The sequence below is a fragment of the Hibiscus syriacus genome, unplaced genomic scaffold, assembly GCF_006381635.1.
Source record: "Hibiscus syriacus cultivar Baekdansim isolate YM2019G1 unplaced genomic scaffold, ASM638163v2 tig00110895_pilon, whole genome shotgun sequence".
Lineage (NCBI taxonomy): Eukaryota > Viridiplantae > Streptophyta > Magnoliopsida > Malvales > Malvaceae > Hibiscus > Hibiscus syriacus.
This window is the reverse complement of record NW_024062903.1, coordinates 470,520-531,467: the sequence shown is the minus strand read 5'-3', so window position 1 is coordinate 531,467 and position 60,948 is coordinate 470,520. Positions and strand designations below refer to the sequence as shown.

The window sequence follows — 60,948 nt, the reverse complement described above, 5'->3', positions numbered from 1 at the left end:
GTTGATTTGTTTAATTGATGTTAACATAATTCTTATTTGTGCTTGTTTAATTGATTGAAATGTAATGGTTGATTTTGTTGATTTCAATCTGCATTATGTTGAAGGAAAAGTACTATCGCAATGCGAAATGAAAATCGCAACGAGAGAATCGCAACGCGAAAATGAAAATCGCAACGCGAAATTAAATTCGTGTTGCGATTTTCATTTCGCATTGCGATTCCCTCGTTGCGATTTTCATTTCGCATTGCGAAATTAGCGTTGCGATTTTCATTTCGCATTGCGATTCTCTCGTTGCGATTTTCATTTCGCATTGCGATAGTAATTTCCGCGTTGCGATAGACATTAAGATGATTGCCTATTAAGTGATAACAACTGAACAGATCATAGCAATTTTTAAACTCAAGTTACTAATACATGCCTAACTGAAAATGTTAAAAGTTCACACATAAATCTACATAATACAACGTTTGCATTTAAAAATCACCTAAGTTAACAGTCCCAAAAGGTGAAGCCAGTTGTGATTGGGATTTTAAAGATGATTGCGATTTTGATTGCCTTTTTCTTGACACCATATGAGCTTTGGATTTTGATGATGATCCATATTTTGGTAGAGGAAAAGATGATTGTGATGGCACTGGTGATCCACATGTCAACATTGTATGACCACTTTCCTTGCACCGACTACATGTCGATCTCTTCTTCTCTTCACCCTTAGACGGTATACGATCGTGACTTTTTGGTCGGCCAGGTAGCCTTCTGTCCATGGCTGGTGGCAAAACTGTTTGTAAGTCATCTGGTATGTCCCACTCAGAAGGATGTGAAATAGGTAGACAATCTCGGCATAAGTCTGTCGATATACTTCTGTAGTGTAGCAATCCATAGCGTATGTGCTTGAATCATCTTGGTTTAGATGAAGAGCAACTTTTATAACATGGCCACACGGATAACCAGATGTTTGCCATTTCATACAACTACACGTCTTTGCATTTAGATCGACAAGCCCATTTAAGTTATTATCCAGTACTTCAAACAAAGTGTTTGAACATGGTTCAACTCTCCATGACGTTGACTTCACAACACGTTTCGTTATCTTTTTTTCAATTGCCATTTCATACAACTACACGTCTTTGCATTAGATCGACAAGCCCCATTTAAGTTATATCCAGTACTTCAAACAAAGTGTTTGAACATGGTTCAACTCTCCATGACGTTGACTTCACAACACGTTCGTTATCTTTTTTTCAATCCATGGTGTAACACGATGTTCCAATGTTCCTGTAAATTTAAATAAATAATACTTAGTAAAATATATGATAATTTACGATTCAAAGAATAATACCTGCATGGTTTCTTTTCTTGTAGTACCACTGTTGAATAGAGGCTCGAAAAAACTCCATTAACATAGTAATGGTAATTTCCGGGAATGACGACTTAGAGCGTTAATTGATTCTGCACTATTACTCATGAACCATATCTTGCTCCAAGTTGATGTACTCTCTTGACCATCTTTCAAACCCGACATCTTCTAGTGTTTGAGCACACTGAGGCAAACACGTCTTAAAACAGTTTATATGCTTATGAAATCCACTTCCCGATAAGCCTTTACAGCCTTCCAGTATGTCCATTTGTGCTTTTTTATACCAACAGACATTGATTTTAGATTTCTATACAAATGAACACCACAAAGTCCATGAAAAGCATCTAGGAAACACCTTCTAACAGCGTTGTCAATTGAGTTTGCCCTATCGGATATGATTGTAAGATTGCTAATAATACCTATGTAATCCCTAAGATGCCCCATAAACCATGTCCATGAATCAGAGGTTTCAGATTTGCCAACCCCGTAAGCTATTGGCAATATCCCATTGTTAGCATCCATGGCTACTGCTAATAAGTTTACTCCAAGGTATTGACCTTTCAAATGTGTTCCGTCAACTATAATAACTGGGCGCATGCAAGTAATAAACAAACGAATATACAAAATAATATACACAAGAAATATAATCATTTAAATGTGAAATGCATGTAACTAACAGAAATGAGTCAACAGAATTATATTGATTTACTAACCGCAGCACCAATGGCGATAAACAACAACTCAAAGCGTCCATCTCTATCTGTTTGATATGAGTTACCGACCCAGGATTTTTCAGCTTTAATTGTGACAATCCCGGCAGTTGGCAAACGATGCTTCTGGCGACCCCCTCAACGATTCCAAGGCATAACATTTGGCTCTCCAAGCTTGACAATATGATATACTAATCTTGAACCGAGCATTCATGTCAGTCATAATTTCATGTCCCCGATATACCCTGCCATTCAAAAACATTAACTCAGCCAGAAAAACCACCCAACACCTTTTTGTTTGCCTGTCTATGGTGAGGAAAAACTTGGGTTCTTGAACATGTATGTTTATCAATAAAGTCCTACTTGAAACATTGCGCATCTTTTATCCTCTTTTGCAATCATACGCCACGTACAGTTTTTGTCAATCGTACACCTTGTTTCGAAACGATCTTTGCTTGATTTGTTAACTTTTAGTTGATATCCATCTTCCACACATTTCGTATACAAAGCTATCTTCAAGTCTTCCTTTGTATCAAAACAATCATCTTTCTTGATACGAATAACTTTTGTGTAACAATCAACTGCTTTCTTTGCCAACTCTTCTTCCGGTAGCTGAAGTAATTCTGGCATATTCCAGTTATACTCCCGTGGCATTTTCTTTTCTTCGGGGACTTTTTCTTCTTCTTCTTCAGGATTATATGAATTACAGAATGGATGTTCAACATGTTCATTCACAGTCGTAACTTCCTCCTCATTATCATCAACAACATCTCCTCGCAACGGGTGTTTCATCATCAAAATTCGGTATGACCAATATCAAAATCATTACACGCAGGGTCTGTTCTTCTTCTGAAACATCATCAAAATTCGGTATTGACCAATATCAAAGTTCGGGTATTGACCAAGATCAAATTTCGAATACTGACTAGTACTCACAATTTTTTCTCTTGGCTCATCGTCTAATTGGTCAATACGAAAACCGGAATTTGGTGCTGAAAGTTGATTTGGATTTGGATTAGAGAAAGGCTGTGGGTTTTGAGACCCACTTAGTTGATTACTACCCGCTACTGACCCAACAATATTATTTCTAGGTTCAACAACATACAATGTAACATCATCACTTGAAACATTAATGTAAGCAATGAATCGTTCAACATCTTCATTGTCGGCTAACAAATAAACTTTACCATTTCTCTGATAAGATAGCCTAAATCCACTTAGGGGCTCTAAATTCAATTTCTTTGAAACATGTAACATTAGGGTTTCATAAGTTAACTTCTTTAATGACAGTTTTAGTTGAAGATTCATGGGTAAAGGCATATATTGTAAACACCATGAACATTCTCCCATGACCCTCCAAAACACAAATCTATCCAACATGATCAACATTAGATGATTTCATGGTTGTAACTAAACAACGAGATGCGAAACTAAGACCTGTTGCCGGATGGGGAAGGATCGTTGGATAGGAACGGATGTCGCCGGAGAGAGTGATAGATGGAGATGGAATGAGTTGCGATTTAGGGATTTAGGTTATGAGTTGTTGCTGCTGCGTATATATATACACAAAAAATTTGGCTTCCGAAACTAAAACCTGTTGCGAACTTTGAAACTCGCATTGCGATTCTGTATTATCTCGTTGAGAAAGTCAGAATCGCGTTGCGAAAGGCAATCATTTGACCATCGCAATGCGAAATGCAAATCGCAACGATAGAATCGCAATGCGAAATGAAAAGGCAACGAGGATTAACATGCATAAACTTTTAACAATTATTGAATTCTAGGTACTTAACCAAACATTTTCAAACCAAAAGGAGTATATATGTTAACAAAACTTGCATTATGTGTATTTATGTGTGCACTTTTAACATTTTCAGTTAGGCATTAGTAACTTGAGTTTGAACATTGCTATGATCTGTTCAGTTGTTATCACTTATTAGACATTCATTTGACTATCGCAACGCGAAAATGGCTATCGCAACGCGAAAATGGCTATCGCAACGAGAAAATCGCAATGCGAAATGAAAATCGCATTGCGATTTTCTCGTTGCGATTTTCATTTCGCATTGCGATTTTCTCGTTGCGATAGCCATTTCGCGTTGCGATAGTCTGTTTGCCTTCAACATAAAGCAGATTGAAAATCAACAAATCAACTATTACATTTCAACACAAATTATGTACACATCAATTAAACAAATCAACATTTACAAATCATCTTTTACAAATCAATTAAACAATCAAAAAATAATAATAATTCTTATTTCTTGATCAATTATTGAATCAATGAATCAATAACTTTGTGACCCCGTACATCCATTTCACGCAGCTCACTTAAGGATTAACCTGCAGAAACCAAACATTTGCTCAAACAAGACTTCTTACACATCTAAAACCTACAAACAACAAATTATTGAATTCTAGGTACTTAACCAAACATTTTCAAACCAAAAAGAGTATATATGTTAACAAAACTTGCATTTGACTTACCAATTAACAATGTACACTTTCATAACGCGGATGCAGGTAGGAAGCGTCTCGAATATATTGCTCTAGCCATATAATGCCGAAACCACAAGCCTACTGCAGCTTTATCTCTATCGGTGGGAGGTAAAAACTCTGTGCTTCCCGTCGTCAAACGCGCCAAGCAAAGGCATACGAGAGGACCACAATCCCCTCTGGCTCCCGGTGATTGCTGTGGCGCGGTCTCGTCTCTGACAACTGTGACATTGAACTTCTTTGGCTTCTTGTGTCCAGAATGACTCCAATACTTAATCTCATCCAAGAATTTAGCCAAATGAGAGCTCCATCCCTTGAAAATATCTCTCAAATCAGACAGTGATATGTAATTGATCATGCTGTCATACACTATTATCTTCAGGGATGGGAGCTGAAGTTGGACGAGAAGCCAGTGACGACGTTCCAAAACAGGGATAAACACTTGCGATCATAAGTAAAAATTCATTTATTTGCGCACTTATTTATGAGCACCTTTAAAAAATTTAAAAAATAAACACTAACCTTATCGACCTCCCACCATGCAGGATAAAGTTTAGCTTGTCCATTGCCCAACAAAAATGATTCATCTCGTTGATTCTTCAAGTGAACTGCGTGAAAAGCCGTCGGCATTATTGTATATAGCGAATTTTTTTTATTTTTCCTAAGCTTCCTTTTATTAGTAGACGTGACACCCACGCATCGATATGCTGTTTTACAAAAAATACATATATTAGTGAATTACATTAATTTTTAAACAAATTAATCAAATCATATATAAGACAAATATAACTTACCTCCCCATCCAAATAGCCACTGTCTTCAACCCCTAATAGCACACCCCACCAAGACCGATCAAGCAACAAAAACATTTCATCGTTGAGTTTGCTGATGTCAGTGTAACACCCTTGGCTCCGCTCATGTAGATAAAAATCAACTGCGGTCTTAGCCCAAAGGGTATTATCCACAATTTTTTTCGGTAGTTGTCTCCTCTCCACTTCAGATATCGGAAGGGTACTAGCCGGTAACTCATACGAGAGCCAACTCTCATCCATCATGTCTGGAACCGGTGGGGGTTTCTCAATACTTCGATATATTACCCTATGTGAATCGGGCTCTGGAATGGTGGGAGGGACCTCTTCAACGATGACAGTGGCCTCTTGAACGGTGGGGGGGAATCTTGAGGGAGAATAGGGGCCTCTTGAATGATTGGAGGGGACTCTTGAGGGATGACCAGTGAGTCGGGCTTCTTCTTGCGGAGTCTTCGCACCATTGGGGTGAACGGAGACGTAATAGCATGTCCACGCCGTCTGATGCGTGAACTCCATCGTGCAAGGAAAACCCGACGTAAAGCATCCACCTTATCGGGCCGCTAAAAAAATTAATACATAAATCAGTAAATAAACAGACATGATATTAAACAAAGACAAATATGTTTCAAACTAGCATTGTATTCACCCAAATCATTATTCTATCATAGTTCACAAAATGCTCAGATAACATTCCAGAAGTAAGCACTTATATAAACATTTAAAAGGACAACATATATAAACATTCCAGAAGAAGAATAGTTTACTTTCGCAACACGAAACTTAAAATCGCAACGCGAAATGACTATCGCAACGCGGAAATGGCTATCGTAACACGAAATGAAAATCGCAACGACAAAATCGCAACGCGAAACACAAATCGCATTGCGATTTCCATTTCGCGTTGCGATTTTGTCGTTGCGATTTCATTTCGCATTGCGATTTTGTCGTTGCGATTTTCATTTCACATTGCGATAGCCATTTCCGCGTTGCGATAGTCATTTTCGTGTTGCGAAAGTAAACTATTCTTCTTCTGCAAATTGAAACTTGAATGGATTACATTACTTCAACCAAAAGACAAAACAACAAACCAAAAACAAATACTAACAAAAACAGTTTAGCAGTATTGGCAGCAACCGAATGAATTACGAGTATGAAAAATCTTAAACTTACCTCGTTGTGTAGAGTATGAACCTCATTCTGCAACGATGTTACCATCTCACGTAGAGCGGCTACCTCACCGCTTAATGTAGACACCTCAACACGCCATGCACCATCGTCTTTGCGTAAAGTACCGACCTCCTCACGCAAGGCATTGACCTCATCACGTAACTCCCCTAAATCATCCCGTTGAGGTGGAGGTGGAGAACAGGGAGATAAACGTCGTGGCATCTTTGCCGGTCGTCTATCTTGCGGTGATGGTGGAGAAGAGGCTCGATGATGTGACAGAATAGGTGATGGCTGTCGTTGTGGAGGTGTATAGCCGGGTCGATCAGATGATGGCTCTGGGTGAGGTGATAGCTCTGGGCGAGGTGATGGCTCCGAAGTGGAGGCTGCTCATCAACCGTTCCATCAAAAAAACGCTTACTAGCTTGCCACCAATCAGTGGCAAGCTCAGCTTCCATGGGTGTCAGCCTCTGTAGAGGAGTGTTGGCCTCCTAACAATATAAAAGCTCAAACAAAGTTAAACGTGTACTAGTAATAACTTGTTTATAAACATATGGTAGTATTTATGATAACTTACATTATTTATTGTCGTATACCGTAGTAAATCTTCCCATTGCAAGGTGTAGTATTTATGATAACTTACATTATTTATTGTCGTATACCGTAGTAAATCTTCCCATTGCAAGGTCTGTTTCCTCTTCCAGGAAATAGCCCTGGGATATCATTTGAAGTTTTTATTGCATGTCTTCATGGCGGGAAAGGCCTCAAATATCCAAATCTACAAACAATATAATAACAAACATTAGTAATGTTAAATAATTACTTATAATTTGGAAACATCATATAAAAATTCTTACCTTAAAGGCCCAAATAAAGCCTGTCAAAGTGTATTTGGAACCATCGCCATGCAAACTTTTTCGATCATCCAATGCAGACAATAACTTTCCATGTAGCTTTCCATAAATACGAGCCCCACGGAAACAGGTTCCACGCATTTAGGTCTTCTACCAATTGATTAGATCATTTGGAATAGGTTGTCTGGCCTCTCTGCCTAAAAAGCCGGTATGCAAAAGAATTAGAAGGCATACTCGGACAACGTCGACGTAATCCATCCGAGTAAAAATCTTTATTATTCAACAATCTTGTCAGGTCTTCTACGTGTAGACTCGCCTCTCCAGCTCAGGAAAAACCGGGATAGCCATGATGGGCGGGTAATGTGTCTAGTGTAACCGACCTACATCATCGGTCCGAAGCGTAGACCGATGATTAAGCAAAACTCCAGCCCAAAACACGTATACGCCGGTGGAAAATCAAACCATATCTCTTCATCACGATGTTGTATAGTCTCTGGTAGATCGCTAGTCATGGTTTGAAGAAACAGGTGTGTCAACATCGCATCTCCACCGGGATGTTGTACTTTCAGCCATGGCCGAAGCATGTATCCTCAACATTTTTCTTTGTGCAGGTGAAAGCTCGACGCAATTGTTTTGGCCAGGCTGACTTTATTTCTCAAGGTCAATTGAGCCGAATAAAAGTTCTACAAAAACAATAAACATACTAAATTAGATATACCAAAAACTACACTGTGAAGATATACCAAAAACAATAAAAACATAAAGAGTTAGTTTTCTTCAAACTTAAATTTACAACACTGTGAATTTCGTATTTGTCTTTGTTTTTGGTTGAAGTAATGCAATTCATTCAAGTTTCAATTTGCAGAAGAAGAATAGTTTCTGAAAATGAAAATCGCAACACGAAAATGACTATCGCAACGTGAATTTGACTATCGCAACGCGAAACTAAAATCGCGTTGCGATTTGCATTTCGCGTTGCGATTCTCGGTTGATTTAATAAGCAATCTAAGTGAAATGGTTAATCTATTATTGAAATTACCAGTAAACTTATCATCAATTTCAATATGAAAAACCTAATAATAATGCAAAAATTTCAAAAAGAAAATAATTAAAAAAACTAACCCTCGTTGGTTGATTTTGCCGGAGATGGGGACGGATTTCGTCGGAGATGGGTGAGAGAGTGAGAGATGGAGATGGGACTGAGTTGTGATTTTAGGTTTTAGGTTATGAGTTGCGATTACGGGATATACTGTGGACGGTTCAGTGTTCCAATATATTAATATTCGTGTTTGGAATTTAAAAATAAAATACTTGGCCAGGATACTAATGGCGCTTTGAAAATCGCATTGCGATTATGTATTATCGCGTTGCGAAAGTCAGAATCGCGTTGCGAAAGTCAGTATCGCGTTGCGAAAGTAAGTATCTCGTTGCGATTTTGTATTATCGCATTGCGATAGTCAGTATCACATTGCGATTTACTTATTCGCATTACGATTTTCCCAATTCGCGTTGCGATTTACTTATTCGCATTGCGAATTGGGAAAATCGCAACGACACTGTAGACCATCGCAACGCGATTTTCAACTATCGCATTGCGAAAATGCAACGCGAATTTGCGATAATGGAGATCGCGTTGCGAATTAGCGATCGCATTGCGATTTTGTTGTCATTTTGGCAAATCCGGAAAAAGTTGGTTAAAATCGTATATTATATGAGATTTTTGGTCACTGAGGTTATTTTCTCAAATTCTATAATCTGGCAGTTTGCACTACATTCAAACAAATATTGTTCTGTATTAATTAATATACTAAAAAATTATTATGTTTGCACTAATGAAAACTAGACTCGAATATAAATCTAACCATATAAGACACTCCATCTAGTTCCACTTGTACAATTTATAACGAAATTTCAAAGTTGACTGATAGAATTTCGACAAAATCTGCTGCCCTGTTTTCTGACATATCACCGATTAAAAATTCATATCTTTTTGTATACACCTCAAAATTAGTCACCGTCTATTTTAAACAAATATGGACTATTATACTAATCTAACGATATGTAGATCATCCATTAATCAATTTTGCATAATTTATGATGAATTTCTAAACTCGCTATTCGAATTCTAAATTTTAGACAACTTTCCTTAATTAGCATCCTTAGCTTAATTTCATAATTATGTCAGATTAATATTTGAACCTTTAGGCTAGAGTCACAATTCACATAACATTAGGAGACACTTCTTACTGTAGTAACTTCGTCACTGGCTTATCGCAAGCCAATGTTTGTACGATAACACAAACATGAATTAAATGCACTCACCTTTGCCTTCCTGTCGAATCTCCTCTTCGATAATCTTCTCGATCCCATAATTTTTCCTTCCCTTCAAGCTATTTGAATCACTAAATTTACCTTGGATTGACAACGTCATATAATAACATAAAATTTCAAACTATATGTTAGTATCAAAACTAACATAATCTAAACGAAATCATAAAATTCGATAGAAATAACATCGATACTTGAATCGATATAAAATTAAATCACACTTCCTTCTTAATTTCAAACTTCTCAAAATGTTATTCAATCCCATGAATATTTATTTACACTATCAACCCTTCAACTTTTGCCAACTACACAATCAAACCACTAATTATGAATTCTTTCTATAATTCACCTTAACTTTTATATTAACTTCATAATGATCTTTCACCATTATGATTATTTCACATTAATAACATAAAATTTCCACCACCTCCATAAAGTATTCAAATCAATACTTAAACATTCAAAAGTTTGCAAATTCATCCTATACTTTCTTAAACTTTGTCAATTCAACTTCTAATCTTTGTAAACTTGTAATTTGATTCAAACTTAATAATTAACCAAAAATTTCAGCAAGCTTCCAGAATTTCCAGAATTGTCCTAATTTACCCAAATGATACTTCTACATTTATTAACTTACAAACAAGTCCCCATTTCTTAGGACCTTTCTAATTCCAACCCAAACTCTTACCAAATTTTCAATTTGGTTCCAAATAACTTTCCAACATCTAAATACTAAATATTATCATTGAATACTCCAAATCTCACATTTATACAATAATTTCCAAAAATCCTTAAAACTTGTAAACTAGCCCTTTTTCACTTTCAAGGTTCCAAATTGATCCAAATTGATCTCCAAGTCACTTATAACACTTCTAATATCAATTCTAAACCATAGAGAATTTTTCTAATATTTTTCCCTAAATTTTCTCCAATTGCCCGAATATTAGTAAGTACTTGGGGTGAACTTTTTCATTCAATTTCAAGCATGAATTCAACTTCCTTATATTAAATCCATGCTATTCTAACCATAACAACATCAAATCACATCAAGATCCCAACATTTCCATAAACCCTAATTAGGCCAAAGCATGTACACATCAAAATAATCATCATACATTCCCTAGAATTAATCTCCAACATTAAAAACATAAAAATCCTTAATCAATTCTTCAAAACCACAAAACCTTACATAAACTCTAACTTTCAATCTCAACATATAAGCATCTTCACCATGAAATATTAGTACAAAATTATATGTAGAACATTTTTCTTTTTCACAACTTTTTCCAAAATCTTCTTAAAATAGCTCAAAAAATGAAAATAATTTAAAATTTTCACTTATCCAAAAAAAAAAAGAATTATAAAATTTTCTAGACATTTTCTAATACACATGGTAATTTAACCAATTTAATTGAATTTAAAATTCAATTCTTGAGAATTTTCATTTTTACCATTAATGAAATCTTAAAATTTACCAAATGTCATTTCCATATTCTCCATTAAAATATTCTTTGGTTAAAGATGAATCAACTTGACTTTGACTTTCTAATTTGGCCGTGCAATTTTTGAAAATCTCATTTTAGTCACTAAAATTCCACTATTCAGTTAAATCTGAAAAATTACATTGTTATGAGCCTAATTTCTCTTATCTAAAATATGAAAATAGTATTTCCAACAATTTTCTAACATCCTTCAAATTTTTGAAAAATTTCGGTTCGATCTGATTATTCGATTTTAATACCGAACTTTATCGCTTTACAACTTTTAACACAAATCCCATACCAAAAATCTGATTCCCACAAAAATCCTAGTTTTAATCCAAACTGTTCATTTACAAGCTAAAATCTATAACTTTTCAGTCCCTAAACTTTTAAAACTTTATACTTTAACCAGTAAACTTTCAAAAATTTCATTTTAGTCACTAATCAAAATATGGGGTATTACATTAAGTAAGGGTTCTTGACGGGCTGAGAAAGTTTATAAGTATGATCAGCATATTACTTGTTCGCTGAAAAAGGGGATGTGTATTATTTCTTTTCGATTGTTTATGGTTGTAATGACAATGATGAGAGATATCAGTTATGAGGTGATTTGATCAATGCAAAGTCTGTTGTTGGGGGTGAATCTTTGGGTTCTTGCTATAAATTTTAACATCATTCGCTGTCCTCGGGAAAGCTCTGGTTATGATGGTAGTCAAGGTGTAACATCATCCTTACATTAGTGCGTTGTTTACTTGATATAATAAAAGAGAGAATGCTCCTTTATTTCTCAAGCTGGATCGAATTTTGGTCAACCAGAATTGTGTTTTAGCGTAATGCAGGCAACAACAAAACCAGTAATAATTGAAAAACTAAAAGGAATACTAATTAATGGACTTTCCTACCCAAGGAATTAAAAGAAAGAATTGTTCATAGGATAATAATAGCAAAACTATACAACCAAAAGTAGTCCTTATTCTTCCACAGTCCACTCTTTTTTTCTTCCCTCTTATGTTTCAAAAGATAAATTTATGTACCTTATTGGTTGCCTCTACTCGCCACACCAAACCACATGTGACGATGAGCGAAAATAAAAGAAAAAGTTGTCCAATTCTTTGCAATGCAGCTTCCACTTCAGTCGAATCAAAAAATAAAGCACAACTTTTATTAACGGATCGTGCTTTGTGGTGGCAAGATTGATCAGTTTTGGTCCAAACATAGGTCTTCAGAACCTCCTCCAATCGAGAGTCGTGGAAGTCTTCCTGAAGTATCCTCGGGATTAGTAGACTCTTCTCTTATTGTAATATGCCGAAAAGAACTTGCTAGTACTTCAGAACTTGATATGCCCGGAGACATTGATCCTAATGTTGTTGAAACTCGATAAGGTATCCATTTACTCCAATCATTGCACCTCCTCACTTTATCATCCTAGAAATATTTCAGTAACAGTCAAACTAACATGAAAAAAAGGGATTTCCCCAACAAAAAAATGGAACTTAGTCAAGGCATCTCTTTTTAAAGATAATTGCTATGTTGGATTTACTTGTACTTCCACAATAGTTGAGCTCCGTAACGAATCCACTATCAGCTGAATGTTGCTTGTTAAACTCTTAACCTGCAAAATAATCACCATAAAACAAACTTGATTAGAAAAGCAAATAATTGGGACTACAAAGTTTACAGAAAAGACCTAGGCATGGATCATAATAGTTGCTATGTTCCTTGATATAAAGAATCTTTGTCCAATTACACAAAATGTAAAACTCATGTCTACAATTTCAAGCTAGTATGGAATCACTTCTTCATTACAATGGCAATATCTATCCACATACATGCGCTAATGCATGTCGGGTGCCAATCTAAAGAAAGATAGCTAATTCCTAAAAATCCAATGCCCAAACAAAGAGTCAATATCTAATAGATGCCACATAACAACAATAAAAAGGTTATATAATTAGCTAAGGATGAAAGGACAACCTGCAATAGGAGAGCAATATTAGATAATCCCACATTGCCAAATAGGAAATTCAACAACTAATGATAGCAGCAAGGGACGGTTAAAAGAGACAATATGGCATAAATCAACATATGTCGGGAAAAGAAAGGTAAAGGGAATTATTATCAACTTATTCTCACTATTATGTATTAGTCCCACAAACTTTTTTGACCCATCTCGATGCCCAAACTTTTCAACCTAAAGCTTTACCTGACTTCATTTTTAACTTAAAACCTACCACCTCTCCATCTTCAACTGATCGAATGGTGCCCCGTAACCCATAGACTCATTCAATTCTGCACAACCAACAGTCTTTTATTTATAAAAGGCAGAAATCAGAAAAATTTTAACCCTGCAGAATCATTAGCATACTCCTATAGTAATGACAAATTAAACTAGACTCCAATAAAGAAGCTAAAATAATCTCAACAAAGCATAACCAGAATAGAGCCTCCTTTCCAATGACCTTTTTTGCCTGCATGCAGTAAGTAGGAAAAAGAGCATACAAATACTAATACTACGTGAAGAAGTATAAAAAACTACTCTATCAAACAAAAATGGCTTACTCTAGGAAATCCTGCTATTAAAGAAATGGCTACCCAACCCTGATCATCCATATTAGATTTCAGAAAGTCATCTTTCACCAAATTATCATCACTGCACAAAAGAAAGATTATTAAAATGCAAAGCCAGCTTACTGTTACAAAACTAATTTTCAAACATAAATTGTTGTAAACAAATTGTCACCAAAAATTAGTTGCAACGTGGATATACCTGAAATAATAATCAATTTGGTGTAGTAATAATGCCGGCAAAGGAGGATCTGGAACAGACACAAACATCGGAGGCGGGGCAGGGGTAAATGCTGGCATGCCCCTAAATGGGGCCATAGTGAAATACATAGCCTCTGAGAGCAGAGAAAAATTAGTACCACACCAACATAATAGAAATACCCAAGATCTTAAAATTTGAATATACCAGGGTATCCTCCTATGGGATTCATAAATGAGGCCACAGGGTGTGGAGTAACAAAAGAATGAACTGCTGGAGACGAAAGCGAAGGTCTTGGAAATCCCCTTTGGGGAGCTCTCAAAGGTTGCATATGACCATCTCTTGCATTCCCATAATTCCCACGATCCGGATCACGCCTCCCCCAATTATTATAGCCATCTCCACGTGGTCCATAGTTGCCTCCCCTTCGGGAAGAATGCCGGTCATTGTGAGACTGCGATGCAAAGCCTCCAACCGGTCTGGTTTCCCAACTATTACCCCTGTACTGAGGGTCTCTCGTAGAATTATATGGCATTGCTGGAACAAAATTAGTTGGGGGGATTTGTGACACAGTAAATGGCGGCAGCGGCGGTGGTGGAGGTGGGAGTTGGTGAGAATAACCTCCCTGGGGATGCCCACTAGCAGAGCTATTGCCACTGCGCTTAGAAGATTTCTGCCGATTTACCATTGAGCGGTTTGGCGTTGATTTCGGGTTAGCAGAACCAGCACCTTCTTTATGAGTTGATTGGGGTACCACTGGACCCTGTTATTACCACAACATTCAGTCAGTTTGTTTTTATTTATTTAGAATATATTCTACATTTGGTTGCTTAACCTAAAACAAAAATGTAAGAAAAGAGAATCCTATTTTCCGGATTATGTTAAATTCAGAATGTAAATTAATAGAGGAACATAAAACGAGATAGATGAAAACCGGAGGAGTAGAAAGAGATCTGTCGGCCGGAGTCTTTGGAGGAGAATCAGTTAATGATTTTTTGAAACCCTTAGCGGATTTAGTTAAAGCAGGCCACCCATCTTCCTTTTCAGAATCCGCCCCAATGGAGACAACGTTTGAAGGATTGTTCCAAACCGATTTCTTGGGGCTTGAAGGAGCAATATTATTGCAATCAGAATCAGAACCAACTTCGGTGGCGACTAAAGAAATACCTGCCACTTGCGAAGGAGAGCAGTCGGAAAAACTTGATTGCTCAGGCAGGGAAGCAACAACTTGAGCCCAAGGCTGTTTACGTAAATTATTGTGACGGAACTGAGGATTATTGAGACCTTTGTGTGGGGAGGAAGAATCTGCTGTCATAGCCATTCCAAAAATTCAGAATTTTTTTTGAACTTCAAATCAAAATTTTGCAGAAGAAAAAATCAATGTCTACAATAGAAGACATTAATGTTTAAATAGAGAAAAGGGGAAAATGTAGAGATTGAAAAGACGGATCTAACATGTGAAACGCACGAGAGAACCGCCGTACACACACACACACCAAGGAGGAACCGAAGCCCGGCGTTGTGCTTCTTAGGTTTCTTCTTCTTTTCTTCCTTTTATATTTACTTTTTATTTTTAATTATATTAATTGATCTCTCTATGTGTTTTCCATTTCCTTTTGGGCTTTTGTTTTCCCGAGTTTGACACATCTCTAAATTAACAAAAAAACACTACCTCTGCTTCCGCACGACACCGTTTACCTTTCCTATTATTATCATTCCCCTTACTATCATCTCTTTTTCTTATTTTTTCGATTTTTAAATAAATATGAATGTTAATTTCAAAAACTTTAAAATAAAATAAGGTAATATATATAAATAGTCTCTAAATTTTTAAGACTCTTATATTTTGATCATCCAACTTTAAAATTTAACTCCCATTATTTCTGTTAATTTTTACTGGCGTGACACTTATTAGGTTTCCTTCTCCTTCTTCTTCTTCTTACTAAACCATCAACTTATTCTCCTCCACCCAAAGCAGTGAAGCACCACCCAAGCCACCAACTTATCCTCCTCCACCCAAGACACTCAAACATATAACGAGAAAGGTAGGTCTCTCACAACACAAGATGCTGGTCCGAAAAGCCACAAAACTCCGACGCCTCCGCGGTGTGTTGTTTGATTCATCCATTATCGGTGTGGTAAGTACTTCATCCTCTAATAATCAATTACTTCAACCCCACTGAAGTTCAAATCTGAAGTGTTAATCCATTATTTTCAAATCCTTTCTTTTTTGTTCTGCTTGTAGGGAGAGGTTTGTAAAGCTGTGATATGCTTAGAAATTGCTGCGCCAAGGTAAGGTGTTTCATCTTTTTTTCTTAATGTATTATAAAGTTTTGGATTATGGTTCTTTTTTAATGTGTAATTACTATGGATTTTTTAGGTTTTGGGAGGTTATATTTGATAGGCAAAAGGCTGTCAACTTAAGTGGAATATTAGAAAAGGCTTCACTAGAGTTGTTTTTAATTCCTCACAGGACGGTCTAACTATCTAGTGGGTTTCTCCTACTTTTCCTTGTTTCTTCCTTGCATTGTAAAACCAAGTTATACCTTAACTCAGATTGACTGGTTTGGAAAAAATTTGGTGTTTCAGAACAACACTGGATATTAGAGAATTTGGGATTCAATTTGGATGCGTTCGGCTCATCACTTTTGTGAAAAAAGGTTTATCTCTGTAAGATCATTTTCCATCTCAAATATTCTTTGATTTTTCATTTATTAAGTTATGTTTCTTTATCATTCATATGTTTGAAATAATGTCAGAAGGATTAAATCCCAAAATTAGATGATCTTTTTTGTACTCATAATTGTTAGGTTTACAAATCTAAGACAGTTTTCATTTGATCATCGGATGAAACCTTACGTTTTTATCTTTACCATTCTTTGAACTGTTTGGGTGGAGGAGGATAAGTTGGTGGCATGGGTGGTGCTTTGGGTGAAGGAGCATAAGTTAGTTGCTTGGGTGGTGCTTTGGGCGGAGGAGTATAAGTTGGTGGTTTAAGGAGGAGAAGAAGGGGAGTTAATAGTATTAAGTGTCACGTCAGTAAAAATTAATGATAAGTAACTATAGGAATAAAATGAAAATGAACTAAAAGTTTGATGATTTTATTATAAGTTTCAAAAGTTGAGTGACCAAAATGTAAGATCTCTAAAAGTTTAGGGACTATTTATATACTTTACCAAATAAAATATTTATATTTTGCTTCCACTTCTGATGGCGCGTTTGATAAGCTTAAGTGTTTGGCCAATGATTATGTTTTATCTTCAATTATTAATTATTCTAGCCTAATTTTAAGAGTTTATCTTTAAAGATAATATAAATCTTTTAAAGGATTTTTTAATAAGATAGAACCGTTAATTTTCTTAAAAATAAAAAAAATCCAATTACAATAAAAATTTATAATAACAACCGTAAACTAAAATGCATAATAAGAACTTTTTTTTATGATTATTAACAAAAGAAACTAGTTACTTAAGATCATATAATAATCCTATAAAGAAAATGTTAAAAACATAATCAAATAAACTCGAATAAAAGAAAGATACAAATAAATCTGTATGCATTGACAAACGAGTCACAAAAGGGATTAAGATATTGAAATACCACGAACAAATCACATATCATAATCAAATGATTTGAAAAAACTACCAACGAACAAAAAATAACATATTCAAACTTAATTCGACGATCCAAAGCTTAGAAGATCACGATGATAACAAATGAGCTCCATCTTGATCAGTCTTAGCGATGTCAAATTCAACCTTAAGAAAAATGATAAACGAAAATAACAACCAAATGATCGAAAATGTGCCAAAAGACATAAAAAAACGTGTCATAAAAGTAAACGAGTTTCAATAAAAATATATATATTTATGAACTCTTCATTGTCTGAGACTAGTTTCAAATCATTGTAGTTGTTCCTTGAGATCTCGACTCCGAGCACTACGAATGTTAGTGGTATGAGTGTTCAATGTCAAATGATGAAGAGTTATCTATGAACATATATTGTCTTGTATTTATTTTAGATTAATAAAAAAATATAATTTCTCATTTTATATTCAAGAGATTATTTAAAACCCACATTATAATTGTATAAAAATATAATTATTATTCTAATAGCTGTATGCAAATATAATTATAAAAAAATAATTTTTTAGATATATACATTTAACATAATGTAATTGCACTTTAATTTCTCATGTTCTATTTAATAATATAAATTGTAATTGTATAGTTAAATTTTTTTAAAATTTTTAAAATATTAATTAAAAAATTAAAAAATACAATTACGTATAATTTATCATATGTTTAAAAATATATTATTATCCCTCTTAACGATATTATTTAAAATTTAAATTTAAATTTTATAATTATAAATATTATCTGATTTATCATCATATCTAACCCTTATTTGATGAATCATATTTTTTTCTTTGTATTATTTAATGTTCTAATGTGAATTTTGAGTTATTTGATTTAAAATTTAAGTCTTTAGAGTTTAAATATTAGAGAAAGTTTAGATCAGGCAGTTGGCACTATTTCCTGGCAACAAGCTTTTCCTTCTATAACTGTGTTTCACTTGGCTTCAACAGCTTCCGATCACTGCCCACTATTCGTTGATTCGTTGGGGGTTGTTCATTCCAGGTAGAATGGTCAGCCAACTACGCTCTTTCTCTATGACGCCGATAATGCAAGCGAAAAGGAATTTGTGCAGCTGGTTCACACTACTTGGGCATCATCTATTGAATCGTTGCCCGCCCGACTTGGACGTTTGGGTGAGTCGCTTGGTATATAGAGTAGGTTTCTCAATTATGAGAAAGTTTAGACCAAGCGGTTCTTGACTTGCCGTCTTGCTATACTTCACATTTTACCAGTGTCGGACATTGTCTTGGCTGATATTAACCACTGTCGTTTGAAGCTAAACAAATTCTGGGAGGAGGAGGAGGTTTTCTGGGGTCAGCCGTCAGCGGGGCCGCGTGAATTGGCTACGTTTGGGAGACAAAAATACTGCATATTTTCATGCTTCTGCTTCGATCCGTCGACGTAGTAACACCATCTCAAGTATCACCGACTCAGGTGGCCATTCAGTGGTTGACCAAGCTGAGTTATTGCAGTGTTTTCATGGATATTTTAGTGACTTGTTTGGTGGGGTTTCTCTGGCTGATTGTCAACCTGTGCTAAATGGCATTCACCCGTGCATAACTACTTTCCAGAACACTGCTCTTCTGCTACCATTTACGGCGGGTGAAATGAAGACATCAGTGTTTAAAATACCTCCTCTCAAGGCTCCGGGGCTCGGCGTATTTCATGCCTCATTTTATCAGACTTTTTGGGATACGGTGGGGGTTGAGGTGATTATTTTCTGTCTTCAAGTCTTGAACGAGCGTGATCCGATGTCGTCCATTAATAAGACGATAATTGCGTTGATCCCAAAGTCTTCGGATGCCAAATTCGTACAAGATTATCGGTCGATCAGCTTGTGCAATGTCCTTTATAAAGTTATGGCTCGAATGATAGTCAACCGGTTCAAACATGTGTTGGGTGCTTGTATCGATCCATGTCAGAGTGCATTCATACTAGGCAGATTGATTACGGATAATGCCCTTTCGGCGGCTGGGACGTTACACACTTTCCGTTGCCATCGCTCTGGTCGAGGGGGAAGATTTGAGCTAAAACTTGACATGAGTAAGGCGTGTGATCGTGTCGGATAGAATTTTTTTGAACAAGTTCTGCTTCGGTTTGGTTTTCATGCTCAATGGGTGTCCCTTGTGATGAGTTGTGTCCTTTCAGCGTGTTACCGAGTTTGTGTGAACAACCAACTTTTTGATGTTATTGTCCCAAATTGCGGCCTCCGTCAAGGCGACCCTTTTTCCCCCACTCTTGTTTCCTTTTTGTAAGGAGGGGTTGTCTTCTTTTTTGCGCCAAACTCATGTGACAGGTACATTTTTGGGTATCAGTTTATCTCAAGGGGACTTCTTCCCACCATTTGCTATTCGCTGATGTCTGCTTGATATTTGGGCGAGCACATTATGCTGATGCGGCAACGTTGTCTTCTCTTATCCAGTGTTTTGAGAACGTTTCGGGGTAAATAGTGAACTTCAGTAAGTCGATTTTTTTTTTCAGTACTAACACTCATTCTGACTGTCATGCTTTTTTGGCGAGTCATTTGGGGTTCCTGAAGCAACTGACTTTGAACATTATCTTGGATTTCCATCGATCGTGGGTATAAATAGAACGATAACTTTCAGGTTCTTAAAGCAATCGATGATGTCTCGGATCAGCCAATCTTCGGTGCATACTCTGTCAAGAGGTGGGAAGTTGGTGCTTATTGAAGCTGTGTTACAGTCTCCTCTAACATACCAAATGAGTTTGTATGCTCTCCCCGTCTTACTTTGTCGTGAGCTGAATTCTGCCATCGCAAGATTCTGGTGGCATTCTGATGCATCCCTGCAGGTGGTCCACTGGCTTGGTATGTCAAATATGTGTATTTCGAAATCAATTGGAGGTTTACTTATCCGGGATTTGGAAGTTTTAAGCTTTTCTGTGTAAACAAGGCTGCAGATTATTTAGTGGCTCCAATACTTTGGTGGCTCAAGTGTTCAAAGTCGAGTATTATCCGGATGGGTCTTTCCTCACTGTTGACTTAGGTGCGCAATCGTCGTTCGCCTGGCGGAGCATTTGGTCGGTGCAAGGGGTGATTAAGCAATGCCTAAGAGCTCAGGTGGGGGATGGCATTACTATTTCGATCTTCTTGAAGCATTGGATCCCATAGTTTTCACCAGCCGAACTTCTTCAATCATGTATGGATCATAGCAGATTGTCTATGGTCTCTGATCTGATAGATCCTTTTTTGGGAACATGACGGGTTATGTGGTTCATGCTCTCTTTCCGGCGCCAGTGGCTAGTTCCATATTATCGCTCCCCTTACCTGTGGATCGCCGATCTGATCATATGGTTTGGAGGTTGAAGACTCATGGACAACTGTCAGCAATGCTTATAATTTTTTTCTACGTCTCGATGCGCAACGAGAGACTACAGATGCAAGGGACATTCGTTTCTATAGAATGCTTTGGTCACAACCGCTCCCAGAGAAGGTTTGGATTTTTATTTGGAGGGTGTTCCGTAACCTTCTTCCTTGTTATGTCAATCTATACCTGAAGCATGTTGTTCCTGACCCGCGTTGTTTTCGGTGTAGAACTGGCCAAGAGTCTGTTTTGCATGCTCTCATTGGTTGCTCCCAGTTGCACTCGACGTGGGGGTTGTTTGGTTGGGATCAATTCACCCAGGGTCACGAAAGGGACTTTCGGGAATTAATGCTTTCTGTGTTGTCTCATTTCTCCATACCTGAAACCCACAAGCTACTTCTGCTGCTTTGGTCTCTCTGGGGTGCTCGGAACCGTCAGCTTTACCAGGGCCATATTTCATCGGATGTAGAGATCCATGGGTTTGTGACTACCTATCTAGAGGAGCTTTCTTAGTCATCGGTTAGCTCGGATGTGATTCTTGCCTCGATTGTTCGGTTTTGGACTATTCCCCCGGCTGGTTTTATCAAGGTGAATGTTGATGGATCGTATGAGAAAGACCTGAGAACCGGAGGTATCAGTTGTGTTTTACGAGATTCCACTGGTCAATTCTTAGCAGGTTGTTTGAATGGAATTCCCTGTAACAACCCAAACACTGAACTAGTGATTAAAGTGTAAGATTTTAAAACTTCGTTATCAATTTTGATAAGTTAAAAGTTCAAGGACTAATTATGAAAATTTTGTTTAGGACTTATTAACAAAGACGGAAGAGTGAAAGGGTAAAGAGGTCTTTTGGCTGGAAATGAATTTAAAATTTATTTTAAATGAGATATCTAAAATGGGAAACTGGATAAGAAAAAGTAATCTGAAACTTGGGTTCTTCTCATTCTTTTCCCGTGAGAATCCATTTCAAAGGTAAGTTTATTCTACGTTGGTTGTTTCTTTAAGTTTTGGGTTAGTTTTGAAGCTTTGAATGATAGATAAATTTAAGGAAAGCTTTAGACTAATTAAAACTAAAAGATGAGTGATTTAATGATGAATTTATAAAATTGATCTTTAAGGGATTTATTGATATGGTTTGGTATTTGGACTTTTAGTGATAAATTTGATTTGTCAAAGATTTCATTAAGAAGATAGAAGTATTAGAAATGATTAAGAACATGTTTGAAAATATGGTAATTTTTTTAGTTTTTAATAATTTCATAAAAAAATTGGATGTAATAAGGGGATTATTGGATAAATGTCGATTAAGATAAGTGTTGACAAGTTTGAAGGTATTGATGGAGCTGAAAGATTAAGAATTAGGTATGGGATGTGTAAAATTCGAAGTAAATTAAGGTAAATCTGGGTTAGGGTATTAGTACTGGAAGAACAGTACCAATACTATAAGACTAAATTGAAGGAAAAATGTTTGAACATCGATACTGATTGAAGAAGTATCAATACTATTTTTGAAATGAAATTCCATAATGCCAAAATGGTATCGATACTGAAGTGGGTATAAGTACCATAGAAGAGAAGTATCGGTACTATAGGAGAGGTATCGATACTAATGTGTGGGAAATTTAAAGTGAGAGTTTTAGTTTCGTCTTTGTAAATGCTAATTTGGTTATATGTTAATGTTAAGTGGTATTGATATTAGATATATCTACGTGTAGATTTGGATAAGAAGCTGATCGATCAAAGCGATTTATCGAAGTAATTTAGTGAAAGATAAAAGGATTTTGTTTATGACTTCAGTGAGTGCAACTCATATGTTTTATATTATATTCGAGGGTGGCTTGCGATAAGCCAACCTCAGAGTTTTTGATCGAAAATCATTTTATTTCTTTTATGTAATATTTTTATTTATAATGCTTTATTCAAGTTATACTTCTCAAGCTATGTTTGATATGTACATGTTGATGAAAATGTGATATGCATATGTGCTTATACGAAAATGTTCGATGTGAAAGTGCCTATGTGAACAAGATACTCTATGAATAATGAAATAAGAAATAATTATGCGGTTAAAAGCCCAAGGTATATGTATGAGAATTAGATGTATAGTTGGCATGCCAAGAGTCGAGGGATCTATGTGGTCCTTCGGGACAATCCTATGTGGTCCTTCGGGACAATCCTATGTGATCCTTCGGGACAAATATTTGGCACTTCGATGCAATTATGTGAGCAGTGGTGACTACATTAGTGGACAACCTCAATGTACTCAAATACCTAGAGTTCTCATTAGTATGCATTGGGCTATTAAAAACAAAGTGATATAAGCCGATCATTGTATAAAAGTATATATTTTAGTTATGAAAGGAAAATTTGAATTTTTGTATGAAATGTTTTATATTACTCGTACTTGCCTCACTAAGTCAACGACTTAGCGTGTGATTGTTTCACACTTAGGTTTGAAGAAAGCAGAGGATTAAAGATATGCGAGGACAATATACCGCTGAAAGAGATCAGATCAGAACAAATTAAAGCGTAGGTTTTTTTTTATTGTAAATTGTTGACATGTATTACAAGCTTTAAATTGTAATTCTCTGATTTGTTTTGTAAACCTATACTTTTTGTATTTATGTAAATTATTAAGTATTTTATTTAAAGGTGAATGTGAGTTTAAAAAGTCAACGTGATACCTCAGATTCGTATCTGGGTCGGGTACATGTTATGAGTGTTACATTCCTCATGCAACGGATGCTTTCTATGTGGAATCTTTAGCTTGTTTGGAAGGGCTAAATCTGACTTTTAAGTCTGGGGTATTGAAGTTTAGTTGTCTAAGGAGAGTCACGTTATATTATAGAGAAAATAACCTCAGTTACCAAAAATCTCAGATAATATACGATTTTGATCAACTTTTTTTGGATTTGCGAAAATGACCAACAAAATCGCAATGCGATCTCTAATTCGCATTGCGATCTCCACTAACGTAAATTCGCGTTGCATTTCGCGTTGCGATAGTTGAAAATCGCGTTGCGATAGTTGAAAATCGCGTTGCGATTTTCCATTTCGCGTTGCGATTTTCCAGTTCGCGTTGCGATAGTCTACAATTGTCGTTGTGATTTTCCAAATTCGTTGCGATAGTCTACAGTTGTCGTTGCGATTTTCCAAATTCGTTGCGAAAATCGCGTTGCGATTTTCCAGTTCGCGTTGCGATAGTTGAAAATCGCGTTGCGATAGTCTACAGTTATCGTTGCGATTTTCCAAATTCGTTGTGATAGTTAAGAATTTTCTCTAAAAAGATAGTATCCGCGCGGACGTGTCGAAGACACGTATTATCACGACCACGACCACGACCACGACCACGACCACGACCACGACCACGAGACGAGACGAACGGCGGCGGCGGCGCGCGAGAGTCCCCCTTGTTCTCTATCACTCAACAAGGAAGTGGGAAAGCCAAGCCTTAAATACCATTCTCAATAGTGTTTCCAATACTATGTGGGATTGAGCATTACCAACACTTGTTTCTAATACAATGAAAGATAGTATCCGCGCGGACGTGTCGAAGACACGTATTATCACGACCACGACCACGACCACGACGACCACGACCACGACCACGAGACGAGACGAACGGCGGCGGCGGCGCGCGAGAGTCCCCCCTTGTTCTCTATCACTCAACAAGGAAGTGGGAAAGCCAAGCCTTAAATACCATTCTCAATAGTGTTTCCAATACTATGTGGGATTGAGCATTACCAACACTTGTTTCTAATACAATGTGATTATTCAGGAAACAATTAATAATCATGCACCTTAAAACAACTGAATCAGCAACCAATTGCATTAGTATTATACGATTAAATATGTCATAATAAAAGTCAATCTACAATCAATCGCGATTATTGCAATTTTAAGCAAAACATTCAAAAATAATATCATTATTTAAGGCTCAATCCCACATAGTATTGGGAACAAGTGTTAGTAATGCTCAAATCCCACATAGTATTGGAAACACTATTGGGAATGGTATTTAAGGCTTGGCTTTCCCACTTTCTTGTTGAGTGATAGAGAACAAGGGGGACTCTCGCGCGCCGCCGCCGCTGTCCGTCTGTCTCGGGTCGTGGTCGTGGTCGTGGTCGTGGTCGTGGTCGTGGTCGTGGTAGTGGTAGTACGTGTCTTCGACACGTCCGCGCGGATACTATCTTTTTAGAGAAAATTCTTAAGAAACAAAATCTTTTTTTTAACTATCGCAACGAATTTGGAAAATCGCAACGACATTGTAGACTATCGCAATGCGAAATGAAAAATCGCAACGCGATTTTCAACTATCGCAACGCGAAATGGAAAATCGCAACGCGAAATGGAAAATCGCAACGCGATTTTCAACTATCGCAACGCGAAATGGAAAATCGCAACGCGATTTTCAACTATCGCAACGCGAAATGGAAAATCGCAACGCGATTTTCAACTATCGCAACGCGAAATGGAAAATCGCAACGCGATTTTCAACTATCGCAACGCGAAATGGAAAATCGCAACGTGATTTTCAACTATCGCAACGCGAAATGGAAAATCGCAACGCTATTTTCAACTATCGCAACGCGAAATGGAAAATCGATCGCAACGCGATTTTCAACTATCGCAACGCGAAATGGAAAATCGCAACGCAATTTCCAACTATCGCAATGCGAAATGCAACGCGAATTTGCGATAGTGGAGATCGCAATGCGAATTAGAGATCGTATTGCGATTTTGTTGGTCATTTTCGCAAATCCAAAAAAAGTTGGTCAAAATCGTATATTATCTTAGATTTTTGGTCACTGAAGTTATTTTCTCTATATTATATCCATAGTTGCTTCATCACAGGTTGACTATTCCTATGATGGTTGCAATATCCTTTGACCGTCAAAAAAAAACCTTTAAGTAGATAATATGTTTGATTGATACATTAATATTTAAATATAACAAATGATATATAAATTAAAACAAGTAAATAATTGTACAAAAATATTTTAAAAACATATATTTTTTTAAAATTTTTCAGAAAATATTTTTCAAATCAAATTGAAAAGCAGTTTTGACAAAAGGCTTTATATATATATATATATATATATATATATATATAAAATTGTCTTAAAAATACGTCTGATCCTATTTAAAAAAAACATTGAAGAACAGACCTTAATGAAACATGTAGTACAAAAAAAAAGGTAAAATGTACGTGAGGCCCTTGTATTTAAAAAAATTTAATGTGACTCATTTATTTTTACTTTCAAAGTGGTTCTTAAACCTAGAAAACAGATTCTGTGTAACACCCCCAACCCGTACCCGACCCGGATAGGAGTCAGAGATATTACATTAACTTTTAAAACACGACTCTTAACCAATAATAGCAAAATATTTGAATTTATATTAAGAAGATACGATAATATACATATTGTAACATAAGTTTACCAAAATATTCAGAGCATACACAACTTAACCCTTTAATTACATGCCAACTGCCATTTACATAACAAAATGACCTACTGATTAAGTTGCTTCTGATCTGGTGGTTGCAGGAGTAATGTTGTCAAGCTGCTACACCTGTCTCGTCTATTTTCTCGGATCCTACGTGTGAAACACTCACACGCTAAGTCATCGACTTAGTGAGGCAATAATAATAACAAGGCAATGTAATGAAAATGTCATGATCATATGAAATGAGATGCAAACATGTATTTAATCAATGTAGTCTCCATCATCAATATCCATACCTGTAAGCGTATGACTTTAACATTCATGAATTTGTATTAATAAGTTTATTGGCCCATGATAGTATATTGAGAACATAAGGTATCTGAGTAATGTGAGGTTGTGCACTATGCTGTCACCACAGCTCGTATAAATGCACCAAAGTGCCGCGTAGAATTGCACCGTAGTGCCATATAATGATGTCCATAAGGACCACATAGAATTCCTTAAGAATCATATACATATACTAGGGATCAAGTATGTGTCTTTCCAAGACTTCACACATGTTCCATAGAATATATATATATCCCGAAGGACCACGTAGTATTGTACCGTAGTGCCATATAATGATGTCCATAAGGACCACATAGAATTCCTTAAGAATCATATACATATACTAGGGATCAAGTATGTATCTTTCAAGACTTCACACATGTTCCAAAGAATATACATATGTCCCGAAGGACCGCGTAGACCCTCTACCCTTGGCATGCCAACTATACCTATAGTTCTCATCTACATAACATGGGCTTTTACATTTCACGTAGTCTATCGCGTAGACATGTAAATTCTTACCTTTTCACATAGCTCATAACTTTTCCCACATAGTCATGTCATATAATGCATTTTATATGAACTCATGTCATGTCTCATAATACAGAATATGCTCATGTACCAAGATATAAAATCTAGACTTATCACAAGTCTAGAATGGAGTATATTTCTATAATTATGCTATGCATATGCACTCACCTATATTTCTTTGCCTTTTCCTCGATCGATCCTACTTGTAGATTGTTCCTGAACTCGTGTAGGCTCGGTATCTACATAAACATAATTTTCAAGATGATTATCAGATGTCTATGTCTTGAAATTAAGCTTTAATAGCCTACCAATTTAAGGAATTAATAGCTTAGTCTTTCTCTTTTTTTTTCATGGGGGAATCGGTTCCCCCCCTTGGGGGTATCGATTCCCCTCTAGCATTCTGGAAATTCATATTCGTTGAGGGGGTATCGGTTCCCCTTGAATGGAAAAGATACATGATGTCTTTCACGTTTCAATGCTTCAAAGATATAGATCTGATCCTTCTCATATCGTGACACCAGAAGAGATTGAGGTTCAACCTAACTTGACTTATGAGGAAGAACCGATTCAAATTTTAGCTCATGAGGTTAAGCAATTGAGGAATAAGACTATTCCATTGGTTAAAGTTTTATGGAAGAATCACAAAGTAGAGGAAGCAACATGGGAGCGTGAGGAGGATATGAGGAATCAATATCCCCATCTCTTTTCTTATTGAAAATTTGAGGATGAATTTTCTTAAGGGAGGGAGATTTGTAACATCCTCCATGCCGGGTTAGTGATTAATTTGCAAAGTTTCAACATTTGGTGATTAAAGTAGAATAATTATATAGTTTAAAAAGAATGGTTAGTAAATATGAAATGAATGTAAGGACAAAATGGTCATTTGTAAGGAAAAATTATAATTAAAAAATGTTATGGGGTTATATTAGAACCCACGTGGGGTATTAGTATTCCAGAATCCTCTCATTTCTTCTTTCCTTCTTCCTTATCTTCTTCTCTTCCTTCTCCAAACGTGAAGCTTGCAAGTAAAGGTAAGAATCTGAACCTTGGTAGTTTCTTTGATTTTTAGATTGGAAATGGAAGTTTGGATGTTATATAAGCTAAAGGAAAGCTTATATGACATTAAGACAACAAGATAAGTGTTTTAGGTATAGATTTGGAAAATGAGTTTTTAGATGAAATTTTGATATGGATGAGTTTTTGAAGTTTGAATAAGATTTTTGACTTGTCAATAAGTTAATTAAGAAGTATGAGGTAATAGAATTGAAATTAGAACAAGTTGAAATTTGAGTAAGATTCTTCAATTCTATATGGATGATTAGTTTTTTTAGTTTTAGAGGTATTGAATGGATAATAATTAGTTTAAGTAAGTGTATGAAAGCTAAGAGTAGTAAAGAGAGTGAAATATGTATGTTTGAGCTGAAATGAGATGATTTTCGAGCTCAAAATAGGATTTTTGGGCTAGGGGAATCGGTACCCATTCAAGGGGAACCGATACCCCCTCAACGAATATGAATTTCCAGAATGCTAGAGGGGAATCGATACCCCCAAGGGGGGAACCGATTCCCCCATGAAAAAAAAGAGAAAGACTAAGCTATTAATTCCTTAAATTGGTAGGCTATTAAAGCTTAATTTCAAGACATAGACATCTGATAATCATCTTGAAAATTATGTTTATGTAGATACCGAGCCTACACGAGTTCGGGAATAATCTACAAGTAGGATCGATCGAGGAAAAGGCAAAGAAATATAGGTGAGTGCATATGCATAGCATAATTATAGAAATATACTCCATTCTAGACTTGTGATAAGTCTAGATTTTATATCTTGGTACATGAGCATATTCTGTATTATGAGACATGACATGAGTTCATATAAAATGCATTATATGACATGACTATGTGGGAAAAGTTATGAGCTATATGAAAAGGTAAGCATTTACATGTCTACGCGATATAGACTACGTGAAATGTAAAAGCCCATTTTATGTAGATGAGAACTATAGGTATAGTTGGCATGCCAAGGGTAGAGGGTCTACGTGGTCCTTCGGGACATATGTATATTCTTTGGAACATGTGAAGTCTTGAAAGACACATACTTGATCCCTAGTATATGATTCTTAAGGAATTCTATGTGGTCCTTATGGACATCATTATATGGCACTACGGTGCAATACTACGCGGTCCTTCGGGATATATATATATTCTGTGGAACATGTGTGAAGTCTTGGAAAGACACATACTTGATCCCTAGTATATGTATATGATTCTTAAGGAATTCTATGTGGTCCTTATGGACATCATTATATGGCACTACGGTACAATTCTACGCGGCACTTCGGTGCATTTATACGAGCTGTGGTGACAGCATAGTGCACAACCTCACATTACTCAGATACCTTAGGTTCTCAATATGCTATCATGGGCCAATAAACTTATTAATACAAATTCATGAATGTTAAAGTCATACGCTTACAGGTATGGATATTGATGATGGAGACTACATTGATTAAATACATGTTTGCATCTCATTTCATATGATCATGACATTTTCATTACATTGCCTTGTTATTATTATTGCCTCACTAAGTCGATGACTTAGCGTGTGAGTGTTTCACACATAGGATCCGAGAAAATAGACGAGACAGGTGTAGCAGCTTGACAGCATTACTCCTGCAACCACCAGATCAGAAGCAACTTAATCAGTAGGTCATTTTGTTATGTAAATGGCAGTTGGCATGTAATTAAAGGGTTAAGTTGTGTATGCTCTGAATATTTTGGTAAACTTATGTTACAATATGTATATTATCGTATCTTCTTAATATAAATTCAAATATTTTGCTATTATTGGTTAAGAGTCGTGTTTTAAAAGTTAATGTAATATCTCTGACTCCTATTCGGGTCGAGTACGGGTTGGGGGTATTACATTTAATGGTATCAGAGCCATGGTTTAGCCGATTCTAGGCATAAACCAGAGTCTATAGAGTCTTTAAATGGAATACATGCCAACAAATAGTGAGAACTTCTGATCTGGTATAGTATGAGTATGTTGTTTTGCTAATAGAACAATTTGTTTATTCTTATTAGATGTCCGGACATAATAGCTCCCGAAGTGAAGCGGGAGAAGATAGGCATGCTGAAAGCAGTAATTCACCTGCCCTGGCCAGGCAAGGTGAAGAACAGACATCTCAAGGAGTGCCTGTGCAAGATCAAGATACGTTCTTCAGAACGTTAGACGCTATTCTGACGCGTCTTCAACCTTCTGCTCCACTAACTCAAAGAATTAATGTAGCAAAAGAGTTGAGAGGTTTAGGAGCTCCCGAATTTAAGGGAGAAGCTGAGGAAGGTCCAGTGTCAGCGGATCTTTGGTTGAATGATTTGAAAATCATGTTAGATGGTCTCCACTGTTCCGAAGTGGAGAAATTAGATGGAGCTGTATCTTTATTGAGGGGTCAGGCGAGGATATGGTGGACGAAGGTCACCATGAGGATGTCAACCGACCAGTTGACTTGGTCTTTGTTTTTAGAAGAATTTAAAAACAAGTATATTGGAGATCAGTTTATCCGACAAATGAAGCAGGAGTTTATGAATTTGAAGCAGATGAGCCACTCTGTATATGAGTATGAATGTGAGTTTAATAAGCTGAGAAGGTTTGCAGCTGAGCTTGTGCCTACTGAAAAAGATGCTTGCGAATGGTTCGTGGAGGGCTTGCGCCCTAGACTTAAAGAAATATTGATAGTATTAAACTTGTCCTCGTTCCAGGAGGTGATCAATCGTGCAAAAGCTCTTGAAAGGGCTCAGAATGAAAGATTTGGGGACTCAAGAGTTCAGACATCAAAGAGGACGACTACTTCTTCTAGCTCAGTACCAACAAAAAGGGGAAGAGACTCGGGATTTCGATCACAAGCTAGATCATAATCAGTTGCATCGTCTGCTAGGGGAGCAAGTCAGACAAGACCTAGACAGACGCAGTCAGTAGAATCTGGTGCTGGGAGATCTACTCCGAGTCAAGGGAGATAGTGTCAGCACTGTGGGAAAAACTATTATGGGGCTTGTCGTATGGCTGCTGGGACTTGTTTTCGATGCGGAGATGCCGAACATTTTATCCGGGATTGTCCCTTGATTGTTGGTGAGCCTGCACCATCTGGAAGAGTTGGTTCTTCCTCACAAAGAGGACGAGGAAGAGGCAGAGAAAGGAACCCGTCTGAATTCTCTGCTCAATCTGAAGTTCGATCCACTGCTCGGGTATACAATCTAAAGACAAGTGAAGACCGTGATGACCCTGATATTATAGCATGTACTTTTCAGTTGTATGATAAATTAGTATTGGTGCTGATTGATCCCGGGTTCTAATTATTCTTATATTACAAGTAAGTTAGTAAAGAAGAAATGAGAGGATTCTGGAATACTAATACCCTACGTGGGTTCTAATATAACCCCATAACATTTTTTAATTATAATTTTTCCTTACAAATGACCATTTTGTCCTTACATTCATTTCATATTTACTAACCATTCTTTTTAAACTATATAATTATTCTACTTTAATCACCAAATGTTGAAACTTTGCAAATTAATCACTAACCCGACATGGAGGATGTTACATTCTGTGTGATAATTTGACCAATGATTTTTGTCATTGATCGTTACAGTGCTGACGTAGCACTTCACAGTGTTGACGTGACAATTTACGGTGATTGGTGACATGGCTGATGATGTAATAGATTGACTAAATTGATTTTTTAATTGAATTCGATGGACAAATTAGTTTTTTTTCTAAAAGTTTGTTTTTTTAGAAAAAATAAAAATATTTTAAATTTAAAATAAAAAATTATTCAAAAAAATAAATATAAAAATATCAAAAATAAAAATTAAAGTACTAAAAATTAAGAATACATTAATATATTTTACCTTAAATTTAACACAATTTTTATTTATATAAATATGAACTTGTCCATACTATACAAAGTTTATTTTATACATTTACCTCTAATTATCTTAAACTCTAAATGTCTTTCTAATTCGATTTTACTAATTTTTTTTATAAAATTGAACTAAATAAATATTATAAAAATAAAATTTAAAAGTTATAAAACTAAAATTTATGTGTATATTATCATAAAATATATAATTAAAAAATATTTAAAAAATAGTTATACAATTAAAAATAGTATTTTAGTGAATATAACATGATAGGGAAAATCATTGAATATAAAATCCACGTGTTTGAGATTTTTTATTATCTTTAATATTTTAATTTTTCATGGAATGATAAATTTGTCTCTATTAATAAAAATAAAACCCACATTAAAATTAACATATATAAACATAACAAATATAATTATTTTGCTAACTAAAATAAAATTCACATTAAAATTCGTCTATAAATTAATTTTTTTTTTGGGTACAAAAAATTGTCTAAGTTTCATACAAACGGCCGCGTATTGATACTACCATCGAAGCACCCCTTTTTCTCCCATGTCTGCTTTAAACAGAGCTTTGATTTCATTTGGGGGTTCCCTCAAAATGTGTAATCCTTCCCTTTCTTCAAAAGCCATATTTGTTAATCGATCCGCACATCAATTGCCTTCCCTCCAGGTATGACAAAAACTCACAATCCATCATTCTTTTCTAAAATCTTCACATTCTTTGAATATTACTTTTTTTTGAATGTCATTTGTTTGATCTTTATTCAGAATGTTGATTACCCACTTAGCATCCGCTTCGACAATCAGTCTTCTAGCCCTAAGAGATTTAGCTAATGACAACCCCAGCCTGATTCCCCACAACTATGCCATGGTGCTTGTAGTTCTGCCGATGTTGTACATGAACCCCTGAATCCATTGGTTGTTCTCATATCTGATAAGCCCCCTACTGTGGCCAGTCCCGAAGTTGCTCTGCATGCTTGCCGATGTTGTACATGAACCCCTGAATCCATTGGTTGTTCTCATATCTGATAAGCCCCCTACTGTGGCCAGTCCCGAAGTTGCTCTGCATGCTCCATCTGAGTTCAGTATCCAGTGCCCTTCAAGTGGTTTCTCCCATTTTACCTATTTCGGTTCTTTTATGATTTGAGTATGAAGCTTCCCATAAGCTGCTTTAATGTTTCTTGCAAGCTTTAGACTATACTAGATGATTTGATTGGAATTACTTACTTTATTTTTGAAGGTTTCTTCATTTCTACTTTTCCAAATTCCCCACAGAGTCGTCGCAAATAAGGATCCCCATGTGATTTCTTCAATGCTTGATTTTTTTAATTTGCAATTGTTGGCTATCCAAGTTCTGAAATCACTAGAGTTAAACTGGTTGTTTACTTGAGTCACATTAAGTCTTTCCCAAACCTGATTTTCTATCGGACATTTCCTTAACGCGTGTTCAATCGATTCCCTCTCTCCTTGAGAATGTCTGCAGCTATCATCTTGTGTCATACCTTTCTTTGCCCTCATTTCTTTACTGAACAACTTGATACATTTCCTAGCTTCTCATTTGATTTGCTATCGCTTCCATGAAAGTAATAGGTCATCTGCAAAAAATAAGAGGCTTATTTTAGTTCCTACCCTGGTTAATTTTAACGCTTTCCAATTTCCTTTAGCAATCTCCTCTAGGATAATATGTGAAAGTTGCTCCATAATTAAAATAAAGAGGTAAGGTGACAAGGGATCTCCCTGTCTAAGTCTTTGCTGGGGCGATATGCTATCTGTCATTTCTCCGTTCCATAGAGGTTCAATAATACTCGATTTAATGCAGAACATGATAATATCGATGGTTTCCTTGGGGAAGTTGAAATCCTGCAGAGTTTTTTTTGAACGAAATGCCAACTCACTTTGTCATAAGCCTTATGTAGGTCTATCTTTAAGATAACCGCCCCTCTACAACCTTGAAGATGTGTAATTGAATGAACAACCTCTTGAACGAATAAAATATTGCCCGAAGTACTACCAGCCAAGAATCTGTTTCGAAAAGGACCTATGATTCTTTGAAGGACAGGTCTCATACGCTGAACCAATGTTTTCGTGAGAACTTTATAAGCAGTGTTGAACAAACTTATAGGAAGATAAAGAGATAATTTGTCTGCCATCTCCGATTTCGGGATCAACACTAAATAAACCTTTAAAATTTGAATATCCATCCTACTCGTAGCCATCACTTCTCTAACGAAGTTTACCCGGGTCTCTTTAACCGTGTTCCAGTTTTTCTTGAAAATAATAGGCTGGATACCCTCTGGGCACGGAGCCTTCAAACCCTTCATGGAGAAAACAATTTCTTTTTATTTCATCAACAGTAACTTCTTTTGTTAAAGTATTCATGCCACCTTCATTTAGGCAAGGTTTGAATTTCTCAAAAGGATCTTCCAAATTTGTAGTATTTTTCCTAGCAAACAGATTTTTATAAAATTCCACAATGTGAGAAGTTACCGTTTGTTTATTCGTACACCAGTTATCATTTATGTCCAGACCTGCAAACTTATTCCTCTTTCTTCTAATTTTTGTCGTGAGATGGAAGAATTTGGTGTTCATTTCTCCATGTATTACCCAGTCAAGCCGAGATCTCTAGAACCAAAGAATTTCCTCCTGATTGAGAATATTTTGGTACTCTTCGTTTAAGTTTTTTTTCGAGTCCCACGGAGGGTATTCCATAATTCGGAGGTCTCTACGGAAGCTGCTCTCAACTTGGCTTTGGAGGCAGCCTACTATCATACCTCCCCTTACCCCATTACATATGAGAAAAAAAGGTCAGCTAATTTTGAAGGCGGGGTGAATGAAAATATCGAGGTGAATGAAAATATCGAGGTGAACTTTGATTACCTTTTAACATGTTTCGCAGAATGCGTTTTTGTTTAAAGATATCCTCAAACGCAGTTTCCTTTCATATTCTGACATCCGTCTCATTTTCTGCAATAGCTTCAACAATCCTATTCCACGCATTTTGAAATAACTCCAAAATTCCTGCTTCTTATTATTGTGTGGCTGGACATACACAAAAAAAGATATTATCCACTCCTTGTCCCACTCGCAATGAACAACTTGGTCGGTATTATGACTGATTTGAATGTCAAGCCCCTCCGAGTTCCATAGAATTATTAAGCCTCCACTTCTACCATTTGTAGGCACTTCAAAATGATTGTTGAACTTTAGCTTTTGCTGGAGAGTTCTACCCGCTCCCATAGGGGCTTTTGTTTCCAAAAAAGCTATAATTATTGGTCTTTCCTCTTGAACTATGACATTGCCATTTCTAATAAAATCCTTGTTGTTTACTCTTCTGCAATTCCATGAGATTATTTTCATTTGGAAATTTTGGTCTTACTAGTTTCCTCCTGTTCAATAGGAGTTTCATCACTCTTGTTATGGCATGTATCCATTTATGTTCCGTTGTCTCCCCCCCGAAATATCACTTGGCTCATTAGGGTAGTAGTTCCGATCTTGTTCCAAATTATTCTGAGGTTCCACTACCATATCCTCCACTATATTAATTTTCGATGATTTGGGTACTTCCCCTGGGGAATCTGTCATTGTCTTATTTCTTCGACCCCTTTCGGTGTTTTGATTTTATCTATTGTGTCTATAGTTTGGTGGATTTTGTCCTTTCTTTTCTCTGTCCTTGTTGATATTGACATTTTGATTGAATCTTCTATTCTGACTTGTGCCTTGAATGAAGTTGTTAGGCTGAGGTAAAGATTTTTTTATCTTTATCCTTTTCCTCTGATTTGTTTGTAAATTGTCGTTTATCCTCTTTTTGATTTCCCCCCTATCAGTCTCCTTTCTTCCCTCGGTTTCCTTGTGATTTTCTGTTGATTCTGTAGGTATACTTTTTCCAGTTTCACGTTCCTCGCTTAATGCATGGAATCGATTCTCATTAAAATTTTCTTGGGTTTTGTTCTGTTGAATTTTGTTATTTCCTCGCATTTTTTTGTCTCATTTGATCCAACATCCAAGGGCCATATCGATCTTTTTTGCTAGCATTCCGTTCAGTTTCTTCTTCAATTGGTAAAACCGAATCTTGGCTTTCATTCCCTTCTTTGTTCAGACGTTCTTCTTTCTCTTTTTCCTTCTATGAATTATCAAGAATTTTCACAGGACAATAATCGGATTTGTGTCCCACCATACCTCAGTGGAAACAGATTTGATGAATGCCTTCATACTTTATATTGAGAATCATGTTCCCTATTCAGATTTTTGAAAAAAATGGCTTGTCTAGGTCAATTTCTACAGACATTCTTGTGAATTTCCCTCTTGTAGTCCAAGTTGTTCGGTAGTCAACTTTCAAAGGTGAACCGATTAGTTTTCCAATGTTCACAAGGATACCTTCGTCAAAATATTCAACAAACAGTCCCGATACGTGAATCCACACCGAGGTGGACGATATGTTTTCTTTTTTTGCGATGAAGTTTGGTTTTCATTTCTGCACCGTTAGGTAGTGATCTAATATCTTCCAAGGCCCCTCGGTCAGAACTTTCATTCTGTCATTGAAACTTTGAAATTTCACTGCGTAAAATCCGGTTTCCAAATCAATACAATCGTATTCACTTTCAAGTTTCCACATAGAGTATATTCTGTTTATTAGAGCTTTATAGGCAATGTTTTTTCCTAGGACCTTTATAATCAAGGCTTTTCTCCAAGGCCTCCTGATTCTCTCTTTTGTATTTGTGTCAATCTTGACTGTTGGGATATCTGATGCACGCTGTGAGTGCTATAAATTGAATGTAAAATATGTGTAAGTATACAAAGTCGATCAAGTAATACAATACTGAGTGAATATCGTTTCCATAGGGATTGGAAGGATTTTAAAAGATGTTACAACAAAAAGGGCGTCACTAAGTATATTGTGTATAAATATATATATGATGGTATAGACTATTGAATAAATTTTGGTCGTGGCACAAATGGTATGAACATGTGAAAAAGATATAGTTGTGGCGAAAGTTTTAGGGTGGTGATGAGGTGAACAATAAAATACCGCTATGGCAGAAATTTAAGTGCTGAAGTAATAGAAAAATAATGATGTATCAAGAATTTAAAATTGAACTTCGACGAATGAAATAAGACTTGAAAACCTCACACAATCAAGCTTCTATAGGGGTAATTAGCTGGGTTTGCTATGGCGAAAGTTTATTATGTCTCAAATGGTCTGAGTATTCCATGCCTATGTTGTCCGACATGATTTACTAATAGTGCTCCTAGGATATCTCTATAAGGAACCTAATAAAACTAATGCTACGACAATACCTCTTAGCGTAAACTACAACACTAGCTTATCAAATACGTCATATCCCTTTTAGTCGAATGAAACACTTTCCTTATATCTAGGGTGGATTAGAACCCAACCATCTCGGTTTAGTTCCCTTGCTCACGTAGATCTAGCCTAACTCTCTCGATATTAGGCATTTATACTTGGAAAATAACAATCTCTCAAAAGCTCTTACAAGATTAAGCACTTAAAATAATAACAATGAGCAAAACGACATTTAAACATAGAAATACCTCATCCATTCATTAACACAAAATAAAATCCATCCAAATCAAATCCACGCCAAATAAATTTGTTCATGCTGGGGCTAAGTTAATCATTCATCATCCTTAAGTACAAACCCATGGAGAAAATAAAGAAATAAGATCACAAGGAGATTAAAACTCTCAAATGAGTTGTGCCATGAAGCTTTAGACCACCGTCGTAAACCTCTTTAGCGAGCTAGCCTCTCTCAAGGCCCTAGTTGCTACCTCCGTGAAGCTCGACTATGGAGGACACCACGAAAAAAGAGAGGAAAAAGAAGAAGATGAAGAAATGGTGAACTACCGCCTCCTTGCTTAAGTCATTCCCCAAAAGTCCTCCCAAATGTAGGGTATCCTTAAGTATTTATAGTGGGGAATTTTCTAGGTTTTGGGCCTAAAAATTCCCTTTATACCTTAGGAATCACACCGTACACGTGAATATGAGGTAGGGTGACAGGTGGTCCCGGAAATATCAGTAGGGCAGTGCATTCACGTGAGTCTTGGACAGTTGGCAGCTAGATATTTTTGCTATTTTGTCCTTTTTTGCTCCTAGCTTTTTTGTAAAGTTTTGCCACTACAAAACTTTTTGTCCTTTACTCCATAATGTTATAGTGAAACTTTTCTCCTTGGCTACTTTCCTTTCCTGTACAACACCACAACCATAAGACCCTTCTCTTTAGTAGCATCAGTTTTATCAATAAATTTATATTGCAACAAGACTTTTCCACCAAATGCAACTAAATGCTATGAAAATGGCTTTAAACTATCAATAACTAAGTAAAAAGACCTTAAAATAGTCTTTTTACGGAGTTTATCAATATCATTATCTTGAAATTCCTCTTTTTCTTCTGATTCATAGTGTTCTTCTTCAATTCTTGCAGTGCTTTTGAATATTCCTGTGAAAATTGTAGAATATGCCATTGTGTCTCGCCAAGACTTTGTTTGAATTTGTTCTTCTCCTGCAATGTCTTCGTCTTGCCTTCTAACTCTTTTATTGCTATTGCTCTTGCTTGTATTTTCATTGTTTTCTCCCGCCTGGATCACCATGGTGACCATCGAGTCTTCTCCTTGCATTTGCGTACCAAAGAAACCAAGGAAAATCGATCTTGTTCAGAGAAAAATCAACCATGTTCAGAGAGAAAAAATTCTCTAAATTAAATTAATCATTTAACAATAACATTTTTAATCATTCTAGGTTAATATATATTTTTTAATTTTTTTAATAATTTAATTTTAATTTTAAATTTTTTATATTTAATTTTTTCTATATTTGTATGTTTAAATTTAAAATTTATAATCTCAATGTAATATTATAAAAAAATGAAATGGATACACATACATTTTCGCATTTTTTAATCGAAATTCACTATTAGTTACAAAAAATACGAGCTTTATCACATTACACCAAGGTTTGTGGACATGGTAAAATTTGAGGTTCTTCTCTGTGAACCTACAAAAGGTTGTTAATGAGACTTTACCTTTTGCATCTATAGCGCCTTCAACTTCCTTAAGGATTAGAGCACGAAGATAACTACTCGTTGATCTTCTAGGAGCCTTTTACATGCACAATATCCTTTCTATCCGGTCAATGTGATTTCAACCACCACAATTATTAGCCATTAGAACTGACTTGTCAAATTATTCATTTCCTTGTGTAATAACACCAAAAAGTAAATAAATCAATGAATTTTAATGACTTAAAACCTAATAGATATGTAACCTTTTCCAAGGCTAAGATGACTTTACAAAAAAAAAAAGCTGTGTGTATTTGAAAAATCATTATAAATTTATGTGATAGAAATTTCTCACCATAAAAGCAATATGCATTGAAGTGCAATTGCATCAAAATCAATGCTAAACACATAATCAATCTTCAATGCGCGAAAGCCAACGTGATTTTTAAGAATCTTTCTTTGGAGATAGAAATCTTTTCCAACATGTCTATTCTTTCTTCAATCTAAATGAAAAATCAACATGTAGCTTCGACTTGCAATTTTTTTTGAATTTGGTTTGAGCCATAATTTTTTTTTGAATTTTCTTTGAATTTACAATCTGCATTACAAGTCATTAATAATCATCATTAGATACATTAAAGCAAGGTTACCTTATAGATAGACAATGCTTTATCTTGCCCCATGTCATTTGAATATGTTTTCAAAACCTCAATTTATTATTGAGGAATATGGACTTCATCGCATAAAATACAATCTCCATATAAAAAGACATTCGAATGCTCCTCCTATGGCAATAATTCTTTTTATTTCATTCGTACGATTAAGATTAAACTTATAATCAAGTTCGTCTCGGATTTAAAATAAGAAATAATCTATCCTAAGATTGTTAAACTAAATGTTAATATGAGATAAAAATAATAATAATAAACAAATATTATTATATAATCAAACGAAGCACGATAAATAATGAGAATTAAAGTAAAGAAATGAAATTTGTTACTCATATATAGGCATGAAATGGGATGAACGGAGTTAGAAATAACTTTCTAGGTGTTATCCTAATTCAACTTTGTGAATTGTATCTCAAAGTTGTTTTTGTAACTTGTGTTATGCCTTAGAATTGTGCAAGTAGCCTATATATAAAGGAGGAAATGGATTGAAGGGTTAAGAACTTTCGATGAAAGTACTTAACCTTTCAATTAAAGGATTTATCCTTTTGATGAAAAGGGCTTAACCTTTTCATGAAAGGATTTAATCTTTTCATGAAGAGAATTGTTGAATAGGTATGATTGAATGGGTGCAACTTTAAACCAAAAATTAAGTTCATTCATCAAGTGACATGACTTACTATTAATTAGTTATAAATAACATCAATTCATTCAATAATTTTTCCAACATGCCCTAGGAAGGTCCCTGGTCAGAAGTGGGTTTCAAGGGGTATAACTAAACCTGTCATGTTGTAGAAGTAGAAGGAAGTGTCTGAAGGTGTTATTAAGGGTAAGGAGGCCTTGAGGAGACTCAAGTGGTTGTTTCTCCTTTTACTGGTGAAGGGTGAGAGATGTTTTAAGTTCTCTGTTAAGGGAGTTGGCAAGGGAGTGCGCAGCCTTAAATGGGTCTACTAAGGGTTCGGGTAGGTTGAACTCTGAAAATAGGTTTGCTATTTTAACTGAACCTATAATTACTAATTTGGATTACACGATAAAGGGGTTGGGGATGGTGTAGGAGGTGTTATTTCTCTAAAGAAGCATAAAACAGCTGTTGTATGAGTGGCTGAATTGGTTAAGGAGTTGAAGCAAGATAAAAGGTTTCAGTTGGATAGGAGAAGGGGTAGTAAGGTGGTGCAGGCTTCCTCTGAGAGTATTTATTAATTTGTTATGCAGTGCTCAGTCTGGAAAGTTAGAGGATTGAATTGACTTCTTAAACAAAAGCAGATTGTTAGTATAGCTTGGAGTTAAAGGTGGATGTAATTGTGCTCTTGGAAACTATGATTAAACACCATAACAAATGTATTGTTCTTAAAAAATAGTTTTAAGGGTTGGTATTGTTGTGATAGCTATATGAATGCTAGCAATGGTAGGATTTGGATCTTATAGAGAGTAGGGTTATTCGATGTGGTGGCTTCATCCGAGCATAATATCACTTGTAGGGTTCAACATAGCGGTGAGAATGATTTTTTCATTATTTTTATGGGTACATTGATGGCATTGGTAGAAGGTTTCTATGGAGTCGTTTGTTTTATGACCGTGAGATAGCTCTGATTCCAGTGGTGAGTTTGACTTTTCTAGGGACATGGAAGAGTTTTAGGAGTGTGTCCATGCTCTTGATCTCCTTTATCATGCATTTGTATGGTCTATTTTTTGTTGCTACAATCACCAGCTGGATCGACTCTTAAGTAGGAAATTGGACAAGGTTAGGGTGAGCTCTAGTTGGTATTTTTCCTTTTCTCACTATTTTATTGAATTATTGGCTCTTGAAGTTTCAGATCACTGCCCTATGTTTCATAGCACCATATTAAAATTATCAGACTAAATTACAAAAATTAAAAATAAACAGGGATCAATTTCGGTTGAAAGCTTGAATTTACTCATAATTTTTGATTAAATATTAATATAAAATATAACATTTAACATATAAAGTATAAATGTTGATTTAATATAATTATACACATAAACTTTTAATGATTTTAAAATGAAAAGTTTCTCTCTTCTCTCTTTCCTTACTTTTTTAAAATTTTAGTGAAACTTCGAAATATGAACTTTTTCTTTTCTCTATTTTCTCCCTACATTATTAAATGGTTTATACTTATCAATATTTTAAAACCGTTTTATATAATCTAATGTATAATCTAATAAAATTAATAATCAATAAATAAATCATTTAATAAAAATAATTTAAATAAAATAATTAATAATTTAAAGTTATTATTATTAGTATTATAAAAAAATAAATGATTTATTAATTATTATTTACACATATATAAAGCAAATTTTTTAATTTAATAGTTATATTTAAATTTATTTTTCTAATGGTCATAATAAATTATGTGCTTTAAATATTGAATAATTATTTTTAATATATTTATCGATTATAAAGTATTATTTTAATTGAAATTTTAAATATATTTATAAATTACATTATAAAAAGTAAATTTATTAATCTAATGATCATTATTAATAATATGCCTTACATGGTGAAGAATTATTTTGTCAATTGTCGTGTTAGAATATCAATTGTCAATTACAATTTACAAATTTATAACTTACAAGACAGGTAAATACCAAGTTGAATCAATATCATATCAGTTTAACAACAAATTGGATAATTTACATGTCTGATCAATTAACATGTTGAGTAAAATCGAATCTCGGATCGTTTAAAGTCGAGTTATATAAGTTATTTACCAGTTTAATACCGGGTTGAGGTTCATGTTAGGTCGGATGCAGGTCGAGTTAGGTTATCACGTTATCAAGTTCAATTCAGATTTAGGTGGTTCTCGAGTGGGGTTCAGATCCAAAATAACTAGGTTTAATTCGGGTTCAAATCAACATCAATTCAGAATTAAATCGTTTTTAGTTTATGACACCTCATATTATAAATGGATTAAATTTAAATCAATTTTTAAATCGAGTCAATTTTTACATCCTAATTATTATGGTTGGTTTGATATTAAAGAAATATGAAGAAATAAAAGTAATGGACCGATCCCCACGTTTTAATTTCTTATAATTTTAATATTTATTTTTTTAATAAAATATTTTTTTTTATTCATAAGTTTATTTTCCACACTTACCAAATATTGGACGCTTTAGCTGCAGGAATAAAACAATGAAAAGTACCTTTCATCCACTAATTTTATCACCGAATTATTGAACAAAGACAAACCGATCATTTATCAGAATATCTCTCGCTTATTGATTTCGTCATTCTCTTGTTGTTAACAAACTTATTCATAAAGAAGACTGAGGCGGTCGTTATTGGACAGCTCTTTCCAAAGAACGTCGATTTTTTTGACCAAACTGAATGTGTGAACCTAATTAAAAATTAAAGACGAAATAATGTGGAAAAAACCATACAGTTTCAGCGTATAAACAATTAATTACTAGGCAGATGCATCCATAATCCATGTTTGATTCGTGTGGGTATATATATACACACACACACATCAGAATGTTAAGGAAAACACGCCAGAAAACACTAAAGTACACAAGTTTGTAAAGAAATTAAGCAAGCACAATGACAGAAGCAAAGGTTCTCCGTATGAACGCAGCAGATCATGAAATTAGCTATGCTAATAATTCAGTTCTTCAAGTCTGTTTTTGAACATTATTACATGATTTCTGCTTTATAGATATTCTTTTTTCCGACAAATATCATACTAACCAGTCTTTGTGCTTTCAGAAAGCAGTGATATCAAAGATAACACCAATCATTGAAGAATCGGTCAGAGATATGTTCAAGGAAATGGCTCCAGCTTGTATAAAGGTGGCAGACTTGGGATGCTCTTCAGGACCTAACACCTTCCACACTATATCTCAAGTTATAGACACTATCCATGGGATATGTAAGCGAGAAGCGTTGCAATTTCCAGAGTTTGAAGTGCTTCTAAATGATCTCCCGGACAATGACTTCAACTCTGTGTTCAAGTCGGTTCCTGATTTCATTGAGAGGCTGAAGAAAGAGAAAGGAGATATGGTACAAGAAAGGTGTTTTGTAGGAGGAGTTGCGGGCTCTTTCTATGACAGACTCTTTTCAACTACAAGCCTTCACTTTGTCAATTCTTCCTATGCGCTTCATTGGCTCACAAAGGTTGGTCACTTGACCAAAACCATTCTCTTTGAATCAAAAATCTATTTTAATCTCCTTTAACTTTGATTTTATCACCAGCTCCCAGTTGGGCTACAGAACAATAAGGGAAACGTATACATGGCAAGATCAAGTCCTCCCAATGTCTTCCAAGCTTATGCGGACCAATTTCAGAAAGACTTCACGAATTTTCTAAGCTTGCGCTCCAAAGAAATCATACCCCAAGGCCGTATGGTGCTAACCTTTATGGCTAGGAAAAATACCGACCCTTCCGACGAAGACTATGGTTGGGAGCTTGTTGCTAAATCACTTGTTGATTTGGTTGCACAGGTGCCGTATAATCCATTTACTCTATTTCTACAATTATTCAATTGCAATAAATTAACTTAAGAATTGCAGGGACTTGTAGAAGAGACAGATGTGGATTCATTCAACCTTCCTTTTTATACACCTTGCAAAGAAGAAGTGGCTGAGATTGTCTCGAAGGAAGGATCATTTGAAATTACTGATCTGCAAGTTTTCGAAGTGGACGCCGATCCTGTAAATACAAATGAGATACTCTGTAACAAAGACTTCGGTTTCAACATTTATACGCAAATGGGGAAAAATATTGCGAATACCATCAGAGCCGTTATAGAGCCAATGATCTGCAGTCATTTTGGAGATGCTATAATCGACAAGTTATTCACAAGGCTTGCTGCAAATGTGGAGGACGTTTTAATTGATTCCATGCTCAATAGGAGGGTTAACATTGTAGTTTCCTTGAAAAAGAAGTAGTTAATAAAGGAATTGATGGCTCAAAAGGCAACGGATAATGAAAGGTTTCTCAATTAAAATTTTTAAATATATTTTGAGTTTGAACATGTGGGTTTGATGTTGTATTCTCTCTCTCTATATATATAAATAAAAGTTGGTTTTGTAGCAAAATGATTGCTGAATAAATGAGAGCAAGTCAACTAAAAATTCTTGCATCATATTTGTAAGTATTCATTTGTTGTATATATTGTTTTTACTACCTGCAACTTAAAACTGCAAATATTGATAAATAATAAATAAAGATACTCTGGACATAATATAAATAAAATCCGTCAAGACATAATATAAATAATATTTATACAGTTATTATCACTTGAACAGAAAATAATTTTTTTTCAAAAAAGTAATTTAAATTCGAGACTCCGGTCCTCGAGATGTCAATATGGTTCTAACATCTTGAAATATCTAAAAGGGAGAAATAAAGGGGGTGAGCTATAAATCTCAATGCAGTCAAAATATGTGAATAAATAGACTATTCAAAAAAATCAACAAGGATAATCACAGTATGAATCATAATATTTATAGTGCGAGTAAATATGCAGATATAAATACACTCATACACCGTACACCGTTCGTAGAGTAGGTTCGAATCCAAAGTGGAATTCACCCATCGGGTGAACACACTAAACTTCTCTATCAATCCCAACCGAGAATGACATGATAACATAACATATATCCAATTTCCAATCTAATCCGAATGTAAAAAAAATTACATAATCACATAATCTGAATACATAACATAAAGTCAGAATCCAATAGACCAACATGCGTCACATAACATATAACCAATTTGCATTTAATACACTCAATTTTCACAAAACAGTCTTGCTTCCCATCAATCAACAAGGGAAAAAAAAAAGATATTCATATATATCACCACTATATCGACAATAATTTAATTATTTCAAATTCAACAGAAAATTTATCAAATATAATTAAAACGGTTATAGCACGGTAAGACACACAACTAAAATAACGCTTTGGATTAAAGGGTTTACTAAGCAAGTGATTACTGACGACCAAGTACTGCAAAACTCAATTGACATATTTTGTTGTATGTGGCGGTATAGAAAACAAAATATGAAGAAATGAAATGGATTGATTCATTCACATTTTATTTATTTACTTCAATTTCAATATTGTTGAGTATAGGTAGTTATTATTAGAGGTGACAGTTGAATCGTTCGGATTGTGTATGAGTTTGATTATTTTTGTATACAGTTTTATAAATTTTTAATTATAAATTTTATTATCAATTAACTAGATTTTTAATTATAAATTTTATTATCAATTAACTAGATTTTTAAATATAAATATAATATTTTCATTGAATTTTTATAATGTAATAACTATATTTGAATGAATATTGATTTAACTAGTTTTATAAATGATATTATAGTCTTGATAATATTTTAACTTTAAATCATAATTGAAAATAAATATTTTTAGATTACAAAAATAAACTATATTTATATTAAATTTAAGTAGTAATATTTTTTCATGTATGGAAAAAATAAAATAATTTGGAAACTAATTTAAAAAATAAAAAATAAATATTTTTTCCAAACATTGACCGAAACTAATTCTGTATTTTTCATATGAAATTTTCTTCATTCCTAACTAACATGGGGCTTACCAGGTCAATGTCTGCATATTGGCCGTTCTAGATGGCTGAATATAAAAAAGAAAAGTATCTTTCATACATTAGTTTTGTTATCGAAATGACACTTTTCCTAAATATTATATCAATACGTATAGAATACACCTATGTTGGAGAAATCGGGTTATTTCCCACACGAACGTAGTTTTAAAATTGACATAAAATATCAAGATCAAAACCACCAAAGGTTGCACATTAGATAAACCCGTCAAACTATTGAATAATGAAACACAATGAAAAAACCGAATAAAAAACAATAAAAGAGAGAACACACCAAATTTACGAGGTTCGATAAGAATATCGTCTACTCCTCGGGCACCACATCGGATGATAACTTCACTATCAACAAATATTACAACAAATGAAATTTTTTAGAATTCCCAAACTGAGAGAATGAAGAAAACAAGAGGAATAGAGAACTTATTTTAGGATGATTTCTAATGAAATACTTAGCCTATTTATAGTTGAGTTTTAAGGACTAAACTTATAAATAATCTAATATTTTAGGGACCAAAGATGAAATTCACATGTGCAAAGTTGGTCACTTACCAAAGATGAATTTTCCAATAAGTTGGTCACCAACCAAATATAAAATTCCCATGTGTAAAATTGGCCACCTACTAAAGATGAATTTTCCAACTTGTCAAATTTAACAATTTACAAACCAAACCTAACAAAATGATAATAATAATAATAATAATAATAATAATAATAATAATAATAATAATAATAATAATAATAATAATAATAATAATAATAATAATAATAATAATAATAATAATAATAATAATAATAATAATAATAATAATAATAATAATAATAATAATAATAATAATAATAATAATAATAATAATAATAATAATAATAATAATAATAATAATAATAATAATAATAATAATAATAATAATAATAATAATAATAGAAAAGAGCTTGTTGGTCGTTATCGGATAGCTATGTTCAAAGAAATACGTATAGAAAACCCGTAGTCTTTGAATATATTTTCACAGCAGGGTACAAAGGAAACGCCACATTATATCAATTTTGTTAAGAAGCTGATCAAGCAAAATGGCAGAAGCAAAGGTTCTTCGCATGAACGAAGCAGATCATGAAATTAGTTATGCCAATAATTCTGTTATTCAAGTACGTTTTTCAATATTATTCATTAATTTCTCCATTTTATTCCTACTTTTCTTCAACAAATATAGGCTAAAACACTTGTTTGTGCTTTTAGAACGCAGTGATATTAAAGGTAATGCCAATCATTGAAGAATCCGTCTCAGATATGTTCAGCAAAACTATTCCAACTTGCATGAAGGTGGCAGACTTGGGTTGCTCTTCAGGTCCTAACACCTTCATGACTATATCTAAAGTTATCGACACCATCCATGGGATATGTAAGACACACCGATTGAAATTACCCGAATTTGAAGTGATTCTAAATGATCTTCCAGAGAATGACTTCAACTCTGTGTTTAAGTCATTTCCTGGTTTCATTGAGAGGCTGAAGAAAGAGAAAGGAGATATGGTGAAGGAAAGGTGTTATATAGGGGTTGTTGCAGGTTCTTTCTATCACAGGCTATTCCCAACCAGAAGCCTCCACTTCGTGCATTCTTCTTATGCCTTGCATTGGCTGTCAATGGTCAGTCATTTTACGAAATTCAAACAATTAATTATCTTCGATACCTGTTTTGATGTTATGATCATGCTTGTGGTTAGGTCCCAGTTGGAGTGGAGAACAACAAGGGCAACATATGCATGGCAAAATCAAGTCCTCCCAATGTTGTCAAGGCTTATGCACAGCAATTTCGGAAAGACTTGACAAATTTTTTAAGCATGCGCTCTAAAGAAATAATACCCCAAGGTCGTATGGTGCTAACCTTTACAGCTAGGAAAAACCCAAATCCCTCCAACGAAGATTATGGTTTGGAGCTTGTTGCTATATCCCTTCTTGACTTGGTTGCACAGGTTTGTTTTGATCCGAAAGAATGTTGGCTACAGTTATTCTATTGTAATAAACTAACTTTTTGAAGAACTGTAGGGAGTTGTGAAAGAGGCTGATGTGGATTCATTCAACCTTCCTTTATATGCACCCTGCAGAGAAGAAGTGGCTGATATTGTTGAGAGAGAAGGATCGTTTGAAATTGAGGAGCTACGAGTTTTCGAAGTGGACGTCAATTGCTTAAATAGAGACGAGCAGCTCCGTAACAAAGACTTGGGTTTCAACATTAATATGCAAATGGGGAAAAAGTATGCAAATACTATGAGAGCTGTTTTGGAGCCAATGATCTGCAGTCATTTTGGAGATGCTATAATTGACGAGTTATTCATAAGGTTTGCAGAAAATGCAGCGAATCCTCCAAAAAATTCAATGCATCAAAGTAAGGTTAACATTGTGGTTTCAATGGAAAAGAAGTAGTTAATAAGGGAGGGCCTTAATTACAACTAAATGATGGTCCGATACGCAATGGATAAAGAAAGATTTCCTAATCAGGACTTTAAGTTTTATGTTTAAGATTAATCGTGTGCATTATGTAATAATCCATTCTATCCTATCTACTTCGTATTTATTTTGCCTGTATGTTTCAATTTAGTTTAGTGTTATAGTTCTAACTATTTATTTATGTTTTTTTAATTATGCTAGTACATTTTTTTTAATTTTGTAACACCCTAAATCCAATGCAGGTCTACATTAGGTTTAAAGTGCTACGTTCAAGCTCACGAACGACCCAAAATCCACAATATAAAAATTTCTGATTTAAAATTTCTCAAAAACCATCTTCAGTATTTTAAATACAAAACATCTGACAATTGAGATACTTAGTATACAAAATATGAAGCTCCAACTCATTTGTGATCCACAAAATATGCAACATTTTCAAAACAAAACTAGACATTAGACAGAATATATATATTTATATATATAAATAGCTTACCAGGTCAAATTCTTTAAAAGAGAATTTTATTCGTTCCTAATTAGCATAATGCTTACCAAGCTAATATCTGCATATCCGCTGTTGTAGATGCAGGAATAAATAATAATACTATTTGTTCTTTATTGACTTTTCTTATCAATTTTTTTTATTTTGATTCATTATTATTTAGAAAGAAATTACATGAATATTATTTAAAATTTATTACTGTTAAAAATATAAAAAAATATATTTTAAAAATCTTCAAAATTTTAAATATATATTTTATAAGATTTAATAGTTTAAAATATTTAAAATAATCATATCAAAGTTTAAATTTTTTATTTTAAAAATTCAATAAAAAAACAAATTTTATAAAAGAAAGCATGTTGGTCAATATCTATTGGAATAGTTAGTTGCGCGTACTTTTAAGGAAATGCCAATCATCGAAGAATCCGTCTCAGATATGTTCAGCAAAAATTTTAAATATTTTTTCCTAAAAAAAGCAAATAAGTCTTTGATTTTAAAAAAATTATTTTAACTCTCGAAAAATCAATTTAGTACATTTGACACATCACCAACCATCGTGAATTATCATGTCAAGACCGTAATAATCAACGACGAAAATCGTTAGTCAAAGGATCCTATCAAATGTGTTTTCTAAATTTGAAGGCCACATTAAATGTAAAAAGATACAGGATCACATTACTTTTTTGAAGTACGATAACCTTATTTATCCTTTACCAAAAATTGACAAAAAAAAAATATTATTAGAAACACAATGTGTATAATATGCATGCAAGTCAAAGTGTAATAAATGCATTTTCTGGTCCTAAAATCCAATGTGTTGGCAACCATAAATATGTACACATATATTTTCTTATTTTGATGTTGCCATTACTTCTGAGTATAATTAAAATGGGTAATTTTTTTGTTAATCTTTGATACTTATAAGTGGTAGTGTATGTTCTAAAGATTTTCAATAATTTGATAATGAACACTCGAATATATTATAATTTTATAATTTGTATTGCATTTCTTATTTTTTTTTTCTGGATTCAGTTGCCACCATTTGTTTCCCTTATTATTTTAACTACTTATATCTAATTTATTGATCGACTATTTTAAATAGAATTTATAAGGACTAATACTTAAATTGATCGACTGTTTCACAATTTAATTTATTCAATTTATAAACGTCAAAATCTGAATTTATATAGTGGGACTAAAATAAAAGAGAAATAGATTATGCGGCCAAATCCTTTTCCTAATTGATAAGAAGTGGATGCAAGAATTTATAGAGTGCTCGTTTTGGACTAATCATAAAGCAATCATCCAACGATTTTCTTAAATTCGGCGAAGTTTGTCCCCGTCTTTGCGCTTGTTGTTTTGTTACATGGAGGGTTTAATGGAGAGGGAACTCTTTTCTTCAACAACTAAAACCTTCTAAAAAATCTCATTGAGTCATTGTATGCTTTTTTTCTTTTTTTCTTTCTGATTTTAATTTTTTAATGCACAATTTGTAATGATAAAATCCGTAATTCTAACATTCAAATTTAAATTCACAATTTTCTCAGTATTTATTAATAAAAATAAATTAATTGCATTATTCGTTAACGATTCACCCTTTTTAATATAAACGAAAAATCGCGATTTATGAAGGAACAATAGTTGATCAATGTTTCTATGTAAGAGATAATTAGTCATGGAAAAACGGGATAATAAATGGTTGTCCCTTTTTTCCCATATGTATGGGGTAAGGGGGAGGTAAGATATTAGGCTGCCCCCAACACCAAATTAAGAGCAGCTTCCGTAGGAGACCTCCGAATTATGAAATGCCCTCCGTGAGAAAAAACGGGATAATGATGGGTGTTAATTGTAGAAGGTTCCAAGCCTTTTATCAATTTTGATGGGAGGTATTTATAATGGTCTTAACTAATAACGTCAAATATAGAATTATTATGTCTATTTGTAGATCGTTAGATTAGATAGATCTCATAGTGATAAAATGTTGATACTCCGGCACAGTGGTCGGGCATCGTTGAACTACAATACTTAATGAAGAAGAGAAAGACATTAATCAATGATAACAAATAAATGAGGAGCATTAGGTTTTTTACAAACTGTAGAAATGAATTACACTAGATGTTCTTTAACCCATCATAATAGGAGGCTTATATAGTCCATTAAGTGTTGCTAACAAACCAGTTAAAGTGTAACTGCCTAATAACAAAATAATAAATATTAACTAATTCTATTAACATTCTAACATTCATCCTATTTCTTCGACCTTCTTGAGGTAAAGATTAGCACTTGAGCTGGTTCTTGATAAAGAAATATGCTTTCTCTTCATTCACCATTCTGTCTTTCTTTCTTCACTCTTTCATTTAAAGATCCTTAAAATATCTATTCCTTTTATTTAGGTTATTTATCGATAATCGAAACTTCTATGATTCATTCCGTTAAATCGAAAGTGCTATGCTTCATTTCAATGAACTTTATTCACCTTTCTTTTTTTTTCTTTTTCATCCTCTTATCCAAAGTTCCTTTAGATTTTGCGTCATGGACACTTGGCTGTGAAGATTTCAAATCCCATGATACCTTGTCATTAGAAGCAACAAATCATGAAAAAACTAGAACAAACAGCTCTTAAGAAAATAAACTAACAATGTATACCGAGAACCAAACATCAGAATCAACAGTCAGTAACCACATAAACTAGTGATTCAATTAATGATCAAAGTGAACGAACTTGAATCAGCAACTCAAGACTCCCAAAATGCCCTAATGGAGGATTAAAGCGCAAAATCAACATCAAAATCTTCCCCTACTAACAGAAAATTGTCGTCATACTCACCAAGAATCAAGCATCTCAATAACAAACCCACAAATACCAATTAATAAATTTCTATTGCAACAAAAAAGAAATTCAACCATTTGAATGCAATCTTGCACCAAACACCACCAGATTATGAATCCCCTTCTCTAAGACAAATTCTCAACAAGAGCATTACAAAACCAAACAACTAACCGGAATCCTTATTGATACCTAATAGCAAATCCAAGCGGCACATGAACTATTGACATCAACTTTATTTTGGTCAAAGCAGTATTCAAAACATTCACACAAGCAAACATATAAACCTCACCAAATTGAAAAACTGCAAGTGATGATCGACAGCGTCAACAATTGTACCATCAGCAATAGAAGAAGACATCGAAAAAAAACATCAACAGATAATTAGAAACGACATTTGAAACGACGATTTCAGTTTAAACCGTTGAACCGACCAACAAAGACGAGTGAAGAAGGATCAAGACAATGACAGTGAACAGAGAACAGAACTCAGTTGAAGTAGAGTCAAATCTCAGATAGAATACAGATAGCAACTTTGGATCAATGATAGTCGCAGATGAAGGCGGAGATGGTACTCGTGACAGAAGCAATTGTGTAAGAGAAGAGCAATCGGCAACCAGAGTTGTAGAAGAGGAAAACGATGGATCAATGAACATCATAATAGATAAATAAAATTGCAATCTCCAACGATTTTGTAAGAGATTGAGAAGAGAACACTGACAATCACAGATGAAATCACAGCGACGAGTCAATGATGACATCAAGAAACGAAGATAATTCTATCACATCAAAGTGGAAAAAGTAAGGTCCAGTAACATCGGCGAATGATACCATGATAAAATGTTGATACTTTGGCATAGTGGCCGGGCACCGCTGAATGACAGTACTTAATGAAGAATAGAAAGACAATTGATGATAACAAATAAATAGGGAGTTTTAGGTTTTTTACCAACTGTAGAAATAAATTACAATAGATGTTCTTTAACCCATTACAATAGGAGGCTTATATAGTCCATTAAGCCTTGCTAACAAACTAACAAAAGTGTAACTACCTAATAATACAATAAAAAATATTAACTAGTTCTATTAACATTCTAACACATAGCCAAACCTTAAATTTTACACCGACAAATCACATGGGTCTGTTAAAAGTCTTGTCTAAAAGTCTAATCTATGTGTCTTAACTAGCTCCAAGGCTTATGTCCAGAGGAATCATATTTTTTTTGGGAGGTTATAGTAATTGAAAAGATCGTCTTAGGATTCTTAATTAATGAAGAGTTGATAGTTTTTGAAAATTATCTTGGAAGGTGTAATAATATTATTAATAATAACAGTGTCAGATGAGCCAACAATTCTATCATTATATATTTTTTATTGAATTATTGAATTATTGTGATTCAAATAATAATTATCTTCGTAATCTATGGGCAACAGGTGATGTGATCCTACTTAGGGCCAAACTTATTCAACACATACTCACATCATGAACGTTTTACAATGTTGATTTTAAGGGAGTTTTACCTTATTTCATTACTTATTAACTTATTTATGCATTATATGTGACGTGAATAAGCTTTAGAATATGCTTTCATTTATTGTATAACATATTATATTCATGTATAACTTATTAAATCACACCGTTACTTAACTTAATTCATGCATATGTTATGTTACACATTCCATACTTATGTTATCATATCATATGTGTATTGTACCTACATAAAGGATTAATATTCATCCATGAATGTTCACTCATTAAGGCATTCATGTTCAGTCATTAAGGCATTCATGTTCACACCATGCATACAATGTATCTTAGGCATTCTAAGTCTTATAAATAGCCAAGCCTTTCATTTGTAAATCAATCAACTTTGTTTTATCAAATATTTGTGAGAGTTTCTCTCTTTAGTTCTTTAAGAACTTTATCGACTTATCAAGTGTATTTATGCTTGTGGCATCACTTATCCTTCTATTCACTCTGATACTTCTTGTTGTTTTGGTTTAATATACCTAAAAGGTTAAAGTCCTTAAAAACCACCCCTTAAGTTTCTATAAGGTCTAGACTTAAACTTTAACATAGCTTAGTTTGATTCTTTTTTACTTGAGCTACTACCTTCATTCTTCACTACCATTTCTATATGACTTTCTTCCATCACCATACCATCAATCCAGCATACAAATACTTTTTTAAATCCTTACAAACATATCATCATCATTATATATTTCGCTTTCATTTCCATTTTATTCATTTATACTTAACCATTTTATTTGAGCCTTCTTATTGCAGGAACACTTGCTACCTTTCTAGATCCTACAATCAAATTTCAAACCTTGCCTTCATCAAGTGGAGTCAGGGCGTACTAGTATCATATGGTATTTAGAGCCAAGACGGAAGCAAGAAAGTTTTTTTCAAACAAATCAAGCAAATCAAAAGGAAAAAGAAGTGTCAATCAAAAGAAACGTTGAAAAAGGCAAAAGTAAGTAAAAGCGAAAGAAAAGAAGAGCAAGTTAAAAGCAAAGGGTGTTTTCATACAAAAACAATTGCAAGCAAGCCTGAAGCCGTTATAATGACTGGTTGTGGCTAGGGAAGGACGTAAGTGTCTTGTAGTAACAATCCCCTTTCCTTCCATCATTTTTTCTCTTATTTTTTCTAAGCCAACCTATTACCATCCATTTGTTCTTTTCTTTTCCTATCTAACAACAATTTGCAAGAAACGTCTAAGAATTTTATTTGAAGGTCTTGAGTTAGTTTTTTTAGAACTTAACAAGACAAAAACGAGTTGAAAAAGACATAAGGAGCGTGTAAGACCGGTAGAAGACAAGAAAAAGCTAATCAATCCCTAAGTGAAACACGAGTGATCAAGAGTTGAGTGACATCAATTTTTTTCTTTAGAGTGAACTTGAGGCTTTGTGAGTGAGCATTAGTAAGGTCTTTCATATTAATTTCATTCTTTACTACACTAATAATTTTCATTTTTTTCAATGGAGTACGAGCAGCAAAGGAGAAATATGTTTCATACTAATTGTTGTGTGAAAGATAAAACATGCCTTGTAGCCATTGATGGCGGAAGTTGTGCAAACCTCGCGAGCACATACATGGTAGATAAATTGGGACTTACAATGTTCAAACATTTCAGCCCATATGTTTTGCAAAGCAAGTAATTGTGCCATTTACAATTGGAAGATATGAAGATGAAGTCTTGTGTAATGTTGTTTCCATGAATTCAAGCCATCTACTTTTCAGACGACCTTGGTAATTTGATAAACGAGCATCACATGATGGTTTCCACAATCAATATTCTTTCTTCCACAATGCATAGAAAATCACATTGGCATCATTGTTGTCAATCCAAATACTTCAAGACCAAAACCACCTTAAAGGAAGCATTGCGGTAATGAAGAAACAATTCAAAGAAGTTACAATTGAAGAAAAATGCTTTGAGGAGAGTTCAAACATAGAATAGTCTTTTGAAAAATAAATTTTCGGAGTTGAAATGAGAGCATTGAAAAGATAATTGATAGTGAAGATAAGCACATTGAAAAACAAGAGTGTGAGATTGAAGAGAGTTCAAAAGAAGCATGGGAGTGAGAGAAAAGAATGTGAAAAGTTGGAAATTTCATTTTCTACTAACCAATATCTTCTTCCTACTCTTTCTTTTAACTTGCAGGTTATTCTAAGAGACACACTTTTACAAGATGATTCAAGAAACATCTATTTTGAAATTCCAAAAGATGTGTCAGTTGAAATTTCAAGGGATGTGTTCATAAACATCCCAAGTACATTTCGTTCATTCGATGAACCTCATGAAGTTCCAATGAATCTGATTCTTGAAAATGTCAAGGGTTAAATTTCATTCATGAACTTTCATGAATCTTCTATGTTCATTCATTTTATTAATGATGTTTCATTTTTCTAATGTATGTTCATTTTGCAGCACATTGAATCACCTACATGGAATTGTTCTTATTTATGATGATCGATTCAAAGAGGTGTGGAAAAGGAAAAAAGTTGAAGTTGGAAAGACTTACCTACTTGAAGAAGTCCATGACACTTGTGCACATTCAAACTCGAATCAGTCACTCAATGAAGGTTTCCAAGAGATTCATGCATTAACCAATTGGTGTGATGACTCCAAGGGACACCATGAAGAAACTCAATGGAGTTGTGTCTATTCAAAGGTAGAAGTTGATCAAAGAAGGTTAAATGATCTACATACATCCTTTCTTATTCCAATGGAGTAATCAATGATAATAACCTTTGATTTGAGGATAAATCACCCTAAAGAAGGGGGATGATGTGATCCAACCAATAGCCAAACTTATTCAACACATGCTCATATCATGGACGTTTTACAATGTTGATTTTAATGGAATTTCACCTTATTTCAATACTTATTTACTTATTTATGCATTACATGTGATGTGAATATTCTTGAATTTTATATAATGTTTATTTATAACATATTATATTCATGCATAACTTATTAAATCACATCTTTACTTAGCTTAATTCATGCATATGGTATGTTACACATTCCTTACTTATGTTATCATATCATTTGCATTATTATATTAGGCATAGGAAACATATTTTTCATTAGAGTGTTTTTTATTTTATTAATTGGTACATATTCAAGCTTGTGCATGTGTGATTTATATAAATATGTGTTTGGTGCAAGGTACAATTCTAGGCAATCCAAGGGATGGTTCACGTCAGTCAGATTGTTCTCCATTTTTTAGAAGATTCCAAGCATATTTGGGTTATGAAGTCTTCTTGACATTTAATCCCACTACAAGAAAATATACCTTTAATGACACACGCTAATTTATGACTTGCAAAAACTGTGTGTCAACAAAAAAATGTCATATTTCTTAAAATATGAACGATTTATGACTTACAATAATGTGTGTCATATTTAATAGTCATAATCCAAAAAATTTGAAAAAACACGGAGTACACTTTTTAATTGTGTTTCATCTATAAAAGTAATATTTTAATTCCCCCCCCCCATTATTTTCATCATTTCCCGCTTATTTTTTCCCTTTACTTGGAAGCATCTCCATAATCGGCTTAAACTCTGGCTTCCACCTTATAGTTATGTTTCACACTCTCGTGCATTTGTTTTATCTTTCGTACCTTCCCGTGACTTTTTTCTCTCTATGATCATGTATTATCATTTTATACTTGCATCTATTTTGAAACTCATAGTTATGTTGTTTCTGCAGTAACATTTAGTCGGTTAGAGCCTGAAGGGAAGTTGATCATGTGTTTCAGAAAGGCTTCAACTGCTTCAGCATCTGATCAGGTTTCCATTAGATTAAGGCCACTGAATGATAAAGCAATGAATCGTATTTGTGATTGGGAATGCCCTAACAATCACACCATCGTTTTCAAGCATAATTTACCGGAACGCTCCGTGTTCCCTGCAGCCTACACATTTGGTAAACATTTCCAAATTCACTTGCTTCTATTTTCACTTTGCCCATTTGAGAATTGAGATCGTCTTCTAATCACTGTATTCTTTTCTTTGCTTTGTTAATTTTGTTGCAAACAGACAGAGTATTTGACAGTGAATGCGATACAGCTCAAGTGTACGAGGAAGGAGCCAAACATATTGCACTCTCAGTACTCGAAGGAATCAATTGTAAGTATTGTTTGTTTCCTGTTCGTTGTTTCTATAACTATATAATCCAGAGAAAATGTCTCTAATCATTGTGCTTTGTTTTTCCTTCAGCAAGCATATTTGTATATGGGAAAACAAGCAGTGGAAAGACGTATACAATGAGAAGTATCACTGAATATGCAGTATATGATATATACAACTACATCGAGAACGTAACTATAGACTCGGGACTATTTTTTCTCATATATATTATATCTGAAATCTATCGCTTCTGTTTCTTGGGAGTGTAGAATATATATATAGATGACATTCTGTTTTGATCAATATGTTAGAATGGGGAAAGAGACTTTTTTGGTGAAATTCCGTGCCATGGAAATATACAATGAAGCCGTGAGAGACCTTCTTAGCCCTGATAGCTACCCACTAAGAGTGCTAAATGATCCAGAGGTAACATAATTCTCCCTTCTTTATGCTTCCCAGTCATCATTTTGCACGAGTGTAAGTTTTTTACGACATTGTTTTCACTCAACGATGGGAACCATTGTGGAGAAACTAACTGAGGTGACTCTAAGAAACAGGGAACATCTTCACGAGCTACTTGCAATCTGTGAAGGTGAAATATTTTCATGGACTTGCATTTGTATATGATTTCTTTGGGTTTTCTTTTCACTAGAGGACAATATATATGCATTTCGGTACGCAGTTTGAAAGAGGAAGAATAGCATGCTAGGTTCAAAGAGTAAGCGTCTAAGAATTCATAATGAAGACTTTATAGAGCTGAAATTAACGTGGGAAGAAGCTCAAGGGCTGCTTCGTCCCCCTCCTAATCATGTAGCAAGTGTTGTTGTCATTGAAAGTTTTGAGTTTAAAGAATACGAGGTATGTTATATCTTTATTGATCCTTTTTTTTCTATCAACATTTAATATTTGTTGTGATTGAAATCACTTTTGGTTGAACTGGCAGTAATAGAAGCCACTTTTATTTTGTCTTTCTAGTGTTTGTTACTCAACTTTGGCAAATTAAACTCTAACATGCATATCTTAGATTTTCTATGGTTGGTACACCCTTGACGAAGACTTAAAGGGTTGCTCAGGAACTTTTTATATTGTTTGTTGTTAATGGATGCCACCACAGAACCAGAATAATTAAATGCAAGAACATCATCTCATTCTTTCTAATTCTGGCCTTTTTCAAGTTTTTTCATTCAAAGATGTAATCCATTTTCATCATTGACTGTTCAGCTTGCTTTTTCTAGGATGTGATTACTAATTAATCAGTACATTGTTTTTAGGTTTCCTATTAGTAGTCTTTTGATATTTATATATTCCACAAATTCTATCCTTTCTGTGGGATTCTCTCTTCCCTTTTCTTTAGTAGTTCCACAATATTTGCACTCTCTTCCCTTATAAATGATAAGTGATTCTTGATTAGTCTGTGGAATGTAGATAGTGTTTTTCATTTGCTTCAATTTCCAATGCTTAACCTCTCAAGTTTATTCTATATGCTTAACTACTACTAGTACTACTATTATGTTGATATCATATTTTAATACCCTGAAATTAATATGATTGCTACTATTCCCTTCTTGTTTAGAACCATATAAGAGATAAACAATGCTTATATCTTAGTTTCTGGTTTATTCATTGAGAATTTATTTTTGCTGCTTAAACCATGATGTTGTATATGTTTTTTCATGTGTACTAAAGCACAAATGTAATATCTTCTTCTGGTATTTCTGGTATTTGCTGCTGCATTCCATTAAATATTCCTTTTTTTTCTTTGTTGCAGAAAATTTGCTTGTTTATCCACCAGAACATGTTATCTTTGGAGACTACGTCTATGAGTTATGGGATGAGGAGATGATAAGAAAGATTCTAGGTTTCTTCACTCCCAGAAACATGAGAATTGATGTAGTAACAAAATCCTTCAAGCTAAATGGTACCATGTTCTGTTCTATTTAGTTATCATATTTTTATTGTAAAATATTGGACCATGTTTCTATGTTCCAAGAGTCTAAGAACAATGACAATCTAATTTGAAGCCATATGGCTTTCTTTGATTTGCAACTACCAGTTGGTTGGATTGTTCCTTTTACATTGTAAATTCCCACAATTATCATGTTTCTTATGTTATGTTGATTCTGTTTAACTAAAATGTGTTTAATTTCTTTTATTTATACTGATAATTATGGGAAAACAACTGAGTGCATATACTCTTTGACACACAATGTGTGTCATCTTCATTTATGATGGGGGCTTCAATGACACGCAATGTAAGTCATAAATGCGTGTTATAAATTTATGACACACAAATGTGTGTCGTCTTCATTTATGACTGGGGCTTCAATGACGCACAATGAGCGTCATAAATGCGCGCCATAAATGTGTGTCATAAATACGCGTCATAAATTTATGACGTACAGTTGCGCGTCATCTGAAATTCATGTCGGTGGCTTTAATGACAGGCAAATGTGTGTCATCCGCACCCATAGATGACGCGCAATGCGCATCATTAAAGGAGTTTTTTCTAGTAGTGTCCCCTATCTCTTAAATTTCCAACTCACTTTGAATCGTATCAATCCGACAATGGGAGCTTGAGATATGCCTAAATTACCAAATACAGTGTAGGCTGGAAATTCATATGGGATTTTTAACCATTCATCACCTTCCTTGAATTTATGAATGGATAGAATTGATGAAGAGATGCATAGACCAGAAGTGACTATTCAAAGGAAAACAATTCAACATATTTATGAAAAAGATACAATGTTTCATTCAGCTTAAAGTACATCTATTCATGTATGTGTATACAAGGTAGCCGAAACATCATGTTCACACAAGGAATCCAAGTTCAAAGAAGGTAGCCAAACCATCATGTTCACATGAAAGCCAAGTTTATGAAGATAACCAAATCATCATGTTCACATGGAAGCCAAATTCATGCAAGGGAGTCGGACTATCTTGTTCATACCAAGGGGCAATGAATTCGACCAAGAAGACTTAATTCATCTAAAGGATGAACATGCATTCATTCAAAGCATAATCCTTGTTAACATTAGGCATGCATTGTACCTACATAAAGGATGAATATTCATCCATGAATGTTCA

General features: G+C 34.4%; 4 protein-coding genes across 4 annotated transcripts; 3 read left to right on the top strand and 1 right to left on the bottom strand.

The window, feature by feature from the left end:
• Positions 1-12,075: 12,075 nt before the first annotated feature.
• LOC120145838 (la-related protein 1B-like) lies at positions 12,076-15,471 on the bottom strand. Its single transcript, XM_039159565.1, has 6 exons — positions 14,898-15,471; positions 14,171-14,726; positions 13,967-14,099; positions 13,759-13,849; positions 12,740-12,811; positions 12,076-12,624 (listed from the first exon to the last, which is right to left on the bottom strand). Exons 1-6 carry the CDS (start codon positions 15,282-15,284, stop codon positions 12,397-12,399), a joined length of 1,467 nt encoding a protein of 488 aa, XP_039015496.1. The 5' UTR covers positions 15,285-15,471; the 3' UTR covers positions 12,076-12,396.
• Positions 15,472-43,359: 27,888 nt separating this feature from the next.
• Positions 43,360-44,901, top strand: LOC120146110 (salicylate/benzoate carboxyl methyltransferase-like). The gene is made up of 4 exons (XM_039159764.1): positions 43,360-43,479; positions 43,570-43,977; positions 44,056-44,304; positions 44,374-44,901. The coding sequence occupies exons 1-4, from the start codon at positions 43,405-43,407 to the stop codon at positions 44,749-44,751; spliced, it is 1,110 nt and encodes a 369-aa protein (XP_039015695.1). The 5' UTR covers positions 43,360-43,404; the 3' UTR covers positions 44,752-44,901.
• A 2,610-nt stretch (positions 44,902-47,511) lies between these two features.
• On the top strand, positions 47,512-48,868 carry LOC120146111 (S-adenosyl-L-methionine:benzoic acid/salicylic acid carboxyl methyltransferase 3-like). The gene is made up of 4 exons (XM_039159765.1): positions 47,512-47,590; positions 47,682-48,089; positions 48,167-48,415; positions 48,489-48,868. Exons 1-4 carry the CDS (start codon positions 47,516-47,518, stop codon positions 48,864-48,866), a joined length of 1,110 nt encoding a protein of 369 aa, XP_039015696.1. The 5' UTR covers positions 47,512-47,515; the 3' UTR covers positions 48,867-48,868.
• A 6,927-nt stretch (positions 48,869-55,795) lies between these two features.
• LOC120145916 (kinesin-like protein KIN-7H) lies at positions 55,796-58,296 on the top strand. Its single transcript, XM_039159623.1, has 7 exons — positions 55,796-55,801; positions 55,885-55,952; positions 56,152-56,415; positions 57,426-57,658; positions 57,772-57,861; positions 57,952-58,052; positions 58,144-58,296. The coding sequence occupies exons 1-7, from the start codon at positions 55,796-55,798 to the stop codon at positions 58,294-58,296; spliced, it is 915 nt and encodes a 304-aa protein (XP_039015554.1).
• Positions 58,297-60,948: the final 2,652 nt, after the last annotated feature.

What these genes read in the sequence shown, in the direction of transcription:
- LOC120145838 (XM_039159565.1), bottom strand. Translation starts at nt 15,284, where the DNA reads ATGGCTATGACAGCAGATTCTTCCTCCCCACACAAAGGTCTCAATAAT. An exon ending in GATCTCTTTCTACTCCTCCG is followed by an intron (nt 14,727 to 14,897) that starts GTTTTCATCTAT and finishes TGGTAATAACAG; the next exon opens with GGTCCAGTGGTACCCCAATC. An exon ending in TCCCATAGGAGGATACCCTG is followed by an intron (nt 14,100 to 14,170) that starts GTATATTCAAAT and finishes CTCTGCTCTCAG; the next exon opens with AGGCTATGTATTTCACTATG.
- LOC120146110 (XM_039159764.1), top strand. Translation starts at nt 43,405, where the DNA reads ATGACAGAAGCAAAGGTTCTCCGTATGAACGCAGCAGATCATGAAATT. An exon ending in CTAATAATTCAGTTCTTCAA is followed by an intron (nt 43,480 to 43,569) that starts GTCTGTTTTTGA and finishes TTGTGCTTTCAG; the next exon opens with AAAGCAGTGATATCAAAGAT. An exon ending in CGCTTCATTGGCTCACAAAG is followed by an intron (nt 43,978 to 44,055) that starts GTTGGTCACTTG and finishes TTTTATCACCAG; the next exon opens with CTCCCAGTTGGGCTACAGAA.
- LOC120146111 (XM_039159765.1), top strand. Translation starts at nt 47,516, where the DNA reads ATGGCAGAAGCAAAGGTTCTTCGCATGAACGAAGCAGATCATGAAATT. An exon ending in CCTTGCATTGGCTGTCAATG is followed by an intron (nt 48,090 to 48,166) that starts GTCAGTCATTTT and finishes GCTTGTGGTTAG; the next exon opens with GTCCCAGTTGGAGTGGAGAA. An exon ending in TTCTTGACTTGGTTGCACAG is followed by an intron (nt 48,416 to 48,488) that starts GTTTGTTTTGAT and finishes GAAGAACTGTAG; the next exon opens with GGAGTTGTGAAAGAGGCTGA.
- LOC120145916 (XM_039159623.1), top strand. An exon ending in TTTGAAATTCCAAAAGATGT is followed by an intron (nt 55,953 to 56,151) that starts GTCAGTTGAAAT and finishes TTCATTTTGCAG; the next exon opens with CACATTGAATCACCTACATG. An exon ending in CCCTGCAGCCTACACATTTG is followed by an intron (nt 57,659 to 57,771) that starts GTAAACATTTCC and finishes TGTTGCAAACAG; the next exon opens with ACAGAGTATTTGACAGTGAA.